The 67,153-nt window shown below is 31.8% G+C and overlaps 5 protein-coding genes across 6 annotated transcripts; 4 read left to right on the forward strand and 1 right to left on the reverse strand.

The window, feature by feature from the left end:
• Window positions 1-4,242: 4,242 nt before the first annotated feature.
• LOC109012461 (protein DOWNSTREAM OF FLC-like) lies at window positions 4,243-6,190 on the reverse strand. Its single transcript, XM_018994106.2, has 2 exons — window positions 5,869-6,190; window positions 4,243-4,752 (listed from the first exon to the last, which is right to left on the reverse strand). The coding sequence occupies exons 1-2, from the start codon at window positions 6,026-6,028 to the stop codon at window positions 4,427-4,429; spliced, it is 486 nt and encodes a 161-aa protein (XP_018849651.1). The 5' UTR covers window positions 6,029-6,190; the 3' UTR covers window positions 4,243-4,426.
• A 14,164-nt stretch (window positions 6,191-20,354) lies between these two features.
• On the forward strand, window positions 20,355-23,433 carry LOC109012538 (probable glucan 1,3-beta-glucosidase A). Its single transcript, XM_018994242.2, has 8 exons — window positions 20,355-20,549; window positions 20,674-20,793; window positions 20,902-21,099; window positions 21,195-21,356; window positions 21,591-21,760; window positions 21,894-22,049; window positions 22,432-22,784; window positions 23,252-23,433. Exons 1-8 carry the CDS (start codon window positions 20,367-20,369, stop codon window positions 23,431-23,433), a joined length of 1,524 nt encoding a protein of 507 aa, XP_018849787.1. The 5' UTR covers window positions 20,355-20,366.
• Window positions 23,434-42,590: 19,157 nt separating this feature from the next.
• On the forward strand, window positions 42,591-46,192 carry LOC109012460 (probable glucan 1,3-beta-glucosidase A). The gene is made up of 8 exons (XM_018994104.2): window positions 42,591-42,803; window positions 42,935-43,054; window positions 43,164-43,361; window positions 43,458-43,616; window positions 43,785-43,954; window positions 44,474-44,629; window positions 45,012-45,364; window positions 45,845-46,192. Exons 1-8 carry the CDS (start codon window positions 42,621-42,623, stop codon window positions 46,024-46,026), a joined length of 1,521 nt encoding a protein of 506 aa, XP_018849649.1. The 5' UTR covers window positions 42,591-42,620; the 3' UTR covers window positions 46,027-46,192.
• A 2,641-nt stretch (window positions 46,193-48,833) lies between these two features.
• Window positions 48,834-51,873, forward strand: LOC109012541 (probable glucan 1,3-beta-glucosidase A). Its single transcript, XM_018994247.1, has 8 exons — window positions 48,834-49,022; window positions 49,197-49,316; window positions 49,434-49,634; window positions 49,796-49,960; window positions 50,117-50,286; window positions 50,594-50,749; window positions 51,107-51,459; window positions 51,557-51,873. The coding sequence occupies exons 1-8, from the start codon at window positions 48,834-48,836 to the stop codon at window positions 51,736-51,738; spliced, it is 1,536 nt and encodes a 511-aa protein (XP_018849792.1). The 3' UTR covers window positions 51,739-51,873.
• Window positions 51,874-55,660: 3,787 nt separating this feature from the next.
• Window positions 55,661-57,093, forward strand: LOC109016638 (FCS-Like Zinc finger 5-like). Of its 2 annotated transcripts, XM_035686299.1 has the most exons (3): window positions 55,661-56,107; window positions 56,454-56,596; window positions 56,718-57,093. In XM_035686299.1, exons 1-3 carry the CDS (start codon window positions 55,794-55,796, stop codon window positions 56,738-56,740), a joined length of 480 nt encoding a protein of 159 aa, XP_035542192.1. In that variant the 5' UTR covers window positions 55,661-55,793; the 3' UTR covers window positions 56,741-57,093. The 2 variants fall into 2 exon arrangements, with proteins under 2 accessions (XP_035542192.1, XP_018854575.1); XM_018999030.2 differs by lacking the exon at window positions 56,718-57,093 and having other exon boundaries at window positions 55,662-56,107; window positions 56,454-56,682.
• The last annotated feature ends 10,060 nt before the right edge of the window (window positions 57,094-67,153 follow it).

Below are 67,153 nucleotides of genomic sequence, written 5' to 3' on the forward strand. Positions count from 1 at the left end.
GGTTGCTGGCCAAGTTGGGTCGGGCCAAAAAAGTGCTTAGACAGGCCAATGTGCGGACCTAGTTTCATATAATAATACACGTATCATATCAAATCATATCAATTTATAAATTTATTTTTATAAGATGTTTTTTGACCGCTAGGCCAAATTAGCCTTTTCATTTCTTTAAAAAAAAAATTTTTATTCATATTTTTTTATCATTTTAAAACATTTTTAAAAAATATAAAAAAAATAATCAATACATTAATAGTCAATTCTTTAATTATTAAGTAAAGAAAAAAAATTAAAAAATAAAATAAAATAAATGAAGTGTCAAAATGAGTGGACAAAGTAGTAATTTTCTTAAAAATAATACCCTAACAAATAAACTAGATATCTCAAGAGTATGCAATAAACGCCCAGCCACCTAACTCGACCATCAAGCCCAATTTAGACAGTCTAATTTTAAGCTGAGTCTAACATCCAAACATTAAATTCTTAAATCAATAAATTTATCTTAACTCAAAAACTTTTTACACGTAGAACCCACAATTTTTTTTAACTTCTCATAAATATATCTAAACTTATCTTAACATTTACACACATATAAATTTATCTTAAGTGAGTTTCAGAAAACTCACTTTAATATCTCAACTCATTACTATTTATATAAAACTCAATTCATGACTCTATCGGATCTTTAATTTGTCAGCTCAGGTTTTGACACAACAAGGGCTTTTGTCACAAAGTCTAAATTCGAACATGCCCTCCTAAGAGCATTTTCAATAGAATAACTAAATGTAAAATAAATATACTTTTTAGCTATTAAGACAACAAAACCGTCCACATTGGATTAGGCAAAGGGTAACTACAGTAACTTTTAGCTACAATAATTCTAAAATTAAAACCAAATTTGATACCAAATTTTTATTTTATTATTTCTTTTATAACTCTTCCTCTTGCTGATACCTCCATTTGCCTTTGCTTTTGGGCTTGCTTTAATTCTTTTTTACTTTTGTGTTTATTTTAGTTTATTATTGCTTTTGTGTGTGCACGCTATCCTGCACCCATATTTTGATGAACTATGTAATACATGTCCATTAACCAATTAAATAAATTAGAATATGACTATTAATTAACATATAATCATATAATAAGTAGAATGATAAAATTAAATAAATTAATATTATTTTATTACTATATAATAAATAAATAAATAATTTAATGTAGAGATTTGATGTGAATATAATATCTTAAGTCAAATTCATCTCATATTATTTTATTGTTATATAATGAAAAAAATAAATAATTTAATGTGAAAATTTAATATGAATAAAATAGTCAAAGTCAAATTCATCATTTATGAGTGATTTAAATTTAAAGATGAGTTGAGATGGTTTGTGAATAGTAGAATAAAAGTTGAATTATTTATTATATTTTATGTAAAAATTTAGAAAAGTTGTTTTGAAATTTGAAAAAATTGAATTATTTATTATATTTTGTGTGAAAATTTGAGAAAATTATAATAATAAAATGAGATGAGTTGAGGTGGGTTAAGATAGGTTATGAATACAAACGAAATGAAATGAAAATTCGAGAGTGCTCTAAGGGCAGATTTGAGGGATGAGATGAAAATTTTATATTTTATTTTAGTGTTTAAAATATTACGTTTTAGTATTATTATTATTTTAAGATTTAAAAAAGTTGAATTAGAATTTGAAAAAATTGAATTGTTTATTATATTTTATATATAAATTTAAAAAATTTGTAATAATAAGATGAGATAAGATGAAAATTTTGTCTCTCATCCAACTTCCAAACCTGTCCTAACTGTCGGCTTCCCATCGGTCCTTTACGCCTTCCTTGCGTGGAAGAACCGGTTTCTCTTTTTGTGCTGGTTTCTTAAAGGAATATGCTCTGATGTTCTTCTTTATGCTCTTGAGGAAACAGCTGTGTTCGATCTGTTTCTAGGCTGCAACCTTGTCTTTTTCCTCTTCACATTTTTCTCCCAATTTATGATGTATTCCATAAAATCTTTCAATTCTTTCATAATGCATGTATATGTTATTTTCAAAGGAAGACAATAAGTATTATTTCACCAAGAAACCATACATCTATCTAAATGAATTTCAACAAATCTCACAAAGATTTTATAAAAATAAATTCACAAATTAATATGATTTTATCTAATACATTAAATTTTCTTTACAATAACATAAATTCCAACCAGTCACACAAAGATTTTGTAAAAATAAACTCACAACTTAATATAGATTCATATGATACGTTATATTTTCTTTATAATAAAAAAAATTTTACAATCTAATGTATCATATTAAATTCCGTCAATTTGTGATAATTTATTTTTGTAAAACTCATTTTTGACTAAAGCATTTTTTCTCCGAGGAAAGATATGTTGGTCCTTCACAACATATTAAAATTTGTGTCCTTCATTCTAATACTCTAGAAATATCTCCGGACATTATCTATAGTTAAGTTTAAGATAAGTCTACCGGTAAAGATAAATACAGAATAAAATACACTCAGAAAGAGAAAGTATATATGAGACGAAAAAGAAAAGAGCATCGAAGCTGCCCTTAATAGTTAATTGTCAAGCTCAGGCCCAAGCAGATTCAGGTGGGCTTTAGAGTGTTCAACAAGACAACTAAAAACTTTATTAAAAAACCTCTCTTATTTGAGATGAAAAAAAAAAAAAAAACAATTAAAATCAGCTTGGTTGAAAACAAGTATCGTGGTTGATTGAAAGGAAAAAAAAAACATATATGGGTGATATAAAAAGAAGAGAGGTGAGACTATCGTAATGGATGCAAATTGCCAAATAATAATTATAATAATAATAATAATAAATAGTGTAATAAAGGTTACTTTATATTTGTTAGAGCACTGATATCGATCTCTTTAAAATTGAGAAATATTCAAAATTTAAATGATTCGTAGTTTAAAACGTTGCATTGGAGTTAGTGAACAATCAAAACTCCAACTTTGAGTTACAGTGCATTTACTTTCATCTCCATATGTGGAGAGATACTGTTCATAGTCTATTCCCATTATTTTATTACAAAATAACTTCCTCAAACTTTTAGATTAATGCCACCACGGTTTAAGTATTAATCAGGATTAATTAGGTTGAGAAAAAAAATTAGTTGAGAAACAATAATTTAAGTATCAAATTAAATTATTAATTAACATATGGTTGGTGTAATTGTAAAATATGAAAAAAAATTAAAAATATTATTATTAAAAAAATAATATTATATTATTATTTTGACTAATCTAATAACTAATTTAATGTGGGGTTATGGCTAGAGATGTTTTGAATTTATAAAAAATATATACTTTTTATCGAATTTTAGAGATGATTTTGATGAAGCCAATACAAATGCTCTTAATTTTCATTTTGGGGCCTTAATATTCTTTTTCCTTTGGAGGCCTTCTCAAAGGGGCTTCTCAAGTGCTGGTCTTGATTGCCTACCTCTTTGAGGCAGCAACCACACCACAGTAACGAGAGGCATCCCCACCCAAAGATACATTTGTTTTCTTTTCTTTTTGTTTATGCGACAGAGAATTTAAGAATCAAAAGATTTGTAGAGATTAGAGCTTGATCACAAGAATAATAATACTATATACCACGTTATTATCTCACTTTCATCGGAATTTATAAACATGACACTTTCCATTGTGTAAGGATCGGTATAAGAATGTGAGATATATGTTTAGTTAGCATCAGTTATTTAAAAAATAACTTTGACGAAAAGTGGCTTCATACATTCGTGCTTGAATTTGATCTTTGTGTATAGCATAAGAAACATGATGTTTGTTTTAAGAGTTCATTTTACATCTATATTTCTCAAAATGTGATGTCTGAGAATTTAAATTTTTACAAATGCGAATGCATTTAGATATGATAAAGAATTTGATAGGATTTATTTCTAAGTATCTTTGTAATATTAAAATAATAACCATAACAAGACTTTCACGTAGTCTAATATGACTAACAATATCCAGTTCAAAAAAAAAAAAAACAAATAGTATCATCAAAGGGTTAGAAATAGTGGTTGTGAATTTTTTTATTTTTTATTTTTTATTTTTGTTGGCTTAGGGATAGATTTTATTTAAAATTCTTAATTTGGGGATTGGGAACAACTAGAGAGAGAGAGAGACCAGGGTTTTATAGCAATTTTCAAGCTAGAACAATGGTACCACGTTATCACAAACTTAAAGAACATGAATTTTCAGAAGCAATTAGCAACAAAGCACAACACTTCATAAAGCTAAAGAAACCGAGCTTAATTTAAGTGTAGTAGGGTCCAATCAACAAAGACAATGAACTCACACTAGGTATCGTGAAAGCAATCCATCAAGATACAAGTAAATACATACTAGAACAAACATGGTAAAATGACTAGACTGAGGAACTTGAAAAGACCTACTCATCATCCTCCTGGTATTGCTTGAGAACCTCGGCACATCCAGACAAGGCCCTCTCCTTTGTGAAGCCCATTGCATTGACAAAACGATTGTTGGAAGCCATACCATTGTAGCCGGTGAGGATGACGCGGGCACGGTCACGTCCTGGGGATGCTGTTGCACAGTCGTGCTGGGGGCTGCTAACGAGCATGGCATCACAAAGCTGGTCCTGATGGTCTTCGGTGACCAAGATGCTATAGGTTCCAGTGGAGTCAGTAGTCCCCTCCTTGCTGTATACAAGTTGCATTGACTTTCGGTCTTTACATTCCACCCTAACCTTGGCACCTGTGAAGCACATGAACAATTACATGTATTGCAACATCAACTATAAATGAGTCAGAACAAAGATCTTCTTCAAACAATTTGAACAAACAGATGCTATTGAGGAGATATAGGAACTATAAATGATACATACTGCAGGTGATGGTCATAAGTTTTACATCGTTCTGCAGTACCAAAAATCAGCAATCACATATGACATGACTGGATAATGCATGGATAGAGCCATATAGGCCATGAAAATACCCAACGAACTCACAGAACCTCTTCGAATGAACAAGAGGTTGTCTCGATGCTAGGACCAGACTAGTGATCACATCTGTGAACTAAACGGGCTTTTCTTACTAAAAGTTTGTGCAAGACTATGATCAGAGCTCCATTTGCCAAAAACAATTTCTTAAAAGCGATCCCCCTTAATAATGTGTCATGGGGGACGATTTTTCGAGATCCCAACCAGCATTGTGGAGGGAAGGGGCACCATCATTGAATCACAACGGCTCCTACCAATGCAGGATGTCCAGACCCATGAGTCATGACCCATTTCTTTTACTAATCCTTGGAAAAAATGATTCACTCTCTTCCTAAAAGATGCCCCCTTTTCCGGTTCATCCCCGGGGTTTCCCACTCTAGTTTCCTCCATTACTTCAAGAACGAAAAAGGTTTTGTCACAGAGACCATTCGGAGAGAGGATTATCTATAAACCCCACGGAGACTCCGCAATAAATTAATAGCTCAGGTACATCATCATCTATTGCAGACCTCAAATGAGTAATCTTTACGATTTTTGTGCAAATAAATATATATATTAGTTTCAACACTTCGTTGGTCTTGATTTAAACATTAATTTACACATACTGTGCACAATGACAGACGTAAAAAATATCATTTTCTTCTATCTCTGATCTAAATCAAAACTATTGCGATATAAAAAACAAAATCTTTCAGATCCAAATGGCAAAAAGAAATCACCACCACCACCGATATACGATTTGTACACCCAAAGCCACAAACCTCAAAACAAACACTATACTAGCAGTAGTTTCTAAGATCAGCCAAGCAAATCTCAGATCCAACATATTAGAAACCCATTAGCAAAAAGAGAAAAGAGAAACGTGACAGTACCCGGAATGTAGGTGGTGGCGGAGGTCTCGAAACCGGCGCGGCAGGTGTCGCAGAAAACTTTACCTTTCACTATGAAGGGGTTTCTGGTCGGGCGGCCGGCGCTAACCATAAGTGCAGGGAGGATTAGAGAGAGCGCAAAAAGCAAAGCTGTTTTCGACATTGTTGCTTGCTTGGAGAGATTTGAGAGATAATGTGATTGAGCGAGCGAAGTGTGAGAGAGACTATAACTCGAGGGACAGATATATGGTGGACGTATTGGAAATTTGGAATCATGCCGCGTTGGAGAAAATCAAAGGGTAGTGCCTGTGCTACACGATAGTTCAACCGAAGATTTCAACCGACATGCACTTATTTATTTATTTTTTCTTCTTTTTCTTTAATCATATTTTATATATCTTTAAATAGTTTTAAAAAATAAAATAAAAAAATACCAAATCATTAATATTTACTTTCTTAGCTATTTAGTAAATTCAATCGTTCACAACTAGCATTTTCCAAAATGAAAAGAGAAAAGCTACTCCTACCCATCCCGATCCCGATAATTTTTTTTTATTTAATAATTAAAAAAATATTTTATAATGATATTGTGTTTTGTTTAAAAAAAATGTTTAAAGATATAAAAAAATGAATAAAAAAAACCCAATAGGTCTTGTCGGAGCCATTCTCGAGCTACACTATCGATAGGTATAGCACGGCTCATGTAAAAACCTTCCATGTTAATTATGTTAAAAAATAATTGACTTTTTTTTTTAACTTTTTAAATTTATAATAGGCTTTCAGTATAATTGGTGTGTTACACTAGGTTTCTTTAGAGCAAAACTCATATTAGATATAAAAATGTTTTAATATTTTATAAAAATAAATTTATAAATTGACGTAATTTAATATGATATATTATATCGTAAATCTATTTTTATTATAAATTACATCTAAAGTATCATATAAATCCATGTTAAAATTTAATGTTTACAATTTATAATTTATACACGAATGAGGGTGACACGCAACGGCGAATCTATGAAGGGGGGGGGGGGTCATGGCCCCTCCAAAGTTTGAAAAAAAAAAATAATATATATTAATTTTTATGATTAAATAAGATTATATTAATTCATATTGTGTTGGCTCTTCTCTAAAAAATTATCTTTGTTCTCTTTACAAAATTATTTTGATCTTATAAATTATTTTGATTCAGAAATAGAAGAAAATATATTTTATTATAATTTTAGCTTTACTCGGTCACTGTACAATAAATTCCTGATTCCACCACTAGTGACACGTCATCTATACATATTACGACACATTTTATGTTCTATTATAAAATGTCATATTATTAAAATTATTTATATAAATACTAATTTTTACGGACGTATTGCTATAAGATAGGAATACAATATGTTTATACTTTTAAGACTATAAAATAATCACTATTATTTTTTACAATAATTATGTATTTTATAATTATACGAAAAATTACTCTTAATTAATTTTTAGGGAGGATGAAAGGAAAGAGGTTGGTTGGCGGGTGGTGAAAAAAATTTAATATAAAATATGAAGATAAAAAAATAAAATTATATATTTTTAAATAAGTGTGTAGAATGTGAAGTTTCTAGTGTGAATAGTACAATTCGTAAAAGAAAGAGCATGAAGAGTGGCGTAAAGGGAGAGAAGCCGGCTCCATGTGTCGGTGTTCACATGGGAATGTGGGGCTGCGGAAGCAAAACTTAAAGACGATGAGCTGTGTCCCGCTACTCTACGCGTTCTTTCCTAATATCTAATTTTATTTTATTTGATTTATATATATAACAATAATATCTACACAATATATTTTATAATATATATTTTAAAATGATAATATTTTTATAAAATAATATTACTTTTATAAAATATGTTGTGAAAAGTTATGTGAATTTATCATTTATATATATATATATATACTTCCACAAAAACTTGGAGATAATTAACATTTTTGTAATTTGAAATATTTTTATCAATTAATTAATACTTGGCTTTATCATTTTACAATAAAAATTATATTCAGCAGCCTTACACTATACATTTGATTAGAGAGAAAAAAATAAAAAAAAAATAAAGACTCACATTAGCATATGTGTAATATAAGATATCAAAAAAAAAAAAAAAACTTATATATAATTTAAGACTGTTGAGTAGAACATCTCTTTTACATTTATGATACTTGGTCTATTCAACGGGTTCGCATTATAGACAGCCGGTGTAGTTTTGCATTTTCAACATCCTCCCTGGTATTTGGCTGTCCATTAATATTGCATGCCAGGGAGTCCCATCCCAACCGGATCCAGATTAATTTCTTTCTGTCTGTCTGTCACCTTTTTACTTTGTTATATAATCCAAGGTGTGACCATGGTAGCACCTTCCGACTAATGTGGCTCAAACCCGCTAGAGCTAAATTAGAGAATTCAATCGTAATTTTTTTCTCTAATGGAGTTGGCTCTCTCAAGTTAAAGTTCAATAACCTTATAATCCAGTTCCAGGTTTGATCTTAACCACACTAAAGAATTCTTAAGTGATTAATACTAACAGTTTAAGGTGAATTCTATCTTCATTCCATCTCCTTATTGTCCATTCTTTCCCAAGCAATACCAATAGCTATATGGAAAATGGGTTGCTCAAATTTTCCTTGGTTACACCCACTTTTCATTAGTTTTAGGTTTCGTTTGGTTGTCAAACTCCTCTCAACTCATCATTATAACTTTTTTAAATTCCAACACAAAATATAATAAATAATTCAACTTTTTCAAATCTCAAAATAATAATAATATTAAAAAATAATATTCTAATAATATTTTATCATCTCAACTCAACTCAACTCAACTCACTTCAACATCCAAACACAACCTTAGTAGAATCATCTTGCATGATTCCTACATTCGCCATCAACTATATTTTGAACAGTATCTTCTATTATTGTAGGAGTGCTGCTAGGCTACTGTCCAGCAGTGACTGCTGGTCGTGCTGTCTAGGTAAAATTTATCTTTTTTATTTTTTCATTTTTTCTTTTAACATTTTTTAACATCTTTAAACATTTTTATTAAAAAAATATATATCAATAGACTAATAGCCACTTCCTTAATCAATAAGTAAAAAAAATTAAAAAAAAATAAATACATAAGCGGTCAAAATGATGAGGCATAATGAGGAGGCATACTAGCATTATTCTTATTGTAGACACGATGACACCCTACATGATTGTGCGTTAATCCAAATCTCAAGTTTCAATCGAATGACTTAGGCTTGGTTTGTATAAAGAGATGCTTTTATGTCATCTCAATATTTAAACATCACAAATACAAAAATTTTACAATTTCAAATCTTCAACTTTTCCATCTAATTATTACTTAATTATTATAAGTTTTCTAGACTTCCAAACAAAACACAAAAATAATTCAATTTTTTGAAATAATAAATCAAAAATTATATTAAAAAATTACATTCTAACAATATTTTAACTTTTTATCTTTCATTTTCCAAAATCCCATAAAACAACTCAAACAATTTCTAACTTATCTCATCTCAACTCAAATATATCACTACTATTCACAAATTATATCAACTCATCTTAACTCATTATCTAAACCAAACCTTAATTTGTAAAAAAACAAAAATCATTACAAAAGCAACATTACCTCCTAATAAAGTCATCAAATTTGAATAGAAAGCTAAAACCTTATTCTTAGGTTAGGTTTGGATAGTAAGTTGAGATGAAATGAGCTGATATGAAAGTTAAAAGTTAAAAGTTGAATAAAATATTGTTATAATATTATTTTATTATTATTTTAGGATTTGAAAAAGTTGAATTGTTTATTGTATTTTATGTAAAAATTTATGAAAATTGTAATGATGAGATAAAATGGAATGAGATAGGTTGAGAGTATTTCTCATTACAAGTTGAGCCTCTTAATATTTAAATAGGAAAATACTCAGGCTATAAAAAGATTACACAAAAACTATCTCACAAACTGACGTGACTTGATGTGGTTTGTCAAATTATAAAATTACTTTTATTATAAAATAAATCTAACCGATTAAATAAAATTACGTTAATTTATAAAACTATTTTTATATAAATTTTTTATAGATATAACACTACTCATTTAAATAAGCATGATCTGTTTATGGAGCTATCTCTAATAACTCGCCGAAGTCATAGCCACTAATGCATATATAGAACTTGTAGGACCAGCTTCTAGTACGTACTCGATCGCTTTTTATGTTAGGTTTTCACTTTTCAAAACTTATCATTACCCCAACTAATTGAATCCGAATATTTTTTTAAAAATTCTATTTTTAAAAATTAATTCACCTATTCATTTGCCTTCGTCTTCGTGAAAAAAAAAACTCACACATAAATCTTTTTGAATAATGCTATTTAGTTATTGGAACTTACCGTTTAAATGACTCTATGAACATGGCACCATCATGTGATCCCACATGATTTATTAAATAAAATTAAAAATACAAACTCAAAAGGAGTAGAGGGAATCTAGAATTTAGTCTTACTATTTTTGTATTTTCAAACGTCTTTTTTATTTAAATATAATTTTTTTAATAAATTACGTGATGGTGCCATGTTAAAAGGACCATCTAAACAATTTACTGATGGTCCAACCTAAAAAACTTTCAAATCCTAATCACTGATATTCATAAACCTTAAGAAAATTCCTATTCTATCCACATACTTTCACAAAATTTAGTTCAAACCCATACGAAGATTTTACTCAAAAATTCTAAAAGATTATAGAAATATTCACTCCCAGACAAGTATTAATCAATCATTTTCTTCGAGTGCCCTTCCACTCAATCATATACGACCATTATACCAACGTACAAAGGGATGGAAAAAAGAAGTTCAATTCAAACTTTAATTTCCTATTAAGGATTCGTTTAGATTTGAAACTCACATCAACTCATCATTATAATTTTTTTAAATTTTCATACAAAATATAATAAATAATTCAACTTTTTTAAATCTTAAAACAATAATAATATTAAAAATAATATTTTAATAATATTTTATTCAACTCATGTCTAAATCTAAATGGTATAAGTAGTCGACCAATGAACAATTGAGTACTTATATTTCCTATTATATATATATTTGACCAAATAAAAAAACATTTAAAAAATAAAAATTAGAAATTCCTATTTATTTCAGAGAATGTTAAACAAAAATAAAAAATAATAATTATTGTAAAATGGAATGTTAAATATCATTATTCTCCCTGATAACAAACAATATTATTGTATTATGGTGAAAATTAACAAGTGTATTATGGTGAAAAACTTAATAATAATAATAATAATAATAATAATAATAAAACTTCTGAAGGAATTAAGATAGCTTTTCCTGTTTGATCCACCCACTTGTTCAAATTAATTAATTAAAATTTAAAAGGGCATCTCCACTAACCGACAAAATAATGATGCATCCTTCTCCAATATTATTTTCTTTTTCCTCAAAACCTTTTTAGCTAGGTAGATGGACCAGCTGCTAGCGTACAGGAGTTAATTAATCTTACTTTTTAGGTAAATGTCACTATATATATATATATATATATGCCCCCAACATATCATTTATATCATAAACTATATATATAGCATTTTGGTTTATGACTTAATGCTTCCCAAACTGGATTTGTTGGGTACTCTATCTGGATGCAGTTTATAAGCTAGAAAACGAATCAATCCCTGTCATTTGTAATCTTTAGCTTGACTCAATTAACCTGTGAACAAAAGAGGGGTGAGGAAAGAAGCAATACTAAAGGGTGGGAGGATAGGGGTCTGAACAAAAGTGTTATAGGTCAAAGTGGGATGGTCAAAATCTGGCAGTTGAAAAAACAAGTAATGAAGATCATGTCCTACAAACTAGAATGATAGAAGAAAAAGAGCAACATATGGATGATGTGGGTAAGCCTGTGCAAGGAACATGGAAAAGGAGAGCTCGTAATAAAGGGAATACAGCTGCTATGTTACTCAGATCAGGTAATAAAAGTTGCCTGGCAGAGAAAGGTGGAGACAATGGAATGGATGTTGGGGTAAAAAAAATGGAAGTTTGTGATAGAGTAGGATGAATTAACAACAACTCTGGTATTGGCGGAGGCTGTGAGGCAGCCCCACCAAGCATTATGAAAACATTGAGTTAGAACTACCAGGAGTTTGGGAACCCCTATACAGTTCAAGAACTTTGTCATTTGGTAAGGGAAAAGAAGCCTCAAGTAGTTTTTCTTATGGAAACAAAACTACTTGCCAAGAAGTTTGAAAGAATTAAAAGCGGGTTAAATTATGTTGGTTGTTTTGTGGTGGAACCAGTGGGTAGAAAAGGGGGATTGGCATTATTATGGACATAAGATGTGGATGTAGATATAGTGAATTTCTTGCAACAGCATATTCATTCAAGAGTTAAATCTGACAAAGAAGGAATGGACTGGTACTTAACAAGTTTTTAAGGGCATCCTGAATTATGTAAAAGAAAGGAAACATGGAAGTTATTATTAGCTATAAGACCACCTACAAACCAGCCTTGGTGTGTCCTAAGTGATTTTAATGAAGTGCTCTTCCAAGCTGAAAAATTAGTTGGAAGGTTGAGACCAAAACCACAAATGAAGGACTTCGGAAATGCTCTTGAGAGTAATGATCTTTTTGACTTAGGATGGAAATGGGATAAATATACATGGTTTAATAAACATTTTGATGGAAATCTCATTAAAGAGAGATTAGATAGGGGTGGCTAATTCTCAGTGGTCTGAAGTATTTAGAAATGGGGAGGTGTATGTTTTACTAGTTAAAGTCTGACCACAGGCCTTTACTACTTGTGATGGAGGAAAAAAGGGTAGGTATGGAGGAGAAAGCAAAGAGTGTTAAGATTTGAAGCAAAATAGACTTTAGAGAGATAAGGTAGTAATGTTGTTCAATGGGCATGGAATACAGAGCAGCAGTGATGGATCATCTCCTACAAATTCAAAAAAAGTTACATATTTGTAGAAATCTAATCAGGTGGAGTTCTACTATGGCTCAGAATGAAGGCAAAACTATAAGAGAGAAGACTGAATTTCCAAAAGTGGAACAACAAAATGAAGGAGCCCATAATTAAGAGAACATTAAGAAGCTGCAAGAGGAAATCAATTTGTTGATGGCAAAAGAAAATATAATGTGGAAACAAAGAGCTAAACTGGATTGGTATCAAAAGGGAGACAAAAACTCGAAATATTTCCATGCATGCGCTAATCATAGAAGAAAGAAAAATTGGATAAACGAGATTCAAGATACTCAGAATAGAAGATTGACTGAAAAGGCAGATATAGAAGGGGCTTTCCATGAGCATTTTAAAGGAGTTTTTACTTCCTCTAATCCATCAATGGAAGATATTGACAGTTGCACAGTATCATTGAGCCTAGGATGTCTGCTGATATGAATGAAGAATTGCTCAAGGAGTTCACTAAAGAAGAAGTTCATGAAGCATTGCAGCAAATGGACTCCCTCAAATCTCCTAGACCAGATGGTTTTTGAGCTCATTTCTACCAATCATATTGGGATATAGTAGGGGAAGAGGTATGTATTGCCCTCAATAATACTAACTTTATAAATGGTGGACCATTGGATTCTTGCCTCAATTATACATATATAGCCTTAATCCCAAAGGTTAATTCTCCTACTACAGTTAGTGAATTTCAACCTATAAGCCTCTGTAATGTTCTTTACAAACTTGTATCCAAAGTTTTAGCTAACAGGTTAAAAAAATGTGCTGAATTGCCTCATCTCCAACAATCAAAGTGCTTTGATTCCTAGGTGCCTCATTACAGACAATGTAATGATAGCCTAAGAAACGTTGCACACTATGAATACAAGACAAAGAGGAAAATCAGCAAGCAAGGCATTAAAGTTAGACATGGCAAAAGCTTATGATTGATTGGAATAGAGTTTTCTTGAAGAAGTGATGAGAAAGTTGGGTTTTCAAGAGAGGTGGAACAGGTTAATTATGAAATGTGTAACCTCAGTTACATATTCTATACTTGTTAATGGGCAGCCAGGAGAAATCATTAAACCAACTAGAGATTTAAGGCAAGGGGGTCTTATTTCCCCTTACTTTTTTATTTTGTGTGCTGAAGGTTTAAGTGCTCTTATAAACTCAGCGGATTAACAAAAGGGATTGCTGTCTCAAAAGGGGGAATAAGGGTCAATCATCTATTATTTGTTGATGATTGCATTATTTTCGGAAGGGCCAATATGATAGAATGGTATAATATTCAAGCACTTCTCCACAGATATGAGAAAGCTTCAGGGAAATTTTTAAACAAGAACAAGACCACAATTTACTTCAGTTCTAATACTTGCAATGCTGTTAGAAGTCAGATAACTCGAGCAACAGGGGTTAGGGAATGTGGTTCTTATGAAAAATACTTAGGTCTACCACCTATGGTGGGGAGATCAAAGTATAATGCTTTTAGACATTTAAAAGAGAAGATATGGGGGAGGGTGCAAAGCTGGAAGAATATATTTTTAACACAAGCAGTGAAGGAAGTGTTGCTAAAAGCTGTGATTCAAGCTATGCCAACTTTTCCCATGAGCCTATTCAAATTACCAAGGAAGTTGTGCATGGAAATCACTTCCATTATGTCTAAATTTAGGTGGGGCCATAAGGAGAATATGAGTAAGATTCAGTGATGGAGCTGGGTTAGAATGGGGGAATCCAAAGAAAGAGGGGGGGGGGGGTTGGGTTTTAGAGATGTAGAGTCTTTTTACAAGGCTATGCTAATAAAACAGTATTGGAGACTACTAAAACAACCCCATTCTTTGGTGTCTAAAGTAATGAGAGACAAGTACTTTAAGCATGGTGATTTGTTGAATGCAAGGATTGGGAGTGGACCTTCTTTTATTTGGAGAAGCCTGTTGTCTGCTATGGATTTGCTCAAAGCTGGTTTGCTGTGGAGAGTTGGTAGGGGGGATAAGAGCAAAGTTTGGAAAGACAGATGGTTGCCTGTTCCTACTTCATAACAGGTACAATCTCCAGTGTTTAATTTGGATATAGAAGCCACTGTTAATGAAATTATCGCTCAAGAGAAAGGGGAGTGGAAGACTTAACTGATTATTGATACTTTCAGCAAAACTTAGCTGAGACAATTATGAGTATACCTTTTAGCAGATCAAGTCTTGAAGATCAACAAATATGGTTATATGAAAAGGATAAGAAGTTCTCTATGAAAAGTGCTTACCATTTAGAGCAATCAAGGAGGAGAATGATTCAATGAGAGACATCAGCCTCAACTGACCTCGCAGAAGGTTTGAAAAAAAATCTGGAAACTGAATGTGGAGGGGAGAGTTAAAATGTTTCTATGGAAGTTAGGCCAAGATATACTGCCTACTAGGGTGAATCTAGCCAAGAAAAAGATTGATGTGGATAACCTGTGTCCAATTTGTGGGAGGGAAGATGAGTCTTCTGTACACATTGTATGGAGTTGCCCTACTGCATCAGATGTGTGGTCTAAAATAGGAAGTCCAGTGCAAAAATGGGGGTGTCATGAAGTTAGATTTATGGCAAAAGCTAAATGAGCTGTTATGTCCAGAGGATTTAGCTTTAGTGGCATATGGTATGAGACTACTCCGGATGAGAAGCAATTCACTACTCTTTGAAGACATGTTTGAGCATCCAAGAATCATTATGCAGAGGGCCAGGCAATGTCAACAGGAATTTAGTGCTGCACAAGAACAACTAAATGCAAAAAGGCATCAACATTGTAATTGATAGATCTGCAAGTCATTGGAAAAAAACAAATGGTTTCATATGCAAAGTAAATTGGGACGTGGCACTGTATAAACAGAACAAGAAGATTGGCATAGGGATAATAGTTAGAAACAGTGAGGGGGACAGTATGGCAATGATGTGCTCGACCTCAAATTGTTTGATACAACCAGTAATTGCATAAGCTTTGGCATTGAGGAAGGCTTGTGAATTTTTTGTTGATTTGGGAATGTCACAAGTTATATTTGATTTGGGAATGTCACAAGTTATATTTGAAGGGGATTGTCAATTTGTGGTAAAGCATGTCAACAATAAGGATGAGATAGATATCAGTTATAGAAGTGTGACTGCAGATATTCAAAATATGTTAACTGATTGGCCATAGTGGAGAATCTGTTTCACATACAGGGAATCCAATAATATAGCACACATGCTAGGAAAGTTAGCTTTTTCTTTTCTTGAGGATAGAGTTTGCATTGAGGAAGTACCTGCACAAGTAGAGAGATATGTAATGACTAAAAAACTATGTAGTGACTCTGAGTTTATTGAATGAATGACAATATCAATGGTTTGACTAAAAAAAAAAAAAAATCCTTATTAAATAAGTAGTCAACCAATAAATAGTTGACTACTTATATTTTTTTGTTATATTATATATATTCTTTTCTTTTTAGCTGTCAGGGAAATCATGTCGAACAATTATATTTGACCAAATAAAAAAAATTTAAAAAAATAAAATTCTAAATTCCTATTTATATCAGAGAATGTTAAACCAAAATCAAGAATAAAAAATAAAAAATAAGAAATAAAAATTATTGTAAAAGGGAATGTTAAATATCATTACTCTCCGTGATATTATTGTTTGTTATCCCCCACTCTGAACATGATCGACATAAGCTACTGCTCTAGAAACTTCAATGTAATATACTACCTACCAGATCAAGAATCAAAGAAACTATTCAAGAAATTCCAAATAAAGAATGTCTCCTATGCAACTAAGAAGAAGAAATACCACTTCATCTTTTCATAAAATGCACAGTTGCCAGAATTCTGTGGTATCAAAGCTCATGACCACTAAAGCTATAAACTTTGCCAATTCAACCCATATCAGACTAAATAAAAATGATCATCTCCCCAACAAAAGAATTGGGATTGAGAAAAGAAGAAGCACATCATTTCCAATTATTTACTGTGATAATCCTGGATTTCATCTGGAAGCAAAGAAACGAAATACTGCACAAACACACTTCCTTCTCTATTGAATCAGCAACAATCCAGTTAAACAGAATATACCAAGAGTACAAAGCGGCATGGCAAGAAAGAAAACCAAGACAGGTAGAAAGTTGGAAGACTCCTCCTGAAAACTTCCAGAGATTTTCATTTGATGCAACTATCAGAGATTCTTTCTCAATGGCCTCAGTAGTCTGCAGAGATAATAGTGGAAAAATCTTGGAAATTCAAAAAGAAAAGCTCCTCACTTCCAATCCCTTAGTAGCTGAAGCTAAGGCAGCTCTTCTAGCCACGAAAATGGCATTCCAAAGACAGCAAGAAATGGTAATCTTGGAAGGTGACTCGAAACTGGTAATAGAAGCCATTAATAACAAAGAAACTGTCCCTCACTAGAACATTGAACCCATCATTGAAGACATCAAACAAATCTCTTCTTCTCAAAGTATTGGAAATTTGTAAAAATTCATCGATCTGCAAATCGATGTGCACACTCTGTGACTCAATGGGCAGCAACCAATCTTGTTTTTGGTTGCATACCCTCTGATTTATTATCTAGATGTATGTTGTTTCTTGATAGTGAAAATAATCTAGATGTCTGTTGTTTCTTGATAGTGGAAATAATCCATCCTAAACTCTGTACCATTATTATTATTTTATAATAGATGCAAGCTTGCTTAGAAAGAAAACAAACAAACAATATTATTGTATTATGGTGAAAATTAACAAGTGGGTTAGTGATATAGTCCATTAATTTCTGAAGAAAGGAAGATAGCTTTTCCTGTTTGATCCACCCACTTGTTCAAATTAATTAATTAAAAGGGTTATCTACACCAACCGAAAAATAGTGATGCATCCTTCTCCAATATTATTTTCTTTTTCCTTAAACCTTTTTAGCTAGGTAGATGGACCAGCGCCTAGCGTACAGGAGTTAATTAATCTTACTTTTGAGGTAAATGTCACTATATATATATATGCCCCCAACATATCATTTATATCATAAACTATATATATTGCATTTTGGTTTATGACTTAATGCTTCCTAAACTGGATTTGTTGGGTACCTCATCTAGATGTAGTTTATAAGCTAGAAAATGAATCAATCCCTCTCATTTGTGAATCAGTCTTTGTCAGTACTCGTCCGGTTAAACTCGAATTGAACGCGACTCGTGAAAAAAAAATTCATCTGTGAAAGTAGATATTTGCTCGATTAGTAAATGACACATACCTGACAAAACTCGACTAAAACTCGTTAAAGCCCACTCGTTTATATCCGAGTCGACTCGTTAGCTCGACCCGATTAAAACTCATTCATATATTGATAAAGATATACTTACACATATGTGTATACACACACACACATATATATATATATTAGCTAATAATATAAGAATAACATTTTTATAATTAAATATATAATATGTAACCTAATTACATATATCTATATATTGAATCTACTTCATAGCTATATTTCATAATTTGTACAATAATTAGTCGATAAGATTTAATAATTTTATATACTAGTATATGAGAACCATATATAAAATAGAGATATGCTACCATATTATGTGTATGTATTAATAATATATATTGGCATATAATATATTTTTATTATGGATAAATATCAACTAGTTGGATATTAATTATTTATAAATTTATAAAATCTTATAATTCAATTGAGGTTCTACTTGTTAGTTGTACAAATTCAATATTAGTTTTTATATCTTTTATATAATTAATTAATTATTAAATCCTATTAAAAAATATAAAAAAATAAACAATTCGAGCCGAGCTCAAACTCGTTTGTGGGACGAGTTCGAGTTAGGAGTTTAGCTTACCAAGTTGAGCTCAAACAAAGAGTTAAGAATTTAGCTTACCGAGTTGAGTTTGAACAAAGAATGAACAAAAATCTCAAGCTTGGGCTTGAGCTCGAGTATTTTTAGTCGAGCCGAGCTCGGTAAGCCAAAGAGTTGCTCGACTCAATTACAGTCCTAGTAATCTCTAATCAATCCTTAGTACTATTAGTGGTTGAGAATTTCTGAAGGAAAAGGCACATTGTAATTAGGGCTTCGGTTTTTAATTAACAAAATTGTTATATATTATACTCTTATTTTTTTTTTATTTTTTATTTTTCTATATTAATCTTAAATTGTAAAAGTGAATGGGTAGATTTAAAAAATTGCTTGGATAGTATTTGTGATGGGTTTTTATATTTTGTTAATAGAATTTTATATGATTTGTACAAATCCTAAATATATAATATATCTCGGAGTCTCATAAAAATAAATGATAAAAAATTATTATTTTTCTAGTGGGGCTAACGTTTCTACATAGGCTTGTATCTTTAAAACTTATAACTAGTATTACTTATATATAAATGATTAAATAAAAATATTTTAAAAGGCTTTTTAATATTTAAAATATGTTTAGATTAAAATTAGTTTTTTTAAATAATAAAATAAAATGACTACTCAAATATAATGATTAGATGAATAGTGGGAGTGGGTTGTTGGGGATCTCAGCTCACTACAATAAATACAGCGTTTTCGGGCAACCATCATCCCCGCAAAAAGTTTTTTCTCGCTGCAATTCTACGTTTTCTATCGAGAAAAGGGCTTGTTTGGAGCCTCATATAAGACATAAAGAGACTCAATTCAAATTATTTTATTATTATTTATAAAGTACTATTTCACTATAATTCATAAAATTCTTATCTCATCTCTTCCCTAAGATTGTTTTTTCAGATTTCAACTCGAAAATTCGGATATACTTAGACCCAAACCTAAGTTTCAAATTTGGACCGAACCGGATTAGCTCGAGTCAGACCCAGGGGCAGAACCCGAATGAATCCAAATTGTGAACCCAGATTTATAATCCGATACCCGGTTTTTTTTTTTTTTTCCCTGTAACATGGAACTAAAGGTACGTACGTAGACTCCGGATGAAAAAAGTTATAAATTATAAATATCATATATGTATACATAAATACACATATATATTGAAAAGGCAAAAGAAAAATATTAGGACTGCATGCGCGCATTGATATATAACCCAACTCACTACGCCTCCCCGGTGCTCTAAAGAGGCACTTCTGCCTTTGAGTGCCGGGGGATGTGCATTATGCTGCATGGCAAACAAATACTAGAAGACCACGCGTACGCGTTCAATTAATTCTAAATCTTCCACTGCTCCGCCATTAAAACAATTTGCTAGCTAGCACGACTTCTGCACATATATTTACCACTTCTTTTGATAGCTGAGATGATCAGGAAGACCCAACTAATTAATTAATGGCATTATATTATATATATGCTGAACCGTACCAGAACCACTAAGAATTCTCATACCCATGATATTGATCAATAATATCCACAAAGAATATTCAAATCCAAACTCGTCAAAGTTTCTGGATTTTGACTCTACTATATATGCACTTGTTAATCCTAATTATATATAATATGATGATATACTCGAAGGGGATCAATAACAAGATAAACAAATGGCGATCAATTCAAGAATATTGCTACTTGGCATAGTTTTTCATTTCTGTAAGGTCTCTTTATCTCATGGGAGGACAAATCCCAGCTTTCGAGTAAAAGCTGTTAATCTAGGAGGTTGGCTGGTTACGGAAGGATGGATTAACCCTTCTCTCTTTGATGGCATCCCCAACAAGGACTTCTTGGTTTGTATCTTATTTTAAACTTCTCTTTTCTTGCAAATCAAATCATCATGTCACAGCAGCCGAAGGTCTTGCATGATTCCCACCGAGTTGTAAATGTCATTGTTTGCTTTTGTAACTTGATTAGGATGGAACTGGACTTCAGTTCAAATCGGTTACAACTGGGAAATATCTTTGCGCTGAAACTGGAGGAGGAACCATCATAGTTGCAAACAGAAGTGCTGCTTCAGGATGGGAGACATTCAGCGTAAGTTGTTTTGGTTAAAAATGGTTCCTTATGATTTAAAACTTCCGATCGAGCTAACGTTCTTTGGTTGTTTTACATATACGGGTGGGTGTTCTTTGTTTGGTGTAGCTATGGAGGATCAATGAGAAAACTTTCAAGTTCAGGGTCTTTAACAAGCAGTTCGTGGGCCTAGACACCAGTGGAAATGGGATAGATGTGGTAGCCATTGCTAGCACGCCTGGAAAATCAGAGGCATTTAAGATTGTTAGAAAACCAGGAAATTCCAGCCTTGTGAGAATCAAAGCGCCCAATCAATTCTTCTTGCAGGTAAAATTATTAGTATAAATCTAGAAAGATAAACACACTAAACACAGTACGTACAGGTTTTTTACTTCGCCATTAAATTGGATGAAATTGTACAGGCAAAGACAGAGACGCTGGTGACTGCAGATTTTGCAGGGAATAATAGCAAATGGGGAGAGAACGATCCCTCAGTCTTTGTGATAACAAACACAGGAGGGTTGCAGGGCGAGTTTCAAATAACTAATGGCTATGGACCAAAGAGAGCCCCGCAAGTCATGAGGGTAAGCACTTATTTCTAATAATGTTACCTGCAGTTGTGGAATGAGCAAGTGTTGTGTAGTTATTTTAAAAAAGAATATAGTCTATTATTAAAAAAGTAATTCTTTTTTATGTAGATCCCGTATTTATTTATTTTTTTTAAAGTGATTGTGTGTCGCTTGCACACTCATAACTGTAACAATTATTTCTCTAAATATAATAATAATTCAGATCTGTATGTGGACATTGAATCTCAGGAGCATTGGAGCACATACATAGTGGAAGATGACTTCGATTTCATATCACAGAATGGAATAAACGCAGTTAGAATTCCAGTTGGTTGGTGGATAGCAAGCAATCCGACTCCTCCACATCCCTATGTGGGGGGTTCCTTGACAGCTCTAGACAATGCCTTCTCCTGGGCTGAGTTAAGAGATTACCAAGTTCCAACCATTTGAAAGGCTTAGACGTTCTTGTTGATTATGATCATAGTGTGCACCTAATTATTATATAGCTTATCAAGACATATCTAAAAGCTGGGTGTTGTACTTTGTCTGCAGGAAATATGGACTGAACATTATAATTGATCTACATGCAGCACCTGGCTCCCAAAATGGTTGGGAACATAGCTCTTCCAGAGATGGCTCTCAGGAATGGGGAAAAACGGATGAGAATATTCAACAGACAGTTGCTGTCATAGACTTCCTAACTGCAAGGTACATAGTTATAAGAGAAATGCTCTTCTTCATACTAAATATATTCATTTTTAACCACATATGCTAGTGAAAAGTTGCATTTCTAAGAGAACCGTTACAAATACAAAGAGGTTAGATAAAAGTAAAACTACAAGCTGACATAACTTCATGGAATCCATTAGATTTATTTTATAATAAAAGTAACTTTACAATCTAATAGACCTCATCAATCTACGCCAGTTTGTAGGTTTACTTTTGTATAATCTCTTTGTATGTTAAGTATTTTTCCTATTTCTAATATGAAACCATAAAATGCAAAGAGCCAAAGCCTTTATGCAGGTAGCTCTTATAGTACTTGTTGACTCGTTTGTTTATATACGTGTACTCTCATTTACAAGTATAGGTATGCAAAGAGCCAAAGCCTTTATGCAGTTGAACTGATTAATGAGCCTCGGGCACCAGGAGTATCCCTAGAGACGGTAAACAAGTACTACCAGGCTGGTTATGATGCTGTCCGCAAGCACTCCTCCACGGCTTATGTGGTCATGTCTAACCGGCTAGGGCAAATTGACACGAGGGAGCTGTTCCCTCTAGCTAGTGGCTTAATGGGCTCGGTCATTGACGTGCACTATTACAACCTCTTCTCCACCATATTTGACAACTTGACTGTCCAGCAGAACATTGATTTCGTCTCCATCAACAGGACCCAGGAGCTCACTTATGTCACAACCTCAAATGGTCCACTTACTTTTGTTGGTATGTCCAAGTGGTGAATGGCCCTAATATTCTTTCATGAAACCATATTCCATTAAGAGGATGTTATATTCTCATTGTTTACAAATGCCAAGATTGAGCTGTATAAGTAATGTTACATATAGTCGTAGAGTACGCAAACGTCGTGTAATCATTTTAAGAAAGAGTAGAGTCTAATATTAAAAAATTAATTTTTTTCATATTAATCTCATATTTATCTACTTTTTTCAAACTAATTGCACAGCTTTTTTCTATTCATAATTACAACTATCATTTCTCAATGATATTATTAATGTCAGAAGTCGTAGATCCTGTCGTAGTAGCATCATCGTGAGGAACGAATTGTGTCCACAATATCACTCCTTGCGATCCCTAAAAATTGTAAAAAACTCAAGACTTGTCCTAAACAGGAAATAGCAAATGGTAATACTCTTTGTGAAATGTATTTACAACCCAAATATTTTTTGCAGGTGAATGGGTAGCTGAGTGGAAAGTTCAGGGAGCATCAAAACAGGATTACCGAAGATACGCCAAGGCCCAACTTGATGTCTTTAAAAGAGCAAAATTTGGGTGGGCTTACTGGACTCTTAAAAACGTGAACAATCATTGGAGTTTGGAGTGGATGATCAAGAATGGTTATATCAAGCTTTGAATAGAAAAAAGAGTTGAGAAGTGTTGTGAATAGTATTAAAAAAATAATAATAAAATATTAAATAATAATAAACAGTAATAAAAAATAATAATAAAATAATAAATAATAGTGAAATATTCTGAGATATACTTGAGATAACGAATAGATTGGCATCTCATGATCCGAGTAAAATGTTTACTAATATTTCCAAAAAGAATAATAAAAATTAAAAAGGACTAGGACTTTGAAGCTACTAAAGATAGTGAATTGCATATTGATGAGAGGAGCTGCTTTCAAAGATTGGACACGTTGTCCTCGCATACCATTTACAATTACACCACAAATTATATTTATTCAACAAATTATCATGTCCATATAGAAAAATTATTAGATTATCTTAGAATAGGAATAGTGTGCTACTTTAATTTTATTACAATATGTCATATAATTAAAATTGTTTATGCAAATATAAATTTTAATTAACGCGACATCTTAAATTAGGATGAGAGTATAGTATATCGGTATCCATATTCAAAAAATACCTAATTAAACGTACATAAAAACCCTTTGAATTTTAACTTGATTTCTTTGGTAATAATTGATGTCTCCCACAGGCATGGGCATGGGCAAGCAAACTTGCAATACTCAATTGCTCTACTCTGTTTTATTCTCTCCTCGCTTTGTACTTAAGATACAACGATTTAAGACTTCTTTATTAAATTATCAATTGCTCAAAAAACTTAGATCGATAGGTAAATTTAATGAATTTATATTTTATCATTCCTTATATTAGAAAACCAAAACCCTTTAACCGAATTAAATTGTCTTATTTTTGCCACAAAATCATTCACTACTTGTAGATTTTCACAAAGTACATTTTATAGAAGGGTCATGCTACTGAGACCGATGATCTACAGATAGTTGACCGATGGTTTTTATTTTTTTTTCATTTTTTTTTCAAAACATTAAGAAATATTTTTTAATATTTAAGAAAAGAAAAGAAAAAAATTAATACAATATATTTTTTAGCATTTGAAAAAAAATAAAAAAAATAAATAAAAATGCACCTATCGGTGCAAATGTTCGGTAGACCATCGGTCTACTTAGCATTTTCCATTATAGAATACAAATCAAATCTATTATAATTTTACTTAGGACTTAGAATGAAAGAGAGATAAACGCATATGAACTTATTTATTACTCCTCTGCCTGCACGCACACTCAAACGTGGCCGGGTCCAATCCGCCAACCAAGCTGGGTGGCGGGCCTTCACCGTCTTCCCTAATTATCATGTTCAAACATTTTGGAAAGATAGTTGACAATAATATTTGGTCAAAGAGCAAGAGAATTAGCGGCCATTATTAATAATGACTATGGACTATATATCAAACAAGGCATTGTGCTACACATCAATATTAACGTAGTTTTTTTTATTATAAAAAATTAAAAAATTAAAAAAAAGATTTTGAAAGAAGAATAAGATCTTCTGTCTTAAGAAAATCATTTTCGTATTCAATTCGCATTGTTTCATTAAATGAATGCTTTACATTTAACATTAGTGCGCGGTTTGATGCGCGAAATTACTTGCAAGAAGATTTTTTCTATTAATAATGATTATGGACTATGAGAAATTCTATTTTCAATCTCCAAATAGAGACTGCATGTGCAAACCCTTCATTAAATATAAAAAAATATTATTTTTATAAAGATATTATTTTAATTTAAAAAAAAAATTAAAGATAAAATTGACTAGACTTACAATGCAGTCCCCATTTAAAGACTGTAAGTAACATTGCTCATGAACATATATATCAAACAAGGATTTACACAGCCATGAAATGAATTAAGGAAGTAAAAGGCTCAATAAATCAAGTTTGATTGGCAACCAGGCATTGTGTTACACATCAAACCAAAATGGGTCAACTTCCTTATAAAAAAATGAATCGAATCAAATTTATACTAGGGAAAATGCTAGAGCTCCCGCTGGGGGCTCCGGTTGGGAGCTCCCGCTGGAGCTCTAGTGTATTTTTTTACGTGTATTTTTTAATTCTTTTTTTTATGTAGATGTTTTTAATGATTTTAAATATTTTTAAAAAATAAAAAAATTTATAATATTATTAAATAATACTTGCTTAATCACGAAGTAAAATATAAAATATTTTTATATGATTTTTTATTTTACTTCATGATTAAGGAAGTATTTTTTAATAATTTTTTTTTTACTTCTTGATTAAGAAAGTGTTTTTAATAATGTTCTAAATTTATTTTATTTTTTAAAAAATATTAAAAAATATTAAAAAAAATTATATAAAAAACAACTTAAAAAAAACACATGCAAAAATACACTACAGTCCCAGCGGGGGCTGTAGCACGATCCTTATACTATATACTCATTCGAAGAAAAAGGTAAAAATAAAAAATAAAAACTATATAATATAAGACTGCTGAATAGAATAACTCTTTTAGATTTCTCATACTGAGTCTATCCAAGTAATGTGTTGCTGAATTAGACTTTAGTATTCTATTTTCAGGAAAAAAATACTAAAAAAATATTTCATAAAAAGACTTTTTAAAATCTTAGAAAAATTTCGCTTGAGATGCACGTGGACCGCAAAGGACGGAATTAAAAAGCTTATTTTTGAATCAATTTTATTTAGAACAGTGCGTTATTATTCAACGGGTTCGCATTATAGACATAAATATAGTCCTCCAATTCCGCTGTGACAGCCGGTGTAGTTTTGCATTTTCAACATCCTCCCTGGTATTTGGCTGTCTATTAATCAAGTTTGATTAATTTCTGTCTTTCTGTCACCTTTTTACTTGTGTCATATAGTCCAACTTCATAGTTATTGACCAAAAAAAAAATCTGCAATCAAGTCTAAAAGATCATATTAACAAGAAGGATGTCGAATGGATAAAAAAAATGATCACATTCACAATAAGATCACACCGTCTTAGTAATAATACAAACACCAAGGCAGGGAAATCTCCCGAGGCATGCATATAAGAGCAGTTCAATAACGTATTCAAGAGATTCATCCATGAACAAAATGTTAGACTTAAATAAAATTCTTTAATGCGGAATAACACTTTAGAAATGAGAATTGAAAGGTTTAACGTCAATAAAAAATCCTCCAGCCATTGATGCAATTCACTGTATAAGCTGCGTTTCTCACTGTGTTTGACTCTTCCAAACTCTTCTTCACTCTATTTAGATGGTGTATTATCGAAAGGAATTGAGTGAGTGAGTTTGGGGACCAAACACATGTATTTATAGCCGAAATCTCCATCAAATTTCGGTATTTACGTGTCCCACGTGATCCTATTTTCATGGGATCAGTTTAAACTTATGGAAGAGTGTTGGACCACTTAAAGGACTCTTAAGTGATAGACTCCCACTCACGAACGTCTCCGTGAGTGAGAATCGGTCAATTTATCCAAGCATGAGAATCAGTCAACATTCTCCCACTTGGTCCACACTCCTAATTTAAGATTTCATCTTAAACTCATCAATAATCTTCATTTAAGTAATAAATACATGAATCATGGCGATAGATTCTCTAATGACGAGTATTACCTTCCATGTATTACTATGTATTCATTCTTTATAATTTATGTGGGAACAATTTCTTAATGAATAAACCCTATGTTTATTCTTGGTCCAATACAGATGAATTTTTTCAAAAATAAATTAAGGTGCACATTGATATGAGAAAATAACATCAAAATGATTAAGAATTTCATTAAAAAATAATATTGTTCATACAATGAAAAACTACATAATGGAACAAAGTCCTATATTCACTATATGATCTTTGAATTTCAACGGTGGCATGCCCTTAGTCAAAGGATCAGCGATCATTTGTTCAGTGCTTACGTGCTCAATGACCACTTTATTTTCTTTAACACGTTCCCTTATGGCAAAATATTTAATGTCGATGTGTTTACTCCGACTCCCACTTTTGTTATTCTTAGCTATAAAAACAGCAGCTGAATTGTCGCAATACATTCTCAATGGCCTAAAGATTGAATCCATAATTCTAAACCCAGAAATGAAACTCTTAAGTCATACATCATATGAAGTAGCCTCAAAACAAGAGACGAACTCGACTTCCATAGTAGAAGTGGCAGTCAAAGTCTGCTTGGCACTCCTCCATGATATAGCTCCATCGGCCATCAAAAATATGTATCATGATGTTGATTTGCATGAATCAATACAGCCAGTAAGTCAGAATCTGAGTAGCCAATTACTTCTAGATTGTTCGTTCGTCTATACATAAGCATGTATTCTTTGGTCCCTTGAAGGTACCTCATTACTTTCTTTGTAGCTCTCCAGTGGTCTAAACCTGGATTACTCTGATATCGTCCCAACATTCCCACAACAAATGCAATGTCAGGTCTTGTACAGACTTGAGCATACATTAGGCTTCCAACAGCAGAAGCATATGGAATGTTCTTCATTTGTTCCCTTTCAAGGTCGTTCTTTGGGCATTGATTCAAAATTGAACCTATCACCCTTCACAATGGAAGCTACACTTGGTGAACAATCCTTCATCCGATATCTCTCCAAAAATTTATTAATTAATATAGGTTTCTTGAGACAGACCCAAGATACCTCGAAATCTATCTCTATGGATCTTAATGCCAATGACATAAGATGCCTCGCCCATATCCTTCATATCAAAATTTTTAGAGATGAATTGTTTCACTTCATGCAGCAAACCCTTATCATTGGTTGCTAGCAAAATGTCATCCACATATAAAACAAGAAAACAGATTTTACTCCCACTGACCTTCTGGTATATACATTGATCCATAACGTTTTCTACAAAACCGAATGAAGAAATTACATTATGGAATTTCAAATACCATTGGCGAGATGCTTGTTTTAAACCATATATGGATTTCTTGAGCTTGCAAACCAATTGCTCACCATCACTAGAGGGGAATCATTCAGGTTGTTTTATGTAAACCTCATCCTCTAGATCTCCATTGAGAAATGCTGTTTTCACATTCATTTGTTGTAATTCTAAGTCAAAATGGGCTACTAATGCCAAAATAACACGCAATAAATCTTTCTTAGATAAAGGTAAGAAAGTCTTTGTAATCGATTTCTTCTTTCGGAGTGAATCCCTTCGCAACGAGTTTTGTCTTGTATCTTTCAATGTTGCCTAATGAGTCTCTCTTAGTTTTAAAGACCCATTTACATCCAATGGTTTTTACACCATTAGGCAACTTAACAAGATCCCAGACTTCGTTACTCTTCGTGAAATTCATCTCTTCCTTCATGGCATTGTACCATAATTCTGATTCTTTGCAACTCATGGCTTGTGAAAATAACTCGGGATCATTTTCGGCTCCAATGTTATAGTCAGATTCTTGGAGATACACAACATAGTCACTAGGAATTGCTGATCTCCTTGCTCTAACAGATCTTCTTAATGTTGCACCATCATCTTCCTGAGAAGTAGTATGTGGTTCAACTTGTTGTTCAAAAGTTGTTGGCAACTATTGAACTACCTGATCTACTAGAGTGTCGTCAGCAACTTGTGAAACATCAATGATTGGTTGTTCAACATCAGTTGGTACTTGAGGGGTGTTGTAAATAATAACCAATTTATCACTTGAGGTGGAAGGTTGAGATTTTGAATGATCATTCTCAGAAACTATGTTCCTGGTTTGATCGCTCCCACTGATCAAATCATTTTCAAGAAACTTTACATTTCTTGATTCCACAATCCTAGTACTGTCAGATGGACAATAAAATCTATAACCTTTAGACCTTTCAGCATATCCAATGAAATACCCACTAATGGTCCTTGGGTCTAGTTTCTTCTCTTGTGGATTATAAATTCTCACCTCAGACGGGCATCCCCAAACGCGCATATGTCGCAAACTCGGTTTCCAACATTTTCATAATTCAAATGGCGTTTTAGAAACAGTCTTGGTTGGAACTCGGTTTAATATATACACTGTCATCTTAAGTGTTTCAGCCCACAATGATTTAGGAAGATTGGAGCTGCTAAGCATACTCCGCATCATGTCCAATAATGTTCGGTTTCTTCTTTCTGCTACACCATTCTGATCCGGTGAACCAGGCATGGTGTATTGGGCAACAATCTCATGCTCTTGAAGAAACTTTGCAAATAGCCCAGATGCTTGTCCATTCTCTGTATATCTACCATAATATTCTCCACCTCTATCTGATCTCACGATCTTAATTTGTTTACCGCATTGTTTCTCTACTTCAGCTTTAAAGATTTTAAAAGCATCTAATGCTTCGTTCTTGTTATGAAGCATATAGAGATACATATATCGTGAGTAATCATCTATAAAAGAGATGAAGTATTTCTGACCATATGAGTCCATGTCTGGACTACATATATCAGTATGTATGATCTCTAATATGTCTGAACTCCTATTGGCACCTTTCTTTGACTTGTTGGTCTGCTTTCCCTTTATGCAGTCCACACAAGTCTCAAAATCAGTAAAATCCAGAGTATTAAGTACCCCTTCATTTACTAATCTTTTAATTCTATCTATGGAGATATGGCCTAATCTCCGGTACCATAATTTAGAGGAATCCTCATTAATAACACATCTTTTAGTACCAGTGTGAACATGCATTGAATCATAAGTGGTATTGTTTTGTAAATTAATACAGTAAAGATTATCAGACAAAGTACCATTCCCAACACAATCAGATTTATAAAATAAATTGAATGATAAATTTGAAAAATTAAAGGAATATTCAAAAGGTACTAGTCTTGAAACTAAAATCAAGTTTCTAGAAAAACTTGGAACATAAAAGGTCTTTTCCAACTTTAAAATAAAATCACTAGATAAAATTAAATAGCAAGTTCCAATAGCTTCCACATGCGAACCCATCTTGTTTCCTGATAAGATGTTTCGCTCACTTCCCACTAGTTTCCTTAGGTTTTGCAAACCCTGCAAGGAATTCGAAATGTGGATTGTTGATCCAGAATTAATCCACCATGTGTTAATATTGACAATAACCATATTACATTCATAACAAACAAGTGAGGTCAAATTACCTTTGTCTGCAAGCCATTTCTGAAATTTGGCACATTCCTTCTTCATGTGTCCCTTCTTTTTATAGAAAAAACATTTGAAATCTTTCTTAATACCACATTGGGGATATATTTTACCTTTTCCCTTTAGTTTGGCTTGATATTTGTCATTTCCATGTGTTGCCAGCATTGCACTTTCACCCTGTTCATCATCAGTCTCCCTTCCTCTTGAACACACATGGTCATGAGTTCATTAATTGACCATTTATCCTTATGTGTGTTATAAGAGATTTTGAAGGGTCCATATTGATGCGGGAGTGTATTCAGGATGTAGTGCATCAGGAAGGACTCCGACATTTCAATCTCGAGTTTCTTCAATTGAGCCACATTGTCCCTCATTTGCATGATGTGCTCACGCACACCTTTCACACTGGTGAGCCTTAGGGATGAGAACTTTATAATTAGGGTGCTTGCTAGTGCCTTGTCTGAAGTGACAAATTGTTCATCAATGGCTTTTAGCAAGTCTCGGACCTTTTCATGCTGATCGACAGAACCACGAATACCAGCTGATATTCTAGTCTTAATGAACATCATGCTAAGGTAATTAGATCGCTTTCATCCCTCATAAAGTGCGATGTCTGCTGTATTGCTGGTATCAGTTATAGCTGGTGGTTCGTCTTTCCTAATAGCATAATCTATGTCCATTCACCCTAAATGAAGAAGAATTCTCTCCTTCCAGACCTTATAGTTATCTCCATTAAGTTCAGGGATATCATAACGAATATTAAAGAAATTTGTAGGTTGTGTAACTGCATATAGATTACATGCTTACGTTAAAATTGAGGCCTAAATAAATATTCATGTTTTACCAATGTAAATCATGCTTAAGAATTGAATCTAATGACATAAAATTGCCTGTGGGCTAAATTTTTAATTCAAGTAGATCCAATTAATCTATATGATAGAATTTTATCAATTTAATTATTTAATTCATAATTCTAAAGGGTATATTATGATTTTATGTGTATTCTATCTTAAACTTTTATGATAAAACTATCAAATTATTTACTTCATTCATAATTCTTGTGGGTAATTTATGAATAATTTGATATTTTATCCTAATTAATAATATAAATATAATAAAAATTCATGTGGGATAAAATTTATTATATTTATGTATAATTAATTACAATTAATGTCTAATATTTTTTATGTGATCCTAATCAATCATAATAATTTTATTTAATTAAAAATGTTGTGGCTATTCTCTAATTAACATAAAACTATATGGATCACTAGACATTTAAATTGCATAAGACTAGCTTAATATTATGAATTACATAATTTTAACTAATACTCACAAGTTATAACTATGCACAAAAGATTCATAATATAAGCATAAATATTGCACAATCAAAACTATAATATTATGCATATTTAATTTCATGCTCTAAACTATATACTCATAAAAAATTGCATGTATAAAGCAAAATTAATCAATTCATGCAAATTAAATATGAGCATAATAAACAATTATCCTCATTGCATATAATTAAAAAAAAAAATTATAAGCACAATGGGCATAGGCCCAAAAACCCACTTTTCAAACCATTTAAAATGGGAATTTTTTTTTTTATACACTGCACCATATAAAACGACATGTCGTTTTTCTAGAAGGAAAAAATGACGTGTCGTTTTGCCCATTGTTTAAAATATAGAAGCCCTTAAACGACATGTCGTTTTACTAAAACTCAAAACGACAAGTAAAACGACATGTCGTTTATCTTCATGCTTGGATAAACGACTACCGAATAAAACGACATGTCGTTTTCATCAAATTGAAAAACGACGTGTCGTCTTTTCATTACACTTGATAAGCGCTCCGAAACAAAACGACATGTCGTTTTCATTAAATTGAAAACGACGTGTTGTTTAGTAGTATACGGAAATTAGAATCCTTATGCTAAACGACGTGTCGTTTTCATCAAATTGAAAACGACCTGTCGTTTAGCAGTATCGTATGAAACAATTTGTTGCTGAAAATGACATGTCGTTTTCAATAAGGTTGAAAAGGACATGTCGTTCGTGTCGTCTTCTACCTCCAGACAGCACGCGATTTTTGCATTTCACAGCCTTTTTTCACGTCAAAAATCATGTTTTTAATCACAGAAAGTTTAGAAAAAAATATTTTTTCATGATTTCTAAACTTCTTTCAAATAAAAAACATCCAAAAAACAAAACCCAAAATTTTTTTCAAGTTTGGGCCAAAAAACAGAGGAACTGTGTTTTTGAATTTAAACACCAAGATAGAGGTTTTTATGGCTCTGATACCAACTGCTAGACTTAAATAAAATTCTCAAATGCAGAATAACACTTTAGAAAAGAGAATTGAAAGGTTTAACGCTAAGAAAAATTACCTCCAGTCATTGATGCAATTCACTGTATAAGCTGCGTTTCTCACTGTGTTTGGCTCTTCCAAACTCTTCTCCACTCTATTTAAATGGTGTATTATCGAAGGGAATTGAGTGAGTGAGTTTGGGGACCAAACACATGTATTTATAGCCGAAATCTCCATCAAATTTCGGTGTTTACGTGTCCCACGTGATCCTATTTTCATGGGATCAGTTTAAACTTATGGAAGAGTGTTGGACCACTTAAAGGACTCTTAAGTGATAGACTCCCACTCACGAACATCTCCGTGAGTGAGAATCGGTCAATTTATTCAAGCATGAGAGTCGGTCAACACAAAAATGGTAAGAGGAGATCATCCAAGTTGTGACCATGATAGCACCTTTCGACTAATGTGGCTCAAACCCATTAGAGCTAAATTAGAGAATTCAATCATAGTTTGTGGAGTTGGCTCCCTCGAATCAAAGTTCAATAACCTTATAATCCAGGTTTGATCTTAACCACACTAAAGAATTCAATGAATTCTTAAATGGTTAATACTAATAGTTTAAGGTGAATCCAAATTTAGATTCGAACTCAGTACTTAATACATGTCAAACCACTTGAGAGTATGGTATCCGTGCAAACTACACACACTCACCATTTTAACCCAATCCTCCAAGCAAATCACACATTCCCCACCATCGTTAACCCAATTATCCAAAGCAAATCACATGCATCAACTGGATTTCAAAATTGTAAAAATTATAGTTTTTCATCAAACTTAGCTTTCTATATATACTTTTATTGTTAATTTTAGTACTCCCTTACAGTTTTGTGTGTGTCTATCTATGAAATCTGAAGTTGGTAACTTTGAGTCAAGTTGACATTAGGATTCTTACTTTCTGACTCTTGACAATTTTGAATCCTTGATTATGGAAACTGTCGACAAGCTTTTTAAGGTGGGCGCACACAAAGTTTACCAAATATTATATGTTGCATGGGTTGTTGAATTTGGTTAAATTTTTGTGGGAGTCAGAAATTGTGGATCATGGGTATTGGCTACATGCAAACCCCTACCCAACCTGATTACAGATTACCTAGTTCCAGTACGCCATGACCTTTTCCCTCTAACTCTGTTGTATTTTGTTGTTTGTGTGCATAACTCTCATGCGCCGCCTCTTTCTATGAACATTTGAGGCTTTGTTGTAAAACCCGTCAGTTCGAACGTTTGATGGTACGATGGTCAAGTCTATTATCTTCGATGCATTCGGCAGCCTAATGCTAGCCAATTCTATCTTCATTCCATCTCCTTATTGTCCATTCTTTCCCAAGCAATACCATTAGCTAGGAAAAATGGGTTGCTCAAATTTTCCTTGGTTTTACCCACTTTTCAATAGTTTTAGTAGAATCATCTTGCATGATTCCTACATTCGCCATCAACTATATTTTGAACGGTCTCTTCTATTATTGTGGAAGTGATGCTAGGCTGCCGCCGACCAGTGACTGCTGGCCGTGTTGTTTAGGCAAAATTCATCTTTTTCATTTTTTCATTTTTCCTTTTTACATTTTTTAAGATCTTTAAACATTTTGAAAAAATAAAAACTATCAATACACTAATTGTCACTTCATTAATCAGTAAGTAAAAAAAATAAAGACATAAGCTGTCAGAATAAATGGGCATAATGAGGGGGCATACTAGCATTATTCTTATTGTAGACACGATGACACCCTATATGATTTTGAATTAATACAAATCTCAAGTTTCAATAGAATGACTTAGACTTGGTTTGGATAAAGAGATGATTCTATCTCATCTCATCTCATCTCATCACAATGTCCAAACACTACAAATACAAATATTTTTCAATTTCAAATCTTTAACTTTTTCATCTAATCATTACTTAATTATTACAAGTTTTCTAGACTTCTAAACAAAACACAAAAAATAATTCAACTTTTTGAAATAATAAAGCAAAACTTATATTAAAAAATTATATTCTAATAATATTTTAATTTTATAATATTTTTATTCAACTTTTTATCTCTCATTTCCCAAAATCTCATAAAATAACTCAAACAATTTCTAACTTATCTCATCTCAACTCAAATATCTTACTATTATTCACAAATCATCTCAACTCAACTCATCTCATCTCATTTCAACTCACTATCTAAACCAAACCTTAATTTGTAAGAAAACAAAAATCATTACACAAGCAGCATTATCTCCTAATAAAGTCATCAAATTTGAATAGAAAGCTAAAACCCCATTCTTAGGTTAGAAGTTGAGATAAAAGTTAAAAATTGAATAAAATATTGTTAGAATATTATTTTTTAATATTATTATTATTTTAAGATTTGAAAAAGTTGAATTATTTATTGTATTTTTTATGAGAATTTGCAAAAGCTGTAATGACAATGAGATGAGATAAGATGGGTTGAGAGTATTTCTCAATGCAAATTGAACATAATCTTAATATTTAAATAGGAAAATACTCAAGCTACAAAGAGATTACACAAAAATAATCTCACAAACTGACGTGATTTGATGTAGTTCGTAAGATTGTAAAATTATTTTTATTATAAAATAAATCTAACAGATCAAATAAAATCATAAAACTATTTTTATGTATTTTTTTTTTGTAGATATAACACTTCACATTTAAATAAGCATGATCTGTTTATGGCTCTATCTCTAGTACTCGATCGCTTTTTATGTTAGATTTTCACTTTTCAAAACTTATCATTGCCGCAACTAATTGAATCCGAATATTTTTTTAAAAATTCTATTTCTAGAAATTAATTCACCTATTCATTTGCCTTCCTCTTCGTGAAAACTGATAAGAATCCACACATAAATCTTTTTGAATAATGCTATTTAGTTATCTAAAACTTACTATTTAAATGATTATATGAACATGACACTATCATGTGATACCATTTGATTTATTAAAAAAAATTAAAATTACAAACTCAAAAGGAGGAATCTAGAATTTATTCTTACTATTTGTGTATTTTCAAAAGTCTTTTTAATTTATTTTTTTGTGTATTTTTTAAATAAATTACGTAATATTATATGGTGGTACGGTGGTGCCACGTTAAAAGGACCATCTAAACAATTTACTGATGGTCCAATCATTTTCTTCGAGTGCCCTTCCTCTCAATCATATACGACCATTACACCAACCTACAAAGGGATGGAAAAAAGAAGTTCAATTCAAACTTTAATTTCCTATTAAGGATCCGTTTGAATTTGAAATTTACATCAATTCATCTCATCTTATCATTATAATTTTTTCAAATTTTCATACAAAATATAATAAATAATTTAATTTTTTTAAATCTTAAAACAATAATAATATTAAAAATAATATTATAATAATATTTTATTCAACCCATCTCTGAATCTAAATGGTATAAGTAGTCGACCAATAAACAGTTGAGTACTTATATTTCCTATTATATATATATTTGACCAAATAAAAAAACATTTAAAAAAATAAAAAATAAAAATTCCTATTTATTTCAGAGAATGTTAAAATAAAATCAAGAATAAAAAATAAAAAATATTGTAAAATGGAATGTTAAATATCATTATTCTCCCTGATAACAAACAATATTATTGTATTATGGTGAAAAACTTCATAATAATAAAAAATAAAAACAATATTATTGTATTATGGTGAAAAACTTCATAATAATAAAAAATAAAAATAAAAACTTCTGAAGGAAGGAATTAAGATAGCTTTTCCTGTTTGATCCACCCACTTGTTCAAATTAATTAATTAAAATTTAAAAGGGTTATCTCCACTAACCGACAAAATAATGATGCATCCTTCTCCAATATTATTTTCTTTTTCCTCAAAACCTTAGTAACCAATCTGGATGCAGTTTATAAGCTAGAAAATGAATCAATCCGTGTCATTTATAATCTTTAGCAAGGTAGATGGACCAGCTGCTAGCGTACAGGAGTTAATTAATCTTACTTTTTAGGTAAATGTCACTATATATATATATATGCCCACAACATATCATTTATATCATAAACTATATATATAGCATTTTGGTTTATGACTTAATGCTTCCTAAACTGGATTTGTTGGTTACTCCATCTGGATGCAGTTTATAAGCTAGAAAATGAATCAATCCCTCTCATTTATAATCTTTAGCTAGGTAGATGGACCAGCTAGCGTACAGGGGTTAATTAATCTTACTTTTTAGGTAAATGTCACTATATATATGCCCCCAACATATCATTAATATCATAAACTATATATATAGCATTTTGGTTTATGACTTGATGCTTCCTAAACTGGATTTGTTGGGTACTCCATCTGGATGCAGTTTATAAGCTAGAAAATTAATCAATCCCTGTCATTTGTAATCTCTAGGGTTGTAAATGAACCAATCTGTTTGATGGCCTGCTATGTACTCGTCCGGTAAAACTCGAATCGAACTCAATTCATAAAAAATAAAAAAAGTTCGTTCGTGAAAGCAGATACTCACTCGATTAGTAAATGACACATATCTGACAAAACTCGGCTCGATTCGACTAAGATTCGTTAAGACTCACTCGTTTATGTCTAAGTCAACTCGTTAGCTCGACTCAATTAAAATTTATTCATATATTGATAAATCTATGTATATACATATATATATATATTTGTATTAGCTAATAATATATATGTATATACACAAACAATTGTTTGGATAGCATTTGTGATGGGTTTTTATATTTTGTTAATAGAAGTTTTTGTGATTTGTACAAGTCTTAAATATACAATAAGTCTCAAACTTTCATAAGAAAAAAGTGATAAAAAATTATTTTGTTTTCTAGTGGGGCTAACTTTTCTATGTACGCTTGTATATTTAAAACTTGTACCTAACATTACTTATATATAAATAATTAAATAAAAATATTTTCAAAGGTTTTTTAATATTTAAAATATGTTTAGATTAAAATTAGTTTTTTTAAATAATAAAATGAAATGATTACTGGAATACTAATTATTAGATGAATACTGGGAGTGGGTTCTTGGGGATCTAAGAGTCTGTTTGGGATTGAGTCTGAAAGTTTAAAAAGTGATTTTAACTGTTTAAAAGCTCTTTTAAAGAAAAAAATGATATGTTTGGTAAATTTATAAAAAGTGCTTTAATCATCTAAAAAAGTTGAAAATCTACTTTTTTAAAAGAGAAAACTTGGGGAACGGTCCGGCTATTAAAGTGAGAAGAGCAGACCTCCAATAGCCCCGCACCACATAAGAGGTTTATTGTGTTTATTTTACATCTGCATACACTCGATCAAAGAATCCATACATCCCTCCCTCACTCTTTGTTTTCCATGCCTCCCTCCTCACTTCTTCCACTCCATCCCTGACGAACGAAGATCTCAACATACTCATCCCGCATGGCGCTCGTCCCAGACGGTGGCAGAGCATGACCCATACGGTGATGAAGAGTCAGAAAGTGACAGCGCTTGACCTGTGCAATGTATTTCTCATCTTTCTCTCTCAGTAATCTATCTCTCCGTCTTTGAAATTTCTCAATTTTGTTGTTTTTTTTTTAAAAAATCTTTTTTCCTATAGGATTTCTCTTCTTAATCTCATCTCAAGGAGTTCAATTTATCAATTTTCATTATTGACGAAAAGCCCTAATTAATTGTAAATTATTGGTACCTAATAGCACCTAAAAATGTTTTGGGTTTTTTCGGTTCGAAACCGTAAGTTGCCAACTGGGGTGGTGCGAAATCTGTGGTCGATGGTGGTGCTCAATTCGTGTGGGTCAGGTGGTCTAAAAATTTTCTTGCTTGGTAACAGATGGTCGACGTCGGAATGAGATGGTGGCGGTGGAACTGAGCTTCGTCTTGGGCGACGGGCTTGGTGGCGGTGCACTAAGGCGAGCTGGAAGTGCTTGGAGACAAAGATGAAATGAGACCTCAGCTTGGAGAACATGATTTCTATGACTTGCTTGTGGTGATTCTGTGTAGTGAGGTCTAACTAGTTTATTGTGTTTTTGCCTACGTGTCGCCGTGTGAATTAAGGGCTGCTCTTCTCACTTTAATAGCCGGACCGCTCTGCAGCGGCTTAGTTTTAAAAAAGCACCAATTGAAGCTTTTATCGAAAAGCTCATGTAGATAATTGTATATTTTTAAAAAATTAATGTAACTAACTTTAAAAGTGCTTTAGATACATGTTTATAAAACAGAAAACAACTTTTGAAGTATAGAGCTTATTATTTAAGTTATAAGCTATAAGTTCTAAAACTATGAGTTATATTTCCCACTACAATCTCAAACATGCACAAAATATTACAATAAATACAGTCTTTTTCGACAACCATTATCGCCGCAAAAAGTTTACTCGCCGCAATTATACCTTTTCACCTGAAAATTAGTAGTTGCAGACTCGTCGAAAATAGTTAGCAACAAAAAGCTTTTAGCCGCGAGTTTGTTTTCCTCATCACGAGTGTTGATCTTCTGTAGCGAATATTTTCATCACAAAAGGTTAAAATATTTTACGCACCGGCTTGATAGTAGAATTTTTCTTTTATAAACTTGTCTAAGCTGCATGTAAGCCTCTCAAACGACAAATCGTCTCAGTGAACGTCATCATGTGCTACACGCATGATTCCAACTATAGTAATTGGAAAAGTTTTCTTACAAACAAGTTCAGCACCTAACTGTACACCGATACTGACAGACAATACATCTATTTAATGAAATGGTGCGAATTAAAAATAAAAATTATTTTTCTGAGACAAATGATCTTATTCTTTTCTCAAAAATTTTTATTTTTATTTAAAAAAAAAAAAAAAAACTATATCAGCATTGATTCGCAATTTGGTACCAAACCTCCCTGTCGCACTCCTCGTCTTTGTCTTCGACCATCTCATTCTCTTGACTCCGAGGCCCTCTTACAGTGGCAGTGTCATCCATAGTTTAGTCCACCAAAGATCCCGCGATTCAAGCGGCCTCATTCTACGTGCATATAGTAAATACATAAACAATTGAATATATGTATTATATCTCTCTTGGCTTTATCAGAGAAAATAAAAGTAACAAGGTTTTATATCCCGAGGCATCAGATGAGCAACGGTGGTAATGGCCCATTTGAGATTCTGAAAATCCATATTACCTTTATCTATTATATCTCTCTTGGATTTTGCAAAGAAAATGAAAATAACGTGATTTTATATCTTAAAATCATTTCAATTCATCTTAAATTTATCTCAATTTATTATTATAATTTTTTTAAATCCCAACATAAAATATAATAAATAATTCAATTTTTTTAAATTTTAAAATAATAATAATATTAAAAAATAATATTTTAATAATATTTTATTATCTCAACTTAATTCACTTCAATATCTAAACACATCTTAAATAAGCAACAGTGGTTATGACCCAACTGAAGTTCTGGGAATCTATATTACCATTTTTTTTGGTATGGTTAACTATTAAACAAAGAGTAGTATTACATCCATCGAGAATATAGCACGAGGCAGTTCTCGGTAAGAGTAAATTTTTTTTATTTATTTTTTTATACTTTAAAATATATTTTTTTAAATTTTATAATATTATTAAAAAAACATTTTTTTAGTTATTAAATTTATAAAAAAAATTATAGGGCCAATTGGAAAGCAACTATCGGTGAGAGTAGCTTTTTGTTTAACAAATAATGTGCAACTCGTGCACACCTCGTAAAATGGTGTTTATGGGCATATTTTATTTATTTTTATTTATTTGATGGTAATTGGTTGGCTTTTTCATAGCATGTGTGAGCCTCTAGTGGGAGTTATAGCATCGTCCTTTTTATTAATTGTATACAGTCACGTTCTGTTATTAATCACAACTTTAACTCAATTTAAACTGTAGATGGACTTAACATGTCCTTCAGATTCCTGACAAGCAACTTTTAATTTTTTTTTTTTTTTCATTCCGTAGCGTCTAAGCTACAGTGCCAAAGCATTTGACATTTTTCCTGCTGCATTTGGCGCTAGATCCCTACTTCATTTACGTTTTTACTGTAATGTAAACAGTAAAAAATAATAATGGGACCCATTTCTTTTATAACTTTCCATAAATATATCTAAACTCATCTTAACATCTAAATACATTTTAAACTTATTTTAAGTGGACCCCACCAAACTCATTCAACAATCTCAACTCACTACTATTCATAAAAAACTCAACTCATCTCAACATCCAAACGTAACCATTGTCTCTTTGATTTAGGATAAGTTTAGAAGCGACATATATAAATTTTTTTAATTTTTATATAAAATATAATAAATAATTTAATTTTTTTTTTTAATTTTAAAATAATATTAATATTAAAAAATAATATTCTAACAATATTTTATTCATTTTTTAACTTTAATCTAAAACTATTTCATCTTATCACACAATCCAAATGGGGTCATAATGTTTTATGAGATTTTGGAGAAGGAAAAAGAAAAAATTGAATAATAAATATTATAAATTAGTTAAAATATTATTAGAATATAGTTTTTTAATATTATTTTTGTTTGAAAATTTTTAAAAATGAAAATTATTTTTTTTGTTTGAAAGTTTAGGAAAAATGTAATGATTAATTTAAAAATATTTGTGTTTGAGTGATCTTTGGGAAGGAGATGAGATGATATGAGGATTTTGGAGTAAAAAGTTTTTCCAAACAAGCCCTTAGGGGTAGTATGAGGAGTGAGATGAGATGATAATTTTGTGAATAATTGTAAGATAGTTTGTAAATAGTAGTGAAATAGTTTGAATTGAGTATTTTTTACATTTTGGAAAATGAGAGATAAAAAGTTGAATAAAAAATATTTTAAAGTTAAAATATTGTAATAATATAGTTTTATAATATTATTTTTGTTTGAGAATTTGAAAAAAATGAATTATTTTTTTTATTTTTTGTTTGAAAGTTTAGAAAAATTGTAATGATTAGTGTGAAAATATTTGTATTTAAATTATATTTGAAAAGAATATGAGATAAAAATTTTAGAATTAAATCTATTTCTAAACAAGCCCTTAGTTGATTGGGAAAAATATGTAGCTGAACATTAAAGAAAGATGTGTTCTTTGCGTTCTACAATCTTTGATGTAAGCATTTAGGACGGTCAATTAATCTTTATCTTATTTTTTATTTATTTTATAAATGATTTTTCTTTATATTTAATCAAATATATATGTTGAAAAGATAGCTTATTCCCAAATTCATCTAAACGAGTTGTGCTATGTACAAACAAGTTTATTTATCAATCTGTGTATTAATATTGTTACATTCATATTCTAAATTTAAATTAACACTGTTTTCAATAAAATTTACTTTCTAATCAATCACATTGAATAAATATACATACTAATATGCAGAATCATTTACAATTAGATTTTTCACATCCAAACATAGCCTGATGTGCTTCTAATTTATTATCGTACAGAGAGAATTAATGTCATAAATTAGATAAATGCTGACTTTCTAGAAAACGTTGAGTTTTAGCAATGATCTAGGCATGGCTAGCTGGAGTCGGCTTTGATACGGCTTTTTTTTTTTCCTTCATATTTCGGTGGCATAATGTATTAATGGTGTTTAATTCCTGCCTTGATCAATTGAACCGAACCAGAACCGCTAAGAATTCTCTTAATTACCCATGATATTGATCAATAATATCCACAAAGAATATTCAAGTCCGAACTGGTCAAAGTTTCTCTGCTATGCACATGTTAATCCTTATTATATATATATATATGATGATATACTCGAAGGGGATCGATAACAAGATAAACAAATGGCGATCAGTTCAAGAATATTGTTACTTGGCATAGTTTTTTTTCTCTGTAAGGTATCTTTATCTCATGGGAGGACAAATCCCAGCTTTCGAGTAAAAGCTGTTAATCTGGGAGGTTGGCTGGTTACGGAAGGATGGATTAAACCTTCTCTCTTTGATGGCATCCCCAACAAGGACTTCTTGGTTTGTATCTTATTTTTAAACTTCTCTTTCTTGCAAATCAAATCATCATGTCACAGCAGCTAGCCGAAGCTCTTGCATGATTCCCATGACCGAGTTGTAAATGTCATTGTTTGCTTTTGTAACTTGATTAGGATGGAACTGGACTTCAGTTCAAATCGGTTACAACTGGGAAATATCTTTGCGCTGAAACTGGAGGAGGAACCATCATAGTTGCAAACAGAAGTGCTGCTTCAGGATGGGAGACTTTCAGCGTAAGTTGTTTTGGTTAAAAATGGTTCCTTATGATTTGAAACTTCCGATCGAGCTAACGTTCTTTGGTTTTGCTGACATGTACGGGTGGGTGTTCTTTGTTTGGTGTAGCTATGGAGGATCAATGAGAAAACTTTCAATTTCAGAGTCTTTAACAAGCAGTTCGTGGGGCTAGACACCAGTGGAAATGGGATAGATGTGGTAGCCATTGCTAGCACGCCTGGAAAATCAGAGACATTTGAGATTGTTAGAAAACCAGGTAATTCCAACCATGTGAGAATCAAAGCGCCCAATGGATTCTTCCTGCAGGTAATAATATTATTTGTATAAATTTAGAGAGATAATAAACACACTACGTACAAGTTTTTGTACTTCGCCATCATTAAATTGGATGAAATTGTACAGGCAAAGACAGAGACGCTGGTGACTGCAGATTTTGCAGGGAATAGCAAATGGGGAGAGAACGATCCCTCAGTCTTTGTGATAACAAACACAGGAGGGTTGCAGGGCGAGTTTCAAATAACTAATGGCTACGGACCAGAGAGAGCCCCACAAGTCATGAGGGTAAGCACTTATTTCTTCCTAGCTTTTTGCCTTCATTTATGCCATGAAAATAGACCACCTAAAGCCCCACTTTGTTATGAAACAGCTTAAAGAAATGGTTAAAAGTTCATTTCATGTGTACGTATAATATATAATCATTCAGATCTGTATGTGGACATTGAATCTCAGGAGCATTGGAGCACATACATAGTGGAGGATGACTTCAAGTTCATATCACAAAATGGACTAAATGCAGTTAGAATTCCAGTTGGTTGGTGGATAGCAAGCGATCCGACTCCTCCACGTCCTTATGTCGGGGGTTCCTTGAAAGCTCTAGACAATGCCTTCTCCTGGGCTCAGTACGTACATATAATACTGTACATGTTTTGGTAACATTATATCTTTTTGAAGAAATTGTTGAATGGATCATCGACCAAATATTCCACCTTTTTGGACCGTTGAAAGTTAGGTGTATCTTTAATGACTAGTTCTACATATAACAGTGAAATTCGTAAACGTCGTGTAATCAATTTGAAAAATAATAGGATTCACTATTAAACAATTAATTTTTTTCATATAGATCTCATGTTTTATTTACTTTTTTTAAAACGATTACGCGACAGTTGCACAGTTCACGATTACAAATATATTTTTTCATCTTTAATTATACGAGAAACTAGGAGAAAAAGCTACAAAAATCGTTTTCATTTTTTGAAGTATCATGTTTTCCCTCTATCGAATCTCTCAAGTTAAGAGACTGCCAAGTTCCAACCATTTGAAAGGCTTAGACGTTCTTGTTGATTATGATCATAGTGTGCACCTAATTATTATATAGCTTATCAAGACATATCTAAAAGGGTGTTGTACTTTGTCTGCAGGAAATATGGACTGAACATTATAATTGATCTACATGCAGCACCTGGCTCCCAAAATGGTTGGGAGCATAGCTCTCCCAGAGATGGCTCTCAGGAATGGGGAAAAACGGATGAGAATATTCAACAGACAGTTGCTGTCATAGACTTCCTAACTGCAAGGTACATAGTTATAAGAGAAATGCTCTTCTTCATACTAAATATATTCATTTTTAACCAAATATGCTAGTGAAAAGTTGCATTTCTAAGAGAACCGTTACAAACACAAAGAGATTAGATAAAAATAAAACCACAAGCTGACATAACTTCATGGAATCCGTTAGATTTATTTTATAATAAAAGTAACTTTACAATCTAATATACCTCATCAATCTACGCCAGTTTGTAGGTTTACTTTTATATAATCTCTTTGTATCTGAAGTATTTTTCCTATTTCTAATATGAAACCATAAAATGCAAAGAGCCAAAGCCTTTATGCAGGTAGCTCTTATAGTACTTGTTGACTCGTTTGTTTATATACGTGTACTCTCATTTACAAGTATAGGTATGCAAAGAGCCCAAGCCTTTATGCAGTTGAACTGATCAATGAGCCTCTAGCACCAGGAGCATCCCTAGAGATGGTAAACAAGTACTACAAGGCGGGTTATGATGCTGTCCGCAAGCACTCCTCCACGGCTTATGTGGTCATGTCTAACCGGCTAGGGCAAATTGACACGAGGGAGCTGTTCCCTCTAGCTAGTGGCTTAATGGGCTCGGTCATTGATCTGCACTATTACAACCTCTTCTCCACCATATTTGACAACTTGACTGTCCAGCAGAACATTGATTACGTCTACATCAACAGGACCCAGGAGCTCACTTATGTCACAACCTCAAATGGTCCACTTACTTTTATTGGTACGTCCAAGTGGTGAATGGCCTTAATATTCTTTCATAAAACCATATTCCATTAAGAGGATGTCATATTCTCATTGTTTACAAATGCTGATCAGATTTAGCCGTATAAGAGTAATACTATATACAGTTGTAGAGTACGTAAATGTCGTGTAGTCGCTTTGAAAAAGAATGGAGTCTACTGTTAAAAATTAATTTTTTTCATATTAGTTTCGTATTTATCTACTTTGTTCAAAGTGATTGCGTAACATTTGTTCACTCACGACTGTAATTATCATTTCTCAATAGTATTATTAAAGTCGGAAGTCGTAGATCCATGTCGTAGTAGCGTCATCATGAGGAACGAATTGTGTCCACAATATCACTCCTTGCAATCCCTAAAAAATGTAAAAAAAAAAAACTCAGGACTTGTCCTAAAAAAGAAATAGCTAATGGTAATACTCTTTGTGAAATGTATTTACAACCCAAATATTTTTTTTGCAGGTGAATGGGTAGCTGAGTGGAAAGTTCAGGGAGCATCAAAAGAGGATTACCAAAGATATGCCAAGGCCCAGCTTGATGTCTTTGGAAGAGCAACATTTGGGTGGTCTTACTGGACTCTTAAAAACGTGAACAACCATTGGAGTTTGGAGTGGATGATCAAGAATGGTTATATCAAGCTTTAGTTTTTACTGCACTATGTGGTCCAATTTGCCTATCATATTTGATATTTTGACTGCAGCATAATTAGGTAGATTGGCCGCTCATGATCCAAGTAAAATGTTTACTAATATTTCCAAAAAGAATAAAAAGGACTTTGAAGCTCCTAATGATAAGGAATTCGCATATTGATGAGAGGAGCTGCATTCACTGATTGGACATGTTGTCCTCGCCTACCATTTGCCCCACAAATGATATTTATTCAATAAATTATAAAGACCATATGAAAAATTATTAGATATTCTTAAAATATACATAGTGTGATCCTCTAATCTTGTTACAATATGTTATATAATTAAAATTATTTATATAAGTTTTAATTAACGCGACATTTTAAAATAGGATGAAAGCATCGTGTTTTCGTATTCAAAAAGTACCTAATTAGACTTAAAAACCCTTTGAATTTTAACTTCATTTCTTTAGTAATAATTGATGTCTCCCACCTGCATGGGCATGGGCAAGCAAACTTGCAATAGTCAATTTACTCTACTCTGTTTTAGAAAGAGAAACTCCATATTCTCTCTTGAAAACTTAAATCTTTTCGAGTATTTTTGCCGGAGAGGAATCTCTGTTTCCTTTCCGATACCGCTTTGTGTATATGCTTTGACTTTTATGGTAGTGTTTTTATTCTCTCCCCTCCACCGGTTTAGTTTTGGTCAGATCTTTCTCGCTCCAATGACCAACAATTGATACGCACCCCACCACGCAACCCTATAGCTACTGATCTATTGGGACGACGCGAAACCAAGGCAAAAATCCCGACAAGTGACCCTCACGCACAGCTTGCTTCCTCGCATGCCTTCACCTGTCGCCGTGCCTCTACAAGCCTACCGGCTACACGCGTCGCACCAACAAATCCCTCACCTCAAAATCTTTCAGATATGCCCCCACCTCACCTCCCAACCATCGGGGCATGGTCTCCACGCGTCATCCTAGGTGCGCGGGAAGACAAATGCTTCTCAAAATATCAATTCATCTGATACCGTACTTTCTATTATATTATCGCTTTCCCTAACCGATAATTTTGAAAAAGGGAATACGAATCTCTCTAAGAAATATCTCAAGACAACAAACTACAATGCACCCACAACTTCTACCTCCTTCAACAGTGGTTCCACAATTCGCATGACTATGTGAACTATTAAAAATCGTCTTTTAAGACGGTGCCCTATTTGTAGGGCATAGGTGAGGACCAAGAAATTGGTCTCAAAATCAATTTTTTTTCTTTTTTTCCCTCCACATTTGCACCGTGGTTATTGTACTGGGGCATTTGTTGGAGAATCTCACCCCTCCACATGTATCATATTTTCCTTATCTAAATGAAAACTTGCTTTCTTAGAAAAAAAAAAAATACAACGATTTAAGACTTCTTTATTAAATTATCAAATGCTCAAAAGACTTAAATCGATAGGTAAATTTAATTAATTTATATTTTATCATTCCTCATATTCGAAAATAAAAACCCTTTAACCGAATTAAATTGTCTTATGTTTGCCACAAAATCTAATCACAAAATTATTCATTACTTGTAGATTTCCACAAAGTACATTTTATAGAATACAAGTCAAATATATTATAATTTTACTTTGTACTTAGAATGAAAGAGAGATAAACGCATATAAACTTATTTATTACTCATCTGCCTGTACCCACACTCAAACGGGCGGATTGAGCAGGTGGCTGGGCCCAATCTGCCAGCCAGGCCGGGTTGCGGGCCTCAGCCATCTGGCCCTAGTTATCATGCTCAAACATTAATGAAACTTGTTAGGTGGAAGAGGTTTGACATACCACGTATCAATATAGTTTTTTTTATTATAAAAAATTAAAAAAAAGATTTTGAAAGAAAAATAAGGTTTTCTGTTTTAAGAAAATCATTTTCGTATTCAATTCGCATTGTTTCATTAAATGAATGTCTTACATTTAACATTGGTGCGCGGTTTGATGCGCGAAATTGCTTATAAGAAGACTTTTTCTATTAATAATGATTATGGACTATGAGAAATTCTATTTACAGTCTCCAAATAGAGACTGCATATGCAAACCCTTCATTAAATGTAAAAGAGTATCATTTTTATAAAGATATTATTATAATTTTAAAAAAAAATTAAAGATAAAATTGACTAGGCTTGCAATGCAATCCCCATTTGAAGACTGTAAGTAGCATTGCTCATGGACTATATATCAAACAAGGATTTACACAGCCATGAAATGAATTAATTAAGGAAGTAAAAGGCTCAATAAATTAAGTTTGATTGGCAATTAGAAGGCATTGGCCGCACATCAAATTACCAAAATGGGTCAACTTCCTTATAAAAAAAAAGAATCAAATTTAAATATAGTTTATAGGTACAATGAGTATTGAGTTATTTAAAGTAACGTCTTAAATGAATGATGTGCAGCCAATGCATAATTAAGAGAAATTTTGCATTAAGAGATTATTACGTACAAAAGCAAACAATGAAGCAATAGTCTTTGGCGCAGCCAATAAATTAAACGTTTGCAGTAATACATGAAACGTTTTTGCATTGCAAAAAACATCATCATGCATGCATGGCAACATATAAAAAAAAAAAAAAAAAAAGCGTTACAAAATTTCGTTTCTTAAAAAGGATCAACAATATCCACATGCATGACTATTCAATCCCAAAAGGATCAAAGTTTCAAATTTCTGGATTTTGACTGATCTGCTGTGCATTCAATTTCATCCTTGTTAAACCTTATTATAAATATGATATACTCGATCATAGGGGATATATAACAACATAAACAAATTATGGAGATCAATTCAAGATTAATATTGCTACTAGGCTTACTTTTTCTTTTCTGTATGGTATCTTTTTCTCATGGCAAGAGGTTAAAACCAAGGTTTCGATTGAAAGCTGTTAACCTGGGAGGTTGGCTGGTTGCAGAAGGATATATTACACCTTCTCTCTTGGATGGCATCCCCAACAAAGACCTTTTGGTTTGTACATATATGCATCTTTTAGTTTTTACTTATCTTTATTTTAAGCTTCTTTGGCAAATCAAACTCTGCGATATCAACATGAGTGCATGAGATGGTGCCGCATGACCATCTTCTAAATATAACTATTGATTGATATTGCTAATTCATTGTTTGCTTTTGTAACTTCATTAGGATGGATCTCAGATTCTGTTCAAATCGGTTGCAACTGGGAAATATCTTTGCGCTGAAACAGGGGGAGGAACCATCATAGTTGCAAACAGAACTGTTGGTTCTGGGTGGGAGACATTCATTGTGAGTTGCTTGGTTAAAAATGGTTATGATTTGAAAGTTCCAAGCTTGTAAAAATTGGCATTCTTTGATTTCGATCGCTGACACATACAAGCTGTGTTCTTTAATTGTTTGGTATAGCTATGGAGGATCAATGAGAAAACTTTCAATTTCAAAGTCTTTAATAGGCAGTTCGTGGGGCTGGATATGACCAATGGGAATGGGGTAGATGTGGTAGCCATTGCGGACACGCCTGGAAAATCAGAGACATTTGAGATTGTTAGAAAACCAGGTAATTCCAGCCGTGTGAGAATCAAAGCGCCCAATGGATTCTTCCTTCAGGTAATATTGCTTTCTGATCTTATGCCAACTTCAGCAGCTTGGATCCGAATAGAGATGCTATATATGAAGTCCTCCTATTATATTTAAGATTATCTATATAAATATTTAATATTGTGTCTATCTTGATCTGCTTAATTAAATTTGGTGAAATTCATGTACAGGTGAAAGCAAAAGGGGTGGTGACTGCAGATTTTGCAGGGAAAAGCAAATGGGAAAAGAACGATCCCTCAGTCTTTGAGATAACAAACATAGGAGGGTTGAACGGAGGCGGAGAGTTTCAATTAACTAATGGCTACGGACCAGAGAGAGCCCCACAAGTTATGAGGGTAAAACATGATGATTTGTTTCTTCCTAATTGATTCATTTTATGCAATTTTCTCTCTTCCATTTAAGACATTCAAATGCAGATAAAAACTTGAAGATTTTGATCATCTAGTAGTACCATAACATGTGGACATCCATGATTAATCTCATGCATGCAGGAGCATTGGAACACATTCATAGTGGAAGATGACTTCAAGTTTATAGCAGAAAACGGGCTAAACGGTGTTAGAATTCCAGTTGGTTGGTGGATAGCAAGCGATCCGACTCCTCCATATCCCTACGTTGGGGGTTCCTTGGAAGCTCTAGACAACGCCTTCTCCTGGGCTGAGTACGTATACTTTAATGCATGCATTCCTACACACACACACACACACACACATATATATTATATATAATGTAAATGTTTAATTTGGTAACAATATTTTACCTTTTTATGATCATAGATTAGGGTTTAAGAACTCACAAACATGCAAGCTCGTGATCGAGGCTTATATATGAAACATTATATATTATTCTAATATTTATGTATTTAATACGTACTACGCTAGCTAGCTATTGCATCAAATTATATATATGGTTTATGATCAATAGGTATCTCATGATCATTAATGGGTGTTCAAGTTATTTATCTGCAGGAAATATGGAATAAAGATTGTTCTTGGCCTACATGCACTACCTGGTTGCCAAAATGGTTGGGTGCATGGCGGATCTAGAGATGGCACTCAGGATTGGGGAAAAACAGATGACACTATTCAACAATCGGTCGATGCCATAGACTTCTTAACTGCCAGGTACTATACATTTACAAGCATTTATCATCCGATGTACGTTTATGCATCTTCAATTACGTCTGCTGAATTATATATTCATTCGATAGCATATATATATATATATATATATATAAGACATGCATGGTCTCTAAATGGGAGAATCAAGTTCAAACCCCCGGCCAGTACTCCTGTATAAAAAAAAATGAATAGATGTGACGTTAGTCTATAAGTACGCGGTGATCATAATATGCATGCTAGCTAGAACGTACCTTTATACATGAGGTAGATTTGATGATCATGTACTAGTGGACTCGATCGTTTGTGTATTAATTATGTTTATTACTCTGTGATCATGATGATCATGACTTGCAAGTATAGGTATGCAAAGAGCCCGAGCTTTTATGCAATGGAACTGATGAATGAGCCAAAAGCACCAGAAGCAACCCTAGAGATGCTAAACAAGTTCTACATGCTTGGTTATGATGCCGTCCGCAAGCACTCCTCAACGGTTTATGTGGTTCTGAATAATCGGATTGGGAAAATTGACGAGAGGGAGCTCTTCCCTCTGGCTAGTGGCTTAAAGGGCATTGTCCTAGATTTGCATTATTACAACCTCTTCAACACTAAATATTACAACTTGACTGCCCAACAGAACATTGATTTTATCTACGGCAATAGATCCCGGGACATCGATTATGTCACAACCTCAAATGGTCCCCTTGTTTTTATTGGTATGTCCAAATTAACCACAAATATTATATATATATATATATTCTCTCACAAAACCATATAAGTTGCTAGATCATCCATCATGTGCTTTATTTGCAGGTGAATGGGGAGCTGAGTGGCTAGTTGAGGGAGCATCACAAGAGGATTACAAAAGATACATTAAGGCCCTGCTTGATGTCTTTAAAAGAGCATCATTTGGGTGGGCTTTCTGGAGTCTTAAAAACGTGAACAACCATTGGAATATGGAGTGGCTGATCAAGAATGGTTATATCAAGCTTTAGTTTACACCACTACTTAGCAGGCCTGCTACTTATAATTGCAGCTTCCTTAATATATAATTAGTTTCTTGAGCTTACTCCTTAATTAGATCATCATGATCATGTATACCAATTTACTTATGATATTTGACATATTGTCACTACAAGAAAATTGGGCTATTGCGGTGATTTTTTGGCTGCTGAAAATAATATTGCCGCAATAAGCAATCTTTCACGACGATTTTCTGCTTCGACGCTGCTTTAAAGGGGTCCGGTTTTAATTTTATCTTTTGCAGCGATTTTAAAGTTTTTTACGGCAAAATTTATTCACCGCAAATTTATTTGATTTTACGCTACATCTACCGTAATGCATGAATGGTGGCTAAAAGTAGTAGCATAATTATAAGTTACTAGTTTTCAATCCCATATATATATATATATATATAATATCATCATTCATATCATAATTGAAAGCAGTAGGAAAATTATTAAGTACTCGTGGAGTACGGAATGTTTGGTATTTTTATCGTATCATATCATATTACAGCATGTCATGTAATTAAAAATATAAATTTAAGTTGACATGCATCTTATGAAAAGATTAAAATAAAATATTTCTATATTTTGGAAGTATCTAATAATTAATCACCAATAGAATCCTTTACATCTCACTAAAAAAAAAAAAAAAAAAAAGCACAGTGGAGTCCACATATAATATGGAAGGAACTGGTCATATACCCTTTCAGAGGACATGATCATAAAGTCTTGCCTGCCATGCCCATGTCGGTTGGAAACATCAATTATTTCAATAGAAATTAAATTAAAATCCAACTTTTCTTTTTCTCAATCATCATTGACATAATTCTGAAGGACTTGGAATATTCAATTACTCTACTGTATTTTATTCTCTATTAATGTTTTTCACTTTGAGTTAAGATATAAAAGCGTCCATTTAATTAAGATTTCCTTATAAAATTATCAATTGTTCAAAAAAATCTAATCAATCTTTAGATGAATTTAATAACTTAATTTATATATATATATATATATATTATCATTCATTTCTTGCACTAGAATACCAAAAACCCTTTAACCGAATTATATATTCTTATTCTTGCCACAAAATCTAATTACAAAATCATTTACCCAAATGCACAATCAATTATTTGAAGACTTTCGCAGACAACATTTAGTAGAATATAAGTCAAATCTAATAAAATTTCAGCTCAAACTAGAGGCTAGTTTGGATTCCAAACCCATCTCAACTTATCATTACAATTTTTTCAAATTCCAACATAAAATATAATAAATAATTCAACTTTTTTAAATTCTAAAATATAAATAATAATATTAAAAAATAATATTCTAACAATATTTTATTATCTCAACTCAACTCAGTTCGACATCCAAATGCAGTCAATCTTCGAATAAAAGAAAAATAAACACATAAATTGAATTATACAACATTTATTACTTCTTGTGCAAATCTCTCATACAATATTAAATCATCAATACCTATCATGTATATATAACGCATTTTATGTGTGTATCTCTCTTTCGGTATTTTCTAAACTTCAAAAAAATTCCAGAAGGAATCGAAATCCTTGTAATTTGGATTATGGTAAAAAAAAAAAAAATACTAGCCTATACTAAATTGTATCATGTAATAATGCTAGTGAAAAAAAAAAAAAAAAACATTAAACTAAGAAGCTGCCGTAAAAGTCTAATTAGAGGTGACAATTAATTTGCAAAGGACCACGACCTTTGGAAAGTAATACGTAGTAAAGAAATGAAAAGTAGAAATTATATAATTTTCTAAGGTTCTTATAAAAACCATTGAAATATTGCTATTCATGTACGTTTGTGAATTCGATTTTAATATCTAATGTCTATTTAATGAGAGCATAATAACTAATTAAGTGGATGATGACTTTTTTTCCCTCTCTTAACATCTAAAAAAAATCCAGATTTTTGCCCAAACTTCAAACTAACCCAAATCAAGATGGGAGGCAGTTATAAGTTTTTAACTTATTACTTAATGCTTTCTAAGTAAATTTAGAGCCATAAATTTTAACAACATTATTCATAGTGATTACATTTTACGAGTGTGCCGTCTAAATAAACTTTACTTAAAAATAACCATTAATTTTAATTTTAGGAATCCTTGAAAATCTCGGAAATTTGCAAGTGGGCAGACCTGGAGTTGGAACCCACTACACGATTGATGCCAATGAGAACGACCCATCATACTGCCAATCAAGTGCCATTTTTGTCTTTTACTTTAACTTGATTATTTAATTTTCTGGGAAATGTAATTTATACGCTAGCTAGCTGCTCGAGTCGTCGACTCCTCTTGCTTTGGGCCTTAAAGTGCAAAATTAATTTTTAGTATCTGTTGTATATATTAATGATGTGTTATTTCATTTTTTAAAAGAGTCGGGTAATTCTGTCGTTCAGAATAATTTATTTTATTTGATCGCTAATTAGTTTTTATTTTTTGAATATATTTAAATATTTTTAAAAAATTAAAAATATATTAATATATTTAAAATTACTTTCTTAATTACTAAATAAAAATAAAAAAATTTACCGAACGGTCGAGTAGAGTGGTATAACTTGAGAAACAAAGTAGTTTTCTTCTTTCCAAAAACTAGGCTTTTGACTTCTCTTTTGTCAAAGAAAGAACCGGTGGAAATGAAGAAATTCCTCTAAGAACTTGCCAAAATGTCATTCTTGTAACTTCCCTTGTTTTGATCAAGAAATATATACAAGGATGGCTCCAAATCATTTATTCATTTTTGTCAATATATACTTATAATTCTTTTTAAAACTCATTTTGCAACTAATCAATGGAGTTGTATTACTCTATTTTTATTTGAGTTTTTACGTAACTATCCTCAATTTCAAACAAAGTTGTAAGTTTATTTATTATTATTTCCTTTACATGAATGCAATATTGTATTTACCTTGATAAATTGTTTATCAAAAGCTTCACTTGTCCTTTTGGTATTCTTAGATTTTTTATTCATGCCAGATTGTAAAATTATTTTTATTATAAAGTAGATTTAAATATCATATAAAATCACATTATTTTGTAAATTTTATTTTTATGAAATGTGTTTCTACAATTATAATTTAAAATTATTATGCAGATGAATATTTTATTTATAAATTAACGTGGAAGACATACATTTCACATTACTTAGAAGTTAGGTTAAAAAAAATAATAATTTAAATCTTATTAATTAAATCTTACAACTTCACGTAAATCGTGTGTACTCTTAAGCTTGTTCGTTCATGAATGGTTAGAGAGATTTTAGACTGGAGTGTTGTTAGGGTACCGTCCAGAAGTGACTGTTTGGTGTGCTAGGCAACATTTTTTTTTATTTTTTTTATTTATATTTTTTTAGTATTTTTAAATATTTTAAAAAAATTAGAAAATAATATTAATATATTAATAGTCATTTCTTTAATTAATAAATAAATAAAATATATGAACAGTTAAAATAAACGAATAAAACGAAACGGTATAATAATATTATTATTTAGACTGTTTATTGCATGACGTGGCAACATTTGGGTGGCCAATAACTGTCACTTCCAAAGTCATTGGTCTTTGGAGACTCCAGTATCCAAAGCTTCTTTTCCAAAAAAAATTCAGATCTTTTTTGTTTTTTGTTTTCCTACCGAAAAGAAAAGCAAATAAAATGACAATAAAAAAAAAAAAGAAAAGATATTTATAATTATAAATTATGAAATCGTGGCATAATTTTTTTGAAAAAATAATAAAATATAAGATTTATATAAAAAAAAAAAAAAAAAAAGTTAACTTTTTAATAATAAATTTGTTTTTTTTAAATAATTATATGATATTTATTTACTTCACACAGTTAAAGGATGGCGTGGACTGATTTGGCATCATAAGCGAAATCACAAATCGACGGCCCATATCAGTCCTAGGCTTCTGGCTCTTCTTTTATCTCTCCCAACCTCCATTTTAGCCCCTCCACCCTCTCTGGCTCGTTCGTTTTAGGCTTTTCACTCTTGCACCTTTTTAGAATTCAGTAGCAGAAGAGCTGATGTTGCTGGGAAAGAGGCAACGCCACCCGATGAAAAGGTCGACGAGCATGACGGAGATTACTTTCGATCTAAACACTGGCGCCGTCGACAGTGCTTCTGCTTCTCCGCCGTCGACAGATCCTCCCAACCCCTCAAACTTCCAGGGACAGCCAGGTGGCGGGCTAGATCAACAGCGGTTGCTGGCCATGGTCTCTCCCAGAAACCTCAGGCGGAGTTCGGCCCATTTTGTAGAGGCCACCTCTGCTTACTTCTTAAGGTCTTGCTCCCTCTGCAAGCGCCGGTTGGTCCCTGGTCGTGACATCTACATGTATAGGTATTATTCTCCCTTCCCCCTGCGTCTTCTGGCTTCTTAGTATCCATATAGTTAGTTCAGTTTTTTTTTTTTCATTTTTCCTTGATCCTTCTATGTTTGTTTGTTACTGATCGAGTTTTTTAATTTAAAACTCAACCCTTACATGGGTGTTAAGATCTGTTTGGCAACGTTTTGAATCCAGATATCTGTATGATTTTGCGTGATTTCTCAGAATCTCTCAAATTGGAGTTAAGGTTTTTATGTTTCGGCCTGATTATATATATTCCACGCCAAATATTCGGAATCCGCAACGATAAAAGCTTCAAAGTTTTGAACTTAGTCATGACCTATATAAATAAATTTGCAGGGGTGACACTGCTTTCTGCAGTCTAGAGTGCCGGCAGCAACAGATGAATCAAGACGAAAGATCCGAGAAATGCTCATTGGCTTCCAGGAAGCTGGAAACTGCAGGGTCTTCCACCATCGCCGGCGCCCACGTCTCCACCGAAGGGGAGACCGTCGCCGCCTCGTAAAGCTACCGGCAGCCCTTCACAACCTTTAATCACTCCTGCTTATATATATATATATATATAGTCTTCCACCATCGCCGGCGCCCACGTCTCCACCGAAGGGGAGACCGTCGCCGCCTCGTAAAGCTACCGGCAGCCCTTCACAACCTTTAATCACTCCTGCTTATATATATATATATATATATATATATATATATATATATATATACGGCATCTTATATATTTGCATGTATGTATAAGCTATAATTATTAACCAGGAATATGAATTATATATTGCGGAGCTGTAAGAGCAGCAAGCTAGCAGGGGCGCAGATATCTTTTGGTAGGAAAGGTGGGATTGGGAGGGGTCGACTTTTATATATATATTTATTGTGTATACAACCGGAAAGCCCTGTAATTCTTCTTCAGAGTTTCTTCCCCTCCAGCATGTGTTGCCTTTTTGTTGTAGTAATGGAAGAAATATGCATATTTTTACAAGTCCAGACTCCATTTTTTTTTTTTTTTCTAACGCGAATGATGCTTGATTTGAACGAGAAAATCGATGCCCACCACAAGTTTGAATGAGATGTTATTGGTTTCGAAGAGATTCCCATGCAGTACAGTTTTTAATTACCATGCACCTGCCTTTTGTTGTCTTGTTTTGTTTTGTTTTGTTTCAGACGAAGGAGGAAATCATAGCTTTTCTTTTCTTTGAATCTTTGGGAAACCAACAATTCTGCCGTCTCTTCACAGACATCCTATTTCTGTTCTTAATAAACAAACGGAGAAAACATGTCCAGAGATTAAAAAAAAAAAAATTGGCCAACTAATTGACTCGAAAAGTTCTTTCCGGTGTCCGCTCAGTGCCTTTTTCCTTGCAAGATCTTCCGACTAGCCTTTTAATTGCCTTATTTATTTTTAAAAAATATCTCATCTCATTTTATTTTTTTTAATTTTTTTAATTTTTTTAATTTTTAATTATAAAATAAAATAAAAAATTTAATTTTTTCAAATCTCAAAATAAAAATAATATTAAAAATATATTCTAACAATATTTTATTTAACTTTTTAATTTTAATCTCAACTCATCTCATCTGTAAAAACAAACGAATCTAAAATGATTCGTAAAACCCTTCAATAGATAACTCTTGCGCAAATTTTAAATAGTAGAGCATATTTTAAAAAAATATAAAAAAATTATCATTTATTAATGAGATTCATTTTTTTATAAAAAAAATTTTGTGCGAATCTTATCTATTTGAGATTTATACATGACATTACTCTTTAATTAAACAAAACATTAAGAACGGAAAATTTTGAACAAATAACAAAACTAATGTGAAAAGTAGAATGAGTAATCTTATAGATAATTTTAAAGTATGTAAATCTCAATTATTTTTTATTTAAAAAATATAATTTATCATTAAAAAATGATTTTTATATAAAATTTAAATTGATCTATTTTTTAAAAAGCAGAAGGAAAAAAAAAATATAAGTTCTCAAACTAAAATAACTGCTTTGCATGGAATGGGTCCCAAAATAAATATGAATTAATGTATATAGAAAAAGTGAAATATAAATATAAAAAGTAAAACATTCAAATGCAATAATTCGTGGAATTGTATCGATAAAAAAGCTTTTAAATAGATATTATTTTTCATTTGTGTGGAGTTGGGGAGAAACATCTCTTCTTCGGTTCTTCTTCCTCAAAGAAATCATGTATTATTTAAAGAAATGATAATTATAGTTATGTCGTATAGTTATTTTAAAAAAAAAAATAATATGTGATTTATATAAAAAAATTAATTTTTTAATAATAATTTTTTTTTTAAATAATAGCACATGTAATATTATATTATTATTTATAATGAAAATCACAGTACGGAGATGATGCCTGAGAGTTGGCCACTTGGATGTGAGAGGTGGGACCACTAATATGAATACCAATGTCCCCCCCACAATTCTTTTTTCGTCACTTGGGCCCACGATCTGTGGGCTCCACGTGATTATAATCTCTTTTTTGATATGACTTGGCGACGACTACGAGGGTGGGGGAAGAGAGATAGAAGGATAAAAAAGTAATTTTGGATAGGGGTATGCATAAGAAGGACAATTAATAAAGGAGTCCCAACTTTGAAAAGGGACCGCAAGGTCCACAACACAGCTGGTTTTAATGTGGACATTCATCTGGAGCAACACGAGTGAAGACACACCCCTATAAATTTAAGAAAAATAAAATAAAATAAAAATAAAAAATAAAAAATATATAATATATAATATATGAAGATGATGAGTAGCAAAATTCTTATTTAGAACATTGATTTCGTTTGGATGCATATCTGAGAAAGAACTTCTTTACATTCAAAACAAAGACATTACTTGTAAGAATAGATCAATCTCCTTTTAATCAACTTGCTTGTTATTGTTACTTTATTTATAATAAAATTTATTATGTATGAGTTATTATTCATTCGCATACTTATAATTTTTTTATACGATCATGTTAAATATTTTTTATAGAATATAAAATAAAAAATAATAAATAATAATTGATGAGAATAATTTTTTATTTACAAATATCTTCCCACTTGATAATTTGGTAAGTGGCACATCCAATATTCCATTATTTTCCTTTTACTCTCCGTTTTTCCTTTTTTTTTTTTTTTTACTCTCTTTTTCCTTTTGTACTTTTATAAGTACAATTTCATTATTTTCTCCCTACTCATCACACGACGGCGCCATCGCTACCACCTCTCTTCCTTTTGCTCCATGCATGTAGCCACCCGCGCGCGGTACGTATGATCATAACCTTTACGTACTCTGTTTCACCAGTCCCACCACCATTGCCACTACAAGTCCGTACGTACGTACGTACGTACGTACATGTGCCTACCAGATTTTTTATGAGTTTTGATGTACATAATTTAGAAAAAGATCATGTGGTATTTTGGCATTCATTCATTTAATTAGAGCGACGATGAAGTCATAATATTTCAGCTTGATCAAGAGACGTCAGATCATCGACGAAACCACAGTATTAATATTAATAATTGCTCATTGTATACGTGTATATATAAACGTATTAAGAACGCAAAACATGTGGTCTACACCAAGGTTTTATTTGTGTTCCACGTAATTTCTATTTGTCATGTTCGCTTTCCTTGTACACACATACCTTGTCCTCGATTATTGAACATTAATTAATCGTACCAACCTTGCATGTAAGCACAATATTATTATTTACTTATTATAATGCAATTCCTTTTATCATATTTTAAATTGAGGATATTTTTATAAAACGATATTATCTTTATAAATTGTTTTATAAAAATAGCACCTCTTATTTTATTTTATTTTTTGAGGAAACTGTTATCATTCATTCTTAAAAAAAGTTACATCCATGAGCGGATATATTATGGACTGTTTTCATATCAAACATGACATCATCATAAACTAAAATAATGTATTTGAAGCTCCACCAGTATATTATTTTCTTTTGTAACTGATTTGATCTTTACTATTGTTGATACTCTCTATAAACAAACGTACAAGAGACAGCTCAACCTCAATCTTCATAAAATGAGATGATTCAACCTCTACAGACAAAAGTCCAAGAGATGAACATTTTTTTTAAAAAAAAAATATAAACAATAAGAAAACCAAAAAAGAAAATAGTAAGATAGATACGAAAAAAGACGGATTACAGTTTGGACCAATTCTGATAGATTTCAAAATCTGTGACAATGCATGAAGGTAACACGCTTGTCTCTTTTTAATCACATAGATTAAATCTGAAAGATCTGATGATGAGGAGTCAAGTGATCCGAGCTATGTAAAGTATTGTGAAAATAATTATATGTTAGTCATTTTCCATTTATTTATACATACACAAATATATATAATATCTTACCTTCCAACTAGCAATTGATAGATCAACTAGCAATTGATAATCAAAATCTCTATTATTTGTGAGAAGGCATACACACATAATTAGTCATGTGATCATTATTTTATAGAGAAATGATCAATGATAATTAATTAATTAATTAATGTGAAACATTTTTTTCATTTAAATTGTTAACTGATCATTAAACTAAGTGATGTTTTCATTTTTAAATCATTAATTTATTAAAATATTTAAAATATGTGACATCAAGTACTAATATAATAATTGAGAATAAAAAAATAACGTCATGTACGTTTTCTTTTTTTATATGGTCAGGCGATGGATGATGAGATCATCTCTTATGAATTGATCAGTGCAGATCTAGTTGAGAATTAATTAATGGAGGGGGTTTGGTTTTGGCCTTTTGGGTTTGCTTTCAAGGTTTGCATAGATCACACTGTCGAGGATCATGATCAGGAAATTAATCATCATGGGCACCATAACGTACGTACGGCCGGCCGGGTTAAGACCTCGATCTCTTAATAATTATAATACTTCTTGCTTCAAAGTTACCAAGTTATTCAATTTCTTACATAAAAAGTGCAACAAGTCTTATATTTTAACAATTTTCTTCAACTTTTTTTATATATTTATGTATATAATTAATATAATTTGTTGTAAATTGTGGTTGTGGGAGTACTCATGTACCGTCTGCATCAAGTGCTAATTATAAAATAATATTAATGAATGCCGTGACGTCGCTTGACTCTTAAGATATTTTTGATCTTTTGTGCCATGCATGCGGTCAGCTACAACCAATTTGATGGACTTAATTATTTTATAATTAATGATCGATTACTCCAGATATTATTAATCTTTTATACCTTAAGTCAAGTTATAAATTAATAATGTTTATAAATTGACGTGGCTAATTATTATTATTGTAAATTATATTATAAAATTTTTTTTACTGTAAAAAAAAAAAATTAACATATCATATCTAATCATGATATCAGTTTATAAACTTTAGTTTTATTAGATTTGTTTATCAATCTAGTTCTTCTCTGTTTTAGTCTAGCGAGCCTACTTATAATTGCCACTTTCTATAACCTAACCCACACCATTGAAAGAAATGCAAGTGAGTTTGGCATTTGGGAGCGGCGTCAAATTTTCAGGTAACTAGACAGTGAGATCGCCTAACTTCTTCTATACATGTAACTTCAATAATGGTGACGTCTATTATGTAACATCTTCTATACATGCACAACCCAACTTCTTTTCATTGGTCATCTGCTGCATAAAGGGTTTTAAGATGCCTCTAAGGTTCTCTTGAACATGGCTTTCTCTATACTAAGGGAACTTGTCAATTGTTAGCATATTGGACTTGGTTTGGAGATTGGACAAGTAATCCTGATGATAGAAGATCTACTTCTGAATTTGTTATATTTCTTGCCAAGATATAAATATGTTGTTTATAGATCCTCCACAGAGGTTGAATATAGACCTTGGCCATTGCGACAGCTGAACTCTGTTGGCTATGCATGCTGTTAAAAATAGTTCAAGTCCCTCATTCCTCTGCTCCTATACTCTGGTGTGACAATGTTTCCGTCCTTGCTTTATCTGCAAATCCAGTATTTCATACTCGTACAATGCACGTTGAGGTTGGCTTCCATTTTATTAGAGAAAAAGTGCCTAACTGAGACATCTCACTCAATTTCAATATTTCTACATATGATCTGCAGGTAGCCAACCTTTTCACCAAAGGTCTTTCATCAACTCAATATTCATACTTAAGATCCAAGCTTATGGTAGATTCTCCTCCCATCAGTTTGAGGGAGGATGTTAAGGCTACAGTCAAGTCCAAGTCTCTACCACTACCACACCCCTTCTATATGATAATTCAAATGTCATAGATAAGTAAAGGAGCAAATCAAGGATAAGAGATGAGAAGATGATAACAAAGAGTTGAGAGAAAAATAAAAGACATCCTAATCAGTTTTTGGCATGGAAAATGATACCATGTCGGCCCCATGATTTTGTCCTCTCATTTTGACTGCTTATGTATTAAATTTATTTATTTTACTTAGGGCTCGTTTGGATTTAGATAGTGTTTCATCTTATCTCATCATTACAACTTTTTTAAATTTTCATACAAAATATAATAAACAATTCAACGTTTTCAAATCTCAATCCAATTTTTTCAAATCTCAAAACAATAATAATATTAAAAAATTATATTTTATTCAACTTTCAACTATCATCTAAAATCATTTCATCTCATCTTACAATCCAAACCAGTCTTGATGGTTGTGACTATTAGTGTATTGGTGTATTTAAAAAAAATTAAAAAATGTGAAAAAAGGAAAAAAAAGAAGTGGCATTTGGCCATTGGGCGGCATAGTAGCTACCCCCTTTTGCCATATTCTACTCATCATCCTTACACCGTACACCAAACATATAATTTTTTTATTTTTTTTATTTTTTTCCCTCATCAGATTTGTAGTGTATGGATGATAAGTAGAATAACTCATTTAGTTTAAGAAGAATAAAAATAAAAAATAAAAATAAGTATAGTATATAATATATAAAGATGATGAATATCGAAACTCTTGGCATATATATACCCAAAAGAAATAAATTTAAAAAGTGAAAACCATAGACTCCAGTTTTTGGGCCGCAGCCCACGCGATGTGCGTTTAGGACCTAATTAAGGCTAGGACCTAATTAAGGCTAATTAATTCGTCTCCCTTTAGCAATTAAAAAACGAGTACAGTCGTAATGAACAAATGTCGTACAGTTGTTTTAAAAAAAATTAAATTTATTATTAAAAAATTAATTTTTTTTTATGAGTCTTATATTTATTTATTTTTTTAAAGTGACTACATAACACTTACACACTCATAACTACAAGTATCATTTCTCTTAAAAAAAAAAGTCATCTCCCTTTAGCTACTATATTTTCCGAAGGGTCTTTCATTAATTTTCGTTGGCGTGTACCTGTGACAATCGATAGGGAAGTCTAGGACGGACCTAGTTTGTATTTAAAATCATCTTAACTCATTATTATAATTTTTTAAAATTTATATATAAAATATAATAAATAATTCAACTTTTTTAAATTTTAAAATAATTTTTTCAAATTTCTACACAAAATATAATAAATAATTCAACTTTAATTTTACTATTTACAAATCATCTTAATTCATCTCTAAATCCAAACCACTCAATGCAATTGAAATAGTGCAGTTATATATTTTTGTTTTGCTTTTGCCATACTTACCATATTAATTTATAAAGAAAAATACATGCTCACATTTTCATATAATGAAAGAATATCGACTGACAGGCATGCATGGTTTGGTTTCAAAATTAGGAGCCCAGCCTACAAAATCTTTAATATAATTGAATAAAGGATATGTGTAAATTTTAATGCCATCTTTGTGTATGAGATATGACTCGTGGAATCTCACTTATATATGGCAATAGCATTTTGATTAGGCTTGTTTTAACATTACAGTATTTTAGAATTTTACGAATAGTAATAAAATAGTTTAAATTAAAATATTTTATTGAGTTTTAAAAAATGAGAAAAGAAAAAATTGAATAATAATATTATAACAAAAATTTAATATTATTTTTGTTTTAAAATTTGTAAAAATTGTATTAGCTATTGTGTTTTGTTTTTATGTTGGTAAAATTTGTATTAATTTTTGTGTTTCAATAATAATTAAGTAATGATTAAATGAAAAAATTGAACATTTGAAAATGAAAAGTGTATTGTGCTTAAGTTATGTTTAGAAATAAAATTTTAAAAACTCTTAGAATTCTGTATCCCATATGTATTGCCAAACGAGCCCAATGCCTCGTTTAGTTTCACAAACCTTTCAAATCATCTCTCATATCTCATCTCATTTCAACAACCAAACATCATTCAAATACAAATATTTTTTAATTTCAAGTTTTCAAAATTTCAAATTTTTCATCTAATTATTACCTAATCATTACAACTTTCTCAAACATCTAAACAAAATACAAAAAAAAAAAAAAAAAATCAAAAATTTCAATTCTCAAAACAAAAATTATATTATAACCATCTTTAACTTTATAATTTTTTTATTTAACGTTTTCTCTCACATTTTCCAAAATCTTATAAAAATCTTAACTCAAATTATTTTATTACTATTTACAAATTATCTCATTACTATTTATAAATTTTTTATTTCATCTTATTTCATCTGTATAATCAAAGAGGCCTAAATGTTGTTCATTTTGCATATATAATATCTTTTAATATTTGGGTCATGCATGGACTAGAGATTAGTATTTCTCTTTCGGTCAAACAAATAATTTAAATGGTTTGGTACTAAAGAGATCATTGGTATGCGATAGTGTCTGTACAGTCTTCATTTTTTCTTCTTTAAAATGGAGGTGGGGGCAATTAGCGTAGTAATTCTCTCTAGGCAGTGTGACTATAGGAGTCTCTTCCAGCTATGAAATATCTGATTTGAGCCATATCTACTGCCTTAAGAGCGAGCTTGTCACCACAATACTCCCAAAATATATAATTGGTCCAAAGCCAATTTCATGACTCAAAGATTAAGTTTTACTATCATAAGTGATTTCAACTTATGTCATCTCGAATTCCTAACCTCGAAACCATTAAATACTAGCTCGTACCAACTGGGCTACCACATTAGTGGTCTGTACATTCTTAAATTGGAAGCACAATCTTAAGAATTTCTCAGGTACAATCTTAAGTTTATTTTATTTGGTTATCTTTCTTTCATTTAAGATCTCGTCTGAATGTTAAGCTGAGTTGAGATGAATTGAGTTCTTTATGAATAGTAGTGAGTTGAGATAGTAGAGTGAGTTTTGTGGAGGCCAACTAAGATGAGTTTATATGTGTTTGGATATTAATATGAGTATAAATGTATTTATGAGAAGTTGAAAAAGATTGTGAGTTCTGCATGTAAAGAGGTGTGGAGTTGAATAAGGTTGCAGGTCCCACACTTGAACACCCAACTAAATTCAACTCAAAATCTTTTTACACATAGGACACACAACCTTTTTCAATTAAACATATTTTTATATGCGGGACCCACAATCTTTTTTAACTTTTCATAAATATATCTAAATTCATCTTAACATCTAAACACATCTAAACTCATATTAGGTGGGCTCTACAAAAGTTACTCCACCATCTCAACTCACTACTATTAATAAAGAACTCAACTTATTTCAACTCAACTCCTCAATATCCAAACGAGGTCTTAAAGTCTAAAAATAAACCTTACACAAGGAAATTTATACGTTAAATTGATTAATTAATATAATACGTTGGAAGAAAGAAAAAATCATAGGCGCCTTCTTCCCCTCTCTCCCTCTAGTAAAAAAATAAGGGCTCAAAATCTAATTTTCTCCGAAGGGGGAGTAGGCCTCAGCTTCCTCCTCCCATTCCTTTATTTACCCACCTTGTCTATCAATGTTCATTTTGCTTAGTTTTATTTTAGTTTCTTCAAGGCTAAAAAAGACAAATCTACAACTTTCTGGCAACTCCCGAGAGACACGTGCGGCATAAACAGATTCACAGGTTGAGCATCGTTCGAAAGTGATAGTTTTGCAAAAATCACCATGCGTAGTTCTCATACGCCACCCCTTCCGGCAGTTTTTCTCAACACACGTGCCAGATCACCGGACACCAGACCTTTCAATTCTGACCTTTGTGGCTAAAAATAGATAAGCGTGTTGCTTTCACGAACTGTCACATATTCTGAAGTCTATCGAAATTAGTCCAAACTATAATCCGTCATTTTTCACATCCATCTTACTGATTTATTTTTTGATTTCCTTATTGTTAATTATAGTTCGTCTCCCGAACCTTTTTTGTAGAGGTTGAGTTCTCTATTTCTATAAAGGGTGAGGTTGAATCTATATTTAGGCAGAGAGTTGTGCCTTTTGGACGTTTGTTTATACATAGTATCAACAATAGTGAAGACCAGTCCACTCACAAAAAGAAATAGTGTACTGGTGGAGCTTTAAATGCATTGTTTTGATTTATGATGTCATGTTTGATACGGGGACATCCTAGAATGTACCTGGTTATGGATGTAAGTTTCTCTAATGAATGAATGATGATAGTTTTCCTTAAAAAATATATATATATATATAATTTGATAGATGACATTAAACTACATCAGCGTGTAAATTTCTTATATTAAAGAAAATGAATCTATCAAAATAATTCAGTCTAGCCAGTTGCATGGAGCATATTTACTAGATAAATTCTATTTGCAGTCCTCATTTGGAGACTGTATGTGCATGCCCTTTATTAAATGAGAAAAAATATTATTTTAGGAGGGATATTTTTGTAATTTTTAAAAAATTTAAAGATAAAATTATTTAAACTTGTATTGCAGTCCCCAAATAAGAACTGTAAGTATCATTGCCCTATTTACAAACCATTTTTAATTGAGATTTATTTAACAATCTAATCGAATTGGATCATTTAATGCACGTACAGATAAATATAATATTAAAAAATTTATGTGATATATATTATTAATTTTTTTATAGAAATAAAATTCAATATAATAAGTAGGGGCGAAACATAAAACCGAAAAATCGGACTGGGCTGGTGGCTTTGGTCTGGTACCAGGTTCGTTCCAGTCCAGT

The sequence above is a fragment of the Juglans regia genome, chromosome 16 (genome assembly GCF_001411555.2).
Source record: "Juglans regia cultivar Chandler chromosome 16, Walnut 2.0, whole genome shotgun sequence".
Lineage (NCBI taxonomy): Eukaryota > Viridiplantae > Streptophyta > Magnoliopsida > Fagales > Juglandaceae > Juglans > Juglans regia.

Coding starts and splice junctions, on each gene's coding strand:
- LOC109012461 (XM_018994106.2), bottom strand. CDS start 6,028: ATGTCGAAAACAGCTTTGCTTTTTGCGCTCTCTCTAATCCTCCCTGCA. Junction 4,753..5,868: donor CGCCACCACCTACATTCCGG/GTACTGTCACGT, acceptor TGTGCTTCACAG/GTGCCAAGGTTAGGGTGGAA.
- LOC109012538 (XM_018994242.2), top strand. CDS start 20,367: ATGGCGATCAATTCAAGAATATTGCTACTTGGCATAGTTTTTCATTTC. Junction 22,050..22,431: donor ATAGACTTCCTAACTGCAAG/GTACATAGTTAT, acceptor TTACAAGTATAG/GTATGCAAAGAGCCAAAGCC. Junction 22,785..23,251: donor TGGTCCACTTACTTTTGTTG/GTATGTCCAAGT, acceptor TATTTTTTGCAG/GTGAATGGGTAGCTGAGTGG.
- LOC109012460 (XM_018994104.2), top strand. CDS start 42,621: ATGGCGATCAGTTCAAGAATATTGTTACTTGGCATAGTTTTTTTTCTC. Junction 42,804..42,934: donor TCCCCAACAAGGACTTCTTG/GTTTGTATCTTA, acceptor TAACTTGATTAG/GATGGAACTGGACTTCAGTT. Junction 45,365..45,844: donor TGGTCCACTTACTTTTATTG/GTACGTCCAAGT, acceptor TTTTTTTTGCAG/GTGAATGGGTAGCTGAGTGG.
- LOC109012541 (XM_018994247.1), top strand. CDS start 48,834: ATGGAGATCAATTCAAGATTAATATTGCTACTAGGCTTACTTTTTCTT. Junction 49,635..49,795: donor CCAATGGATTCTTCCTTCAG/GTAATATTGCTT, acceptor ATTCATGTACAG/GTGAAAGCAAAAGGGGTGGT. Junction 51,460..51,556: donor TGGTCCCCTTGTTTTTATTG/GTATGTCCAAAT, acceptor CTTTATTTGCAG/GTGAATGGGGAGCTGAGTGG.
- LOC109016638 (XM_035686299.1), top strand. CDS start 55,794: ATGTTGCTGGGAAAGAGGCAACGCCACCCGATGAAAAGGTCGACGAGC. Junction 56,108..56,453: donor CGTGACATCTACATGTATAG/GTATTATTCTCC, acceptor ATAAATTTGCAG/GGGTGACACTGCTTTCTGCA. Junction 56,597..56,717: donor CGCCCACGTCTCCACCGAAG/GGGAGACCGTCG, acceptor TCTCCACCGAAG/GGGAGACCGTCGCCGCCTCG.